Below are 72,089 nucleotides of genomic sequence, written 5' to 3'. Positions count from 1 at the left end.
TTAAATATTTTAAATATATGCCATGGGGTTGTTTTTTGCTCTTATTCGTTTTCTACAGGTAAAACCAGAGGAATTGAATTAGCTAGCATTATGAAGAAAATATGCAGAAAAGAATTCCTGCATATTTTTTAAAAAAACAAACTGAACACTTACATGTCTTACAAAACATTTTTTGGTCCTCAACTAAAATGAAATCACAACTTGGTAACAGTGATTGCTCTCTAATGAAAACCAGATGTGGAAGAGACCTCCAAAGGTTGCCCAGTGCATGCACAGGCAAGAATAACAATGTTCAATGTCTCTAACTCATGTTTGCATCGAGATGTTGCAGTGTCCAATGTCTTCTTAGTACACAGGTCCACCACTTAACAAGAGTAATCAGAGATTTTTTCCTGATGTTCAGCCAGAAAACCCTTTCCTACCATTTAAAAACCACCACCTCCCTTCTTCATATTAACACACATGGAAACAGTTAATCTCTTTTTCCTTTGTAGTCCCCTTGGTATATTTTAAGAGCGTTACCATGTCACTATCTCTTCTAAGTTTTCTCAGCTTTTTCCTCAAGGGCCACATTTTCTGTTCTTATTGCTCTATCCTGGATTTAATGCATTTATCCACATCAAGTCACACCTTTGGTATTTTTCAGGCCATGCATCCAATTTACCAGTTATTCTGAATTCTAAATGCTATCCACCAAAGTTCTTCCAGCTGATTCCAGTTTAACATTTGCAAGTGAAATAAATATACTCTCTAATAATGTCATTGATGGAAGTAGTGACTGACACTAGAAAAACTGTTTAGAATGTAATTTGAAATATTTTCTCACTTTTACCAGGAACTTTCAGATTTATTTTCTGATCACAGTTCCCCTGTCCTTTTTTTCACATCACAGTAATTTCATCAAGACAGGTTTTGCCTAGGGTTTTTTAGGAGAACAAGATATGACAGAGAGTCAACCAGCTTACTAAAGTCATCTGATTTTTTTTCTTTATCTGAAAGGCCTGCTATTCTTCATAGAAAGAGATTTAGTTGATGTGACATTATTTTTTTCCTAAATCTATTCTGTCTGTTATTTGTCATTTAGCTATTTCCCAAGCTTTTTTATTATTTCTTCAGTAACAATTCTAGACATTAAAGTTGAGCTGACTGGTCTATAATTTCCTTTTTCTCTTCTGCTACGTTTAAAGACAGGTAATATGTTTGCCCTTTCTGGAATGTCATCCTTTCTGAATAACTTTATAGAATAACAGTTAATGGCTTTGACAGTGTTTCTGTTTGTTCTTGAAGCACTCTTGAAGAAGTTTAAAGTCCACTCAGTGTGAAGATACTAACTTATTCTTTCAAACATATTCTTTCACCAGTCTGCTCTTCTGGGTTTCTTGCCACTGGTGTCAATTGTATTAACCATCTGGTCAACGCACACTCAACGTGGTGGTCAAAGAAGGCTATATATCGAACTCTTTCCACCTTTCTTAGTCTTTCCCTCACTACTAGTATACTCATAACATGTTTTCCTGTTACATTTTACACCCCTGACACCTGTGTCTCAGTTCTTGCACTCCCGGTGCTGTGCATTCAAGGTCTTCTCATCCTCAGTACCAGGCTGTCAGCTCAATGTTTCGTTTAGGTCCAGCAAGCAGTCATGATTTAGTGAAGTTGTTTCCTTATCCTTCATTTGCACAGATATTGTACAAATTTATTCTTTTTCTGAGGCTGCTGACTCTCCTGAAATCTTTTTCCTTGGCATTGCTTCTGCAGAAAGGTCATGATTTGGCTTTGTAAAGTCTGTCCATTGTCTTTATTTCTTTTGTCCTTTTTCCTTCTTTTCCAAAGAACTGTGCCTTTTATCTTTAAATTCCCATTTACTTTTTCCCTGTTATTCATAATCAAGGCTTACTAATTTTAATTACTTTCTTTAAAGTTCCAGTGTCAAGAAATTTCTTTCAACACATTGCAAGAGTTTTCTCCATGGTTTGGTTGCATCTACAGCTCAGCTGACATTTTGTGGCACTCCTGCAGCCTTGGGGACAGCCAAAAATGCCTATTTAGCTGTTGTTTGGAGGTGCCTGTTAGGCCCAGGATAACCTTTCTGATGATATCCATCATCTGATCCCATTGCAAGAACATGTGCAATGTGAGAAGTTCCTATGTCTCAAAAGAAGGATGAAAGATACTCCTAGGAGTATGTGCTGTGCCATCTCACCCAGCCTGGACACATCTCCTGCGTAGTAGAGTAGAAGCAACCTGCATATCCAGTGGGGTCCTTTCGTGTGCAGCTTTTACTTTTTGAAGAAATGCTAGTCTTAGAAAAAAAGGACCAGCTGCTTTACCTCTTCAAAATTATTATCACAGTTGACCCTTGTAAGGACTGTTGTCTCATTCTCTCCTTTTATTGTTAGCAGAGAATTTTACCGGTGTTTGTTTATGTCTCTGCCTCCTCTTACTCTATATATTCTGAACTGTAAAACCGTTTGTTTTCCTCCTTTTATCAGCCAAAACTTCTTAAGCCAGCTACACTCCAGTATATCAATATTGCAGGCATGCCAGTTTTTCCCTAAAGCTTCTGCTAAGCCAATTAAGTAATAATTTTAATTATGTGCTGAGATTTCTATGCCTGCTGTTCGCAGAGACACAATATTGAGCATGTGCATCAATAAAGCTTTCTGTTCAGTTTTTCAATATTTTACTTTTCTATTTTTATTACGTTTCTGAATTGCCCTTGCCTGGATACCACCTTGTACACTATGCACCCATTGGTCTCTTCTAGCCCTCTAAATACCCCTGAATGAGAAAATTGCACTATAAATTCATAAAAACTACATTTTAAATTGAAGGTGGCATTTATGATACATTTTAAAGATATGCTAGCCCAATAAGCTTTTTAATATATGCTGTAAACAACAGAACACATACTCATATAGAAATATCAGAGAGTTTTGCTTATGCGAAATGAGTGGTTGCATGCTTTAATACAGCAGTCTCTTGAAGTGTTAAATCCAGTTTTCTGAACAGAAAGCCACACTGTTGAGAGGCTGGGGGGTGGAAGGGAATGGCACTCAGTTTGTTATATTTCTTACTGGCATCCACAGTGCTAAATCAATTTTCACCAGTTCACATTCTCTTCCTAGGTCACTATTGCCTTCTTTGTATCCCATTTCCAGGCAATCAGATATTAACATTTTAAGACCTAATGTGCTCTTTAGCCAGTAATCTCTTCAGTGTCCACTAGTGGCTGAATAAAATATGGTGTTGCAGGATAGGACATTGTTGTAATTCCATTTAACTTCTTTTTGTTTAATTTTTGAAAAAAATAAATGGTTCCTGATAAAGTTGTTCTCTCCAAGGATTTTCCCTTTAGATTTTAACTGTATGATTTTCACTTGAAATAAACCAGCATTATTCAAAGGAAATTTCTAGAAGTAGTAGTTAGAAATGAAACACTGAAAATGAAAGTAAATGTACAGAATACCTAGGGCCAAATTCTCCTATAATTTATCTTCAGTAAGGCTGGATCAGTACATCAAAAAATGTTTACAACAGCAGGACACATAACAAAAAAAGGGTTATGTCAAATTGAAAAAGTTAAACAAAAAGATGAAGGCTTTGATCTTTCTGAACTGGTATCTATCTAAAGTGTTACTGAAGCCATTGGGTCTGTAGGGGTAGAACTAAGAGAAGTGTAAGTCAGTAGTAATGTATTACAGGGGCTGTACTGCCAAAATCTATTTTATGAAAATATACATTCGAGGTACTTTCACTTGTGTCTCCTCTACACTATTCCAACCCTATCTTATGAGAGGTCTCCTGTGATTCAAACTAACAACTTCATCCTGCTCTTCTAACTCTTTATCTTAATACATTGTGCAAATGATAATAACTCAGATTTTCATACAGCAAAATAATCTTCTTAGTTGATTTTCCACAGGGATTATTTATCCAGCCTTCTTTCCCAAGACTTGAAATACTGTAGGCAATAACCCTTTTTACACTTCTCTTCCACTGAAAAAAATGACATTTTTTTAAACAAGAGACACTGAGGTCATTGCTGAACATCGAAAAATGCTTTTGAAGAATGCTTATTATTTATTCAATTTTCAGATTCAGCATACACATAAGGTATTCAAATTGTGCTATTTAATACTGATCAGTTCTTTTTAGAAGGCTCTGTAATCTGTACAGTTATTAAGTATAATGGGATTTACCTCAATGAAGTGTAACACTAGGGAGAAAAGCACATGTGGTAAATCCTATTATAGCTAAAGAGATGGGTTGTCTTTCCTTTTGCCTTTTTTAATCCTCTTTGGCAGGTACAAAAAAAGTTGCAGGTGTCTGGGGATTTTTTTCCTAGTCATTTTTACCATTTGAAAGGAAGGTGACGGTTGAACATTTCCCTTTGAAGTGGGCAAAGAGGAATCTCATGAAGTTCAATACAGGGAAGCACTAAGTCCTGTCTCTGGCCAGGAACAAGCCCAGGAACCAGCATAGGCTGGGGGCTGCCCAGCTTGAAAGTAGCATTCCAGAAATGAAACTGGGAGTCCTGGTGGGCACAACATCAAACATCAACCAACACTGTATCCTTGCAGAAAAGAAGGCAAGCGGCATCTGGGGCTGCATCAAAAGAAGCAGGACCAGCAGACTGTGGGCCTTCCCCTCTGCCAGCACTGATGAGACACATCTGGGGTGATGGGTCCAACTCTGGGCTCCCCAGCACAGGAGAGACATGGACATAGTGGAGTGAGTCCAGCAAAGGGCCAAGGAGATGATGAAGGGCTTAGAGCAGCTGACATACACAAGAGACTGACAGAGATGGGATTCAGGGAGATCCTGTCCATGTGTATAAATACCTGATGAGGGTAGCAAAGAAGATGGAGCCCAGATTCTTCACAATGGTTCCCAGAGACAGGACAAGAGACAACGGGCACAAAGTAAAATAGAGGAAGTTCCATTTAAGCATAGAAAATCTTTTGCTGTGAGGGTGGTCAAACACTGGAACAGGTTGCCTAGAAAAGTTGTGCATCCTCCGTTGTTGGATCTACTCAAAACCCAACTGAAACTTGTCCCTGAGAAACCTGCCCTAGCTGACCCCAAAATGAGCAGTGTTGGTCTTGGCAATCTCCAGAGGTGTCTTCCAGCCTCAGTGATTCTGTGACCCTGGGAAAACATCAATTTATTGACTGCAAATCTGCCATGAATTAATCAAACAGAATCTCACTCTATACCACTAGTTTCAAGCACAGGAAGGCAAGCACATTCTGCCTCTTTACTGAAAGAATACATTATGCTGATGTTTCAACTATTTACTAAAAGATGGGCTTATTATCCAGTATTGATGCTTTCTGTTCCATTACCACTTACACACACACACACACAAGAAAAAGAAAGAAAAGGTAAATAATTTTTTTTAAAAAGAAAAAGAGAGGGAAGAGGGAAAGGGAGAGGGAGAAGCAGAGGGAGAGGGAGGGAGAGGGAGAAGGGATAAAATATGTGAGACATATGGCTGGAGGCGAATCAGGATGGAATCTGGGGTTTTTTTTAACACACCAGGAGGGGCACTTTGACAGTGAATGCAATTTATGTTTTCTAGTTTGACAGTATTCTTCCGTCAAAGTCTTCTGTCTTGCAATGTAATTCTTTGTTCTAGGCAAATGTACGTGAGAACCCCACTTAACAGCTCCAGACAGGTAAACACCAAACACATGGAAATCTACAGATAAGCAACCACATCCCCTGCAGTCCAATTTTGGAAAAATACAGAAGAGACCAGTTATCTTACAGCAGATGATGTACAATGCAATGTATGTCAGGGAAGCATCCCAAAAATCTGTTTAGGAAGGTGATAAGCTCGAAACAGACTTTATTCTAACCAAGTAAAAATGCTTTTTATCTGAAATCTTTCAGCACTCTGATAACATTATAAAACACAGATTCACATACTGGTTGGGAGTTCAAATACTACACAGCCAATTCAGGGTTAGGCGATCCCAAAACTTCAGAATGACGATTCGGAATGTGCATCTACTCACTCATAATAAATGAAGACTCTCAAGGGTACCCAGAAGATATCACTCACCAATAAAACAAGGTGTCTCAGTCCTTGAGGAAGTTTCCTTAGATGACATCCCAGATCTAAAGAGGCAAGTCTTCAACTGCAGACCCACTGTTCTGAGCAAGACCAACTGGAAAGGGGCCTCCAGCAGGCTCCATTTATACCCCAGTCCAATTTGAGCTGTGGCCGTTTATGGTAGTGGTCTAAAAACTTCTCTCAGCTGAGGTGTTTCACTGGTCAAGGGCCCGGTCTGTCGACCAAGGGGCATGTACACGACCACAGTGGTCCATCGGTCTAGAAGTTCCTGGTGCTTTTGAGGCAGGGTGCAAAATGCACCTGGCACAGTGTACCATTTGTGTGCCAATGCATATTGCACAGACCGACAATTCTAAGATGGAAAATATACTTCATATAAAAATAAAACTCTCCGTAACTACAGAGTAAGGACAATTGTATATTTCCTGACAGCAGCATGCCTATAGCACCAATTCCTTCTAATTACAGACTGTATTTTCTAGATAAAATGCCAGTGAGGTTATGTCCTCCTATTCATCAGATTTTGATCTGTGTAATTTTCATTACAGTATTTGGAGGGGTGGGGCTTGGCTAATGTAAGAATAAATCTGTAGGATTTCAAACATCGTTTCTAAGTGGTTTCTAGACAGTTGTCAAAAGTAGCCTTTATTCATTGTATGTATACTGTCACATACAATAGCTTGCCTGTGGCTTAATTTTAATACAACATATAATATAACCTTTATATGGAAATCTCGAAACCTTAAAAACATTTTCCTGTGTAAATATTAAATTGACAAAACATTGTTCCTAGATTATACGTGATACCTGGTATTGTTTCTCAAACAATTTTTCAAGAAGAAATTAATGGACAATGCAATGGATACAAATTACTTTAGAAGTAACTCATTTTGCAAAGAAACCACTGGACTGTTGGAGAAGAAATTGGTATTTGTATGTAGTACCATAGTATCAGGAGGAAAAAAGTGAGTTTTGGCTCCACTAGCAATACAACCTTAGACAAAATACCACTTATTTGCCTCTTGGTGCCATTTGCTTCTGTCAGCTTCTCTCAAGTCCCTGCAAGCTGAGGAGCCTCAGACAAGTAGGGCTCTTTCTTCTGCTTTTAGCAGAGGCTCCTGTTGAGCACCTGGGAACTTGCTCCCCAGGAGGAATGGGGTACAGTCTCTGCCTCCAAGCACAGCCCACCATAGCTCTCCACTTTCCACCTGAGAGCAGCAGGGCTGTTTTGGCACGCCAAAATTTTTATACGGTGAATATCACACACTGGAGAACTGTGGTGAGGCAAACTCCATGGTGGCTTACAGGTAGGGGTAACAAATACTCTCTTGAGGTCTCACTTGTCCTTTTCAGGACAGAGTGTGCAACTGAGTAAGCTCAGCTGCCTGTTGAGTCAAGCTTACTCTAAAGCAAACACTACTCTGGTGCTGTCATGTGACCTTGCCCCACTCTTAAATTCTTTAAAAGACATAAGTTAATCTTATCATAAACCTCTAATGTCAGATCCATGGTAGTAGGCCTTCTACAGCAGTTTAAAAAGGGAGTTCTTGCTCTGTTCTCAGTACGTAATATATATTAAAAAAAAAAAAAAAGTGAATAGAGGAAAGGAGATAAGACAAAAACAAAATAGACATAATTAGTATAAAGAAAATAATTAAACTGTGCTGAACTGTGACTTCTTCTCCAGACAGCTCTTCCACCTTGCGTTGTCAGGTCCTGCACAGGAATGATGAAACCAAATAATCCTGTCAGCATCTTCACATGGGAAACCATTATGATATGTTCTAAGGTATCAGCTTAACAGCACACGTTTCCCACTGAGGATTATAACCTCCTGTTGCAAAGGGAATGAACTCTCTCTAATTGTTTTTTCCATGCCTAATTATTACATTCTGTGTGTCTGTGACCTATTAAAGTATAATAACACTGGAGAGGAAGCTGCTATAAATGCATGACAGAATATGTATACACATACACTTATATATACACGTGTGTGTGAAATCAGTTCAGACAATCACATGTATAAAGACCACCAATAGGATAACTAGTGTTTTGCAAATTCTATTTATTTGCCTTTTAAATTGGAAACAGAGAGACCATGGGAATTTATTGGTACCACTTATACCCCAATCCTCAACAAAGTTCTTACATTTTCCAAAATTAGCACTAAAGCTTACAGTTTAGAATCTTAATTCTTATTCTATTAAAAAAAAAAAAATCACTGAATTAAAAGCTGAGTTATTGTTATTATTTAGAAATTCTTTTCACAAGATAGTGTATGGAAAAAGCAGCACAGAAGAGAGCAGGGTGAGGTGAGAAGCAGCAGCGTCCCCTACAGCACTATTCTGTTCTGCTTCGGTTGTCAGTACGGCACATCAGGAAGTTTTCCCTGTATTTGTATTCTCTGTATGTAGCTCCCCAATGATTAGCTACATGACTTTGTCTAATCGTAACATTAGGAGAAAGGGGTGTTTTACTTTGTGTATGGCAGTTGAGGATTACTTAAAAATAGTTTTTAAACAATGACTCATTTCTGAGTGGGCTTCACAATGACTGGACTCCGTCAGGAAAGGAGAGGGTGTCACCATCTCTGAAAGGATCATCATATCATCCTGAGACTCTTCGAATACCAACATGCCTGGGCAGTGGCAGAATGACTTGTGAGCTCGATGGTTTAATTCCTCTTCCTGCAGCAGAAATATGAGTCGCTAATACAGCAGGAACTTCTCCTCCTTTGCAATGATACCGCCATAATTTTAAGTGACAAGTGGAAACGATAATACTGCTACAAATCTCTCTGGGTTATTTAATGACACTAATCAGAAAATAGCATTCAATAGCTGTTGCATTCCTAAAGTAGTCTTAGCCGTTTACCCTGGGAGCAGCTGTCATTTCCTCCTGTTAGCAGAAAGCGACATAAAGAGGGTCTTTAAGGCAGCCAAGGTCGTGCTCAGTCTGATCTCTCTTCTGGCAGTCCCAGAGTTGTGTGTGTGTGCTGAACACTCTCTGCTCTTCTCACCTGTTACCCTTCTATACTGCTAAACACCAAGCTTCACTGAACAGAAATGCTTCTTAATAGATAAGTGTTATCAAAGAGGTAGATGCTTTGCAGCCACTTAGTGGATGTGTCTGTTCCCACACCTTGGACCTGCACACAGGCTGCTGCTTTCCTTGCAGTGCTCACACAACAGCAAGAGGCAATGGCAGTCAGTGAAATCTCACAACAAGCAAGCAAATAGGGCAACAGGAGAAATCCTGCATTGCACAAAGCAACGTGCCTACATTTGTACTTCGCATAGTTTCAAAGCAGAGGAAAGCCCCTATGTGATTAGCATTTTATGTATGAGTAGAAGCATATTTAACAGATGAAATCATTTAATAGGTTCGTTAAAAAGCATGGGAATATGCTGTGAGCCAGACTGAAACACTTTACAATAATCTTTATGGTTCTTTTAATATATGCTGTTCTCTAGGTACAGTTCAAGATTTATCTGTGTTTTAATTTTAAATCCTTTATTTTAAGGCAGGCAAGTTACCCTCCTAGAGGAAAAAAATAAAATCCCACCTGCTGCTTTGGGTTATACGCCTTAAACACTGCCACTTACTTCCTTACCAAAAAATTTCCACAGTGTAGCTGTGTTCATAATTTGATATCAGCTTTTTTTTAGGATGAACTTTTCACACAAAATTCCAATAAAATGAATGATATTTTCTTATGAAGGTTCCAAGTCAGAAAAAAAGTGAGTTTAGGAAAAATACTTTGGTAGTTTGAGACTCTCCAGTATCTGGGGCCAATTCAAGGGACAATGACTCACTTTGGAGGTTTCTGGTCAACCCAAAATTTGTTACTTGAGCTTTGGAATGGCTCTAAAACCCAGTCAGGAAAGTAAGTTTGGCAAGTGCAAAACCATATTCCTGATTCAAATAGAAATAAAACCACATATTCACCCCTTGTATAGTAAAACTGGATGCCCAGGGATATTCACATAGGTACCTTACTCTTTGGGCATCCAGCATCATGGATGTTCCCAAGAACCTTGTCCTGCTCTTTTCACATCACACAGACCACTAGGCAAAGCAAGGCCAATATTTTCATCATACATCATAAAGAAAACTCTTGAAGTGATAACATTGCTTAATAAAATACCCAAAGATCCTGTGCAAGGCAAAGTAAGAGAGCCTTTAAATAAGATAAAAGCCCTGATGTCTTCAGCAGGACCTACCTTACTGTTTGTGAATGCTTTAAGCAGTGAATTATTAGTTGTTACTGAGTCACCCTCTCTCTCTCTTTCCAATACTGAGAGAAAAAAACAGGGCTTAAGTAGGTAGATCATACAGAAGATAGGAACAGAAAAGGCATTTGGAAGTAATTGGTAGGACTGTTCTGGCAGATGTTTGTGTGCTACAGTATTGTCTGCAAACTCATGATATTTTAGCTGTCCATACATATGAATGAATGCTAAGCTCTAAGAAAACTCTTAGTTAGCTTTCTGTGTGACAACTGGTCATGGTAGGGATTCTGTTTATTTTGATTTTTTGTTGTTGTTCTTTGTAGGGTTTTGGTGGTGGTGGTGGTTTGGAGGGTTTTTTTGGTGTTGTTGTGGGTTTTGGGTTTTGGGTTTTGTTTGTTTGTTTTTCCTAGCACTAAAATCAGAGATTTTCCTGTTTGCCATAGCAATATTCTTAATCAGTCTGGCATGCTGCCTGGTTGAGACAGGAAGGTATGGAACAACCATGGATCTGGCAGATCTCTTTATGGCTGTGATCTGAGTGATTAATCATGTGGAGTGGTCATTTGATGCGACTGGGAAGCTTTTCATGACTGATGGATCTGGGCCAGGCAGGAGGAAACGGAAGCTGAGGAAGAACCAGATATGACTGATTTGCAATCCCTCGTAATGGATTAGAGGATTATGATGCTAGTGACAAATCTTCCTTCTCCTCAAGCATTTTCTAGCATTTCTGCATCAGGAGAAAGAGCAGTGAATGGCAAGTTACTACCGTCTTATAGACCTGGCTTCTGATCTTCTTTATGAGGAAGGAAACTTTCGAAAGCCTGTTTGGAGCACTTGGATACAAGTTTGTAGCACTGTAGCTACAGCACAGGGATAGATCAGCAAAGAAACCATACCTGTATATAAGTACACGCTCTCCTCTACACAGATTGGTTAGCCCAAAGTATTACTCGGCTCTGGCTAGCCACTTACAAAGCCAGTTGTCAGAGTGGAGGTTTATGGTGCTTGCCTGGCATGAATGGACATCCAGGAGCAGAGAACTGAGAGAACATTCAGCTCTGCCTTTGGGAGCCATGGTGCAGTGCACCCTCAGAGATGTGGGACATTGTCCCGCTGTCACCTGGAAACCTGCACAGCAAAAACAGTGGTTTTGACCACTCTGTAGCACTCTAAATGGTTCCCGTAGAGCTGCAAGTTGCTGCATGAAGGAGAGTGAAAGAGGGCACTGATAGATTTGTGAAGTCACACATACCCATTAAAAACAAAAAACAAAACAAACAAAAAACCACAAACAAAACAAAAAATTAAAAAAAAAAAAACAAAAACAAAAAAAAAAAAAAACAAAAACAACACCCACAGAGGCAATATGGGAGCAGGAAAGAGAGATTAGGAAAATAAGACATGACAAACATTCAAATTCATTATAATTGTCATCGTTAATCACCTGCAAGCTCCTATCCTATTTTGCAGATCATGTCTCGCCATCACCAAGGGCTGAGCCTGTGGTGCTGTCCACTGGCCTTGTTATTACGTCTACCAATCCTGCACATAAATTTTCTAATGTATCTACTGCACATCTATGCTCATCGCCACTATAAGCACGTACTCTTGATGTTCCTGAGCTCACTCTCCTTCCATTTCTTATGTCTAAATCTAGCCTCTTAATTCCATCCCGTAAATCTTTCTGCTCCCATGTGAAGCACCTTGAGCAGCTTTTGGCTTTTGATATATTTCTTTCCTCAGAGGGCTTCTCCTCTGAAAAAAAGGACTGTTACCCCTGACCAAAGCCACAGCCCATAATTTCACACTGACTGGCCACATAACAGCATAGCCCCTCCCTGACCAGCTCCCACATCAAGGCTTTCCTCAAAAACAACAAAAAGTATGGTGCTCAGGAAAACTGAGTCTGGTTCCCTTTAATCTCAGCCTTCTGCAAGTCAGAGTGCTCCCACAACATTGTAAGGCAAAGCTAGTTTTCAAGATTTTCTGTATTTACCTCTTTCTGCAAACAACAGCATACCAGATGAATAACAGATGAGGCAGGTACAGATCCAATAGCTGGGCAGTCAAATAAGTGAACAGCAAGGCACATGCTTGCAAATGTCTGTCTGTCACTGCAAATAAATCCTGCCTGCAGAAGGTCAGCTCCCCTTCATGCCTAAACACTGCCTGTGCCCTTCTCTGTAGCAGTGTAGGACTCTGCTCATCCAACTCATCAAGTTTCTTATCTCAGAACCAGATTTCTCCTTGAGGATCCTGGATGGTTAAGTTAGGCAGGAGTGGGACACCTACATACCTTTAAGGATCTAGCCTTGGAGATTGGTATCAAACTTGGCTGCAGCCAAAGGAATTACATCTGAAACCTCAATGTCAGAGAAAATTAAGGCATTTTCACGTAAATCAGCATGTAATTGATCCAATAGATATTGTATTTTGGGGAACAAAAGTGACAGGCAGACATCAGCAGCTGTCACACACTCTTACATTCAACCTTTCCCCCAAGAGCTTCACTCCACTAACCACTGTACAATGTCAGAGCTGTCTGAACATACATCTCCTGAATATAGCAAGCAGATACATGAAAAATCATTGGATATTCTTTTCTTCATTGCTGCTTTTATTTGTGAAAAATCTGAGCTTTTAAACTCTATGAAGACTCTGTGACCTGGAGGCAGAGGAGAGATGGTGAAGTAGTAGGTCAATTTTTTTGTTTGTTGCTTTTTGAAAAAAGTTCTAGTGCTTATTGAACTGATGAGGTCTGGCTGCCTATGTTTTTTTCAATCTTATTGTTGATTGGAAACTCTGATTAAAGCTTCTCCCAGGGAAGGGACACTTGTAAGAGCTCTCTCCAGAGTGAGTTTTCTAATATATGAGCTCACGCTTCAGCCTTTCCTTTAGTCAGGACTCTCCAATCTATCTGGCTGCCTATTTGCACAAAATTTATAAGAACGTAATTATTTTTGAATTCATTTAATTCATCTTTAATTCATCCAATAAATTCAAAAGTTATTTCTGGAAACAGAAAAGCATAGTGTGATTATGTGAGACACTGGGCTAAAAACCACCACAGACTTTCCCTCCTTCCCTCTGTCTCCTACACACACACACACGCAAAGATGGAAGAAAATGTGCAAAACCACCTTAACATATGTGAGGAGAGAAATTAACCCCGATAGGGCAGGATGTCCCCAATCTGTACTCTCATCCCTGAGAATGCAGTGATCTCTGAAGATCTTCCTACCAGCCTGCAGGTTGGGTGGAAATTGTTTCTGCTGCTGCTTCCCACCCAGTGACTTCCTCCTTATGGTCCTTGAGCAAGGGAAGCATCTCCTCTGCAAACCAGACATCCACTGCAACCATTGCTGGAGGAACCTCAGCTGGTACCAGCAGTATCAAGCCCTCTGTCAGGAAAAATATACTGTGACCTGGAAAAAGATAAAGAGGATCCTAGAAAGTTTCTATCTTCCCTTGTCTCTTGCCTGTCTGTGTCATTGCAGCTTTGTGTGTATGCAGAGAGAACTGGAATTAATTTTTTTTTAAACTAAATTTCTCATTTTCTCACCATAAAAATAGGTCAAACACAAATCTAAAGGATGTTCTTTCAATACATTTTCTGCCGTAAATCTAGCTGTTGTTCCACTGTTTGTTGCTGCAGTGTTTACTAATACATCCAACCTCTTTATCGCATGGGATTTCATTACAGTCCCATTAGCAATTACTTACATGTTTTAGAGCGCTGTCTCCATCCAGCGGTGAAGTGTTAAAAATGCTGCTTTCCTGGAGTTTCAGCTTCTCAGACTTTTTGCAAAACACGAAATACATTATGTCCTGATTTTAAATTGTACAACTAGTAGCTGGATAATCACACTGAAAGAGAATATATGAGATCTAAAAATGCCCATTTCATCTGTAACAAAATGTGGTAGTTTTAATCATTAAAATCTCAACAGCAAATGCTGTGTGTTTTATATCTTATCCTCCTCTAGTTTTCAGATTTCACTTTGAAAGCTGTTATTCTTCTGCCAATGTAACTGTGTCTGGAGACATGAAAGCAGAGTCTCACCGACCTCCCTCTCTTGTTCCTCCTCGAGTTTAATACAGCCACATCAATAACCTCCACTTTGCTAATGTAAGAGAAAAGTGGTCCTGGCAGTTTGCATTTCTCAGATGTGGCAGCAGGAGAACACTACAGAGCGTGCAGGGTTACGTGAACTAACATGGCTTTGCCAGCAGAGACTCAGTAATTAGTTAAGCTCCTGCTTCATTGCCTTTCTTATGCCACGTTGATTTTAGCTGCCACGGACAGAAAAGAACAAAAAGCAGACAGAGTCGGCTATTGGTACCCAAAGACATGCCAGGTTTATTCCTCAGTGCAGCAGCTTGTGCTTTAAGTCTTTTAGACACAGGATGCCCCAGCTTGACTCTTACCTTGCCCTCCAGGAAAACATTCTTGTTTTCTCTTCTCTTTGTTTTTGGCTTGGCCTCAGCAAACATTTGGTACCAGATGCTCCTCACAGAGAAGAGAAAAAATTATGCTGTCTTAGTAGGGCAACAGCAACTTTATCAAAAAATGGTGTGAAAGGTTAATTCAGACAATAAATGGCCGGTGCCAGGCTCTCAGCAATGTTACATTGACCTGCTTTTTGTTTTGCTTTGTTTTCCCTAATTGCTTTCAAGTATGCCAAGGTCTGACTGATTTCCAGAAACCAGGAGCAGAAAAGCAGTGCAACTCCATTTCTAACCCATCTCCTTGGACTACCCTCAAGGCAGCGCTGGCACAGTTCAGACTGGGGGTCTTTATATTCTGAGGATGCTACTGAAGCCTGTGCAGATGCCCCCCATGTTCTGCCTGTCCGTGAAGCTGCAGTAGGGGGTTGGGAAGAAATAATTTTTTTCAATGTTACCTTTCAGCATTTTAAATCCATGTATGTTCCCTTGCTTTTTGAAAGTATCATAGCTCTGAAATTAATAAAAAGAGTTGGCAGTAAAGCTGTACCTGAGGTGTTTGAAGAGCTTGCTGCTGAATGCTCACTTGCTATTCCCATCAGCTGCCAGGTCATACCCTTGATTCCAGAAAGTTTTGAAATTAGTCTTGCCAGAAAGTTCAGGAGTGTTTGGACCACCTCCTTGTTTTGGATCAGTTCCCAGGTTGCAGCCTTAGCAAACAACTTGATTCATTCAAATGGTCCTTCTAAACTGAATAGAATTGGCAAGCATCTGGGAGCATATGAAGTTACATGAAAAATAGTAAAATATGCTTGGAATCTAATTTTATTCTCTTCTAAGACTGCAGTGCAAATCTAGAAGTAATTAAGATATTTCTCCTTTCATTGTTGAAGTGCTACAGAAAGCTATTAATTTTTATAGAAGAAAATCTACTTTCCTCAGAAAAGCATTAGTTTATAATAAAACTAAAAATTAAACAAACTTTTTTTTTTCCCACATAGATTTCTTTAAAATAGATGATCAAGTTCTCTGAAAAGACATGACCTTTTGATAAAAATTTCTCCAAGTCTTCAGAGCTTCTCAATATCTTTTCTTAGCCAGCTGCACACGCACATGCAGCCCTTTCCACCATGAGGCTCCATTGCCAAAGAAAGCATTCAGGCTGGAACTGGCTGGTTTTGCTGGCTCTTTGAAGAAGAGAGAAGATGCTAAAGAACTTCTGCACAGCTTACAAAGCCAGATGAGGGCACCAGAGTGTGCTCTCCTCTGCTCAGGAGAAGTTCTGGAAGTCCAGTAACAGAGATACTGGAGCAAACCTGCCCCTAGACAAGGACCCATATGCCCCTACTGCTAATTAGGCAGATCCCATGTGAACTCTCTGCCTAAAAAGTATGCTTCTTTTTCTACTAAAAGACAGACAGAAAGGAGAAAAAAAATCACTATCTTTGGCATTCAAGGAGAATAGTATGGTGCTGAAGAGGTGGTTTAACTATTAATCTGAGAACTACCAACAAGGACAGGTAGCACAAAGGCTCCTTCCTGAATAGTTTGTATCCAGTGGGGATGAGATATCAGGCTCTAGCCAGTTCTCATCACATTTGTCGCCACCCTCGCCTCCATGTTTCATCTTCTTTAACAGGTGCATTCTCCTAAAACCTGACTATTAAGGAGATGCTTGTAGTCACCTACCTACCTTTCCAGACAATTGTAGTATTCATAAAGGTACACAGTCCTGTTGATGAGGCAGAGGCTGACTATGATATTCAGCTGATATATCAGTTCCCAACCTTGCTCCCTGTGACTCACAAACCTTCTGGTCCCACCAGCCTGCAATGACCTGAGAGGGCTCCACCATACTTTACACCAAAGTAATGCTGGTCGATTTACAATACCCTTGAGAAAAGGCCCTGAACTGCCCAAACTCTCATATAAGCTATTTGTTGTCTTTAAATCCCCCAGTACATTGAATTATTCATGTACCCTTTGCCTAAGGAAAGAAAAAATAGATCACAGAAGTCCTTTCATTGAAAGTTTCCTCTGTCTAGTAAACTAAAACAAGTCGAGGCTGCCATGACCCATTTCTGTGCTGCACAATATATACCTCTGACTGAAAAGTTTCCAGACTCCCACAGTTACATATAGTGCCACAACCAACTTTACAATGCTTTTCTGAAATCATACCGGTCCTGTTCTGAGTAACCAGAACTGGCAGTGACCAGGAACCACTGGATCCTTGCCTAGTTTTGTTCTTCACTCATCTCTCTTGTTCATCCCTGAAAATAGCTCTGGGGTTAAGGATAAGTCGAGCTGCAGATTTAACATAACTGCCCCCAGCACGCAGAGACTGTTGATTGTCACTCTTTCCAGCCAGCTTCCTAATCCCTGCTAGGGAACCCTACTAGAAGCCACTGTTGATTCAGTTCCTTATACTGTATCTTTGAATACATCTGCCTTTTTAAAAATCCTGATCTGCTTCCTTAATTCTGTCATTACCTCTGATCTGTAGAATTCAGACTGTGTAACTTCCAGTTATCCATTTATTTTATAATCTAGCTCTCAGAAGAGCAGGCACAGTAGTCTAGTTCGTAAGAAATGACAAATATAAGTGAAAAAGAGAACAAGACTATAGTTCTTTCTTCTAATAAAGATCATAAATAAATAACACTAAGCATGCAGTCAGAATTTCTCCTGAAAAAAAGAAAAACACTACTGAAAGAGAATTAGAAGTAACAGAAGACAGGTAGAACTGTATCTGCACAGAGATCGTCACATCAAGCTGAGCAGGAATGAACCTGCAAGACTATGCTTGCAAGACATACTGGCAAACTAGAAGGTTATCACGAATAAAAACAACAGAATTATTAACAAACTTAAATATAGTATGGGAATTTAAGAGGCTTAAAACATCAGAATGGCTGCACTACCACAAATCAAAGGTTCTTTGAGGCTAGCACTGTCTCCAATCATTCAAATTAGCGAACACCTAAGAAGGTGTAGCACAGGGTAAGCACATCTGGTGTTTTTCCCTTTTGCTCCCCCCTGTTCTAAATAGTTTCTGCTCGCGGAATTCCTGAGCTTGAAGAGGTTTATCAATTTATCAAACCCCAACAGAAAGTTATTCCAAGATTTGCCCAGTCTCACCTTGTTGTCTGCCTAAGACTGACTTTGGGGTGCCCCCGTGATATCTCATCACCATCCTCTTTTTCTTGCAAGTTCTATATATCTGCTATCACTTACATGAAGGACTGCGTATTTTTTTTATTTTCCTCTAACAGACTGGTCCTTGTGGCCCCAAAGACAGTGAGCACTCAACCTCTATCCATTATCTCACTACCACTGATGATTCTGTAGGCCTCTGCATATCCCCCCGTAGCCACCTCTTCCCAAGCCTGAAGAACATTAGTCTGCTTGGTCAATCCTCATATGGAAGCCCTTCCACCTTCTTCTAATAGAAAGAACTGACCAGAGCAGTCATGGGGTAAGGAAAATACGTATTTATATGGCTGCATAACTATGTGCTCTTTGTTGTTTACTCCTTTCTAAAACATTTTGCTCCGCTTATTGCTCCTATGCACAGAGCTGATGTTCCCTATAACTATGGTAACTACAAGATCTTGTTAATGGTAGTGCTCACAGCTAGGCCCATTACTTTTCATTACACCCCATGAACATCACTTTACATTCATCTACTTTGAATTGCATTTGCCACTTAATTGTTCAGACATCCAGGCTTCTCAAAAGTTTCTCAAAAACAGCCATAAAAAGTGAAGCATCAAAATTACATGCCGTGTAATAAATACAAGATAAATCTGGCACAGCATCACTGATGGTATTAGTTTCAGTGTATTATAAAAGACACACTTGAGAACTCTGTACAGGGAAAACGTCTACCTTCCACAATTACATGTGCCTCAAATGGCAAACCTTTTTCTTTTTCAAGATTTTAATACTGGTTTATGTCCACTTCTGCTTCACAGAGCCCTACATATCAGCTGAGCAAATATGACAGGTTTTGTTCTCTAGGACACTGCTATATCCACAGAAAGTTACAGTATGCACTGATATTGCAAATACCCAAGAAATAACTGAAAAGGTCACTCTTACAGCTATTCTTTCACATTTTTAATGCAACAAAATTCCTGAGTCTTTTTTTCCTTCTAGCACCGTTCTCTGTAACGGTTTCAGCAAGAAGAAACATTATCTCTATGTAAAGACCAACATGCCAATAAATTTATGAAGAAAAAAAAAAAGAAAAATTAAAAAAAAAAAAAAAAAGGAAGAAAAACAAAACCAAAAAAACACACACAAAAAGCCACAAAACACCACACCTTTCAAAGACAGAATAATCTCCTAGTCACCGTTCTGGGTATATGTTTGCTTGCTGGTTTTTGAGATTTAACACAGAATAAAACCTTAAAGCATGTTGAGACTAAACAAGTTGGTATTTCTAGAATGTGTTAGGTGACTGATCCATTTTCTGAATGTAATTTGTCCACTCATTTGCCTGGAAAAGAACTGTACAGCTTACAAAAATGCACTAAGGGATGGCTTGTTGCTTATTTCATAGGGAAGTACTGCTGTGCAATGTAGTGTTTCCATGGTCCTTAGGCTTTGTGGACAGTAAGTAAACAGATTTATGATATTGCTAGAATAGACTGTGGTTCTCACAAGGTGTGACAGCTGTTATTATACAATGCTTAAGTCAGTGTGAAGTGACAGCCACCTACTGGAAAGGGTACACACAGGCACAAACAATGTGTACCCTCATGATTCTGCAGCATGTAAATGCAATGATATAGTCATATTCCCTCTTTCAAATGCACTCTCCTTGGCACATCGAGACCGCTTACTGGGTGTAGCTGTGATGCTCCGTGACAAAGTGCCCATTCTCCATGCTTACCCATTCTTTATGGCAGGATCCACCCTTTTTCAAATCTACAACCTTGTAGCATTTGCAGTTTTTCCCAGCCGCATCATTTTTAGTACACAGAGTGTATGAATTACTGGTAAGTCCACATGTGAAAATAACCACTTATGTCTTCTACACTGAAGATCTGCATATGAAAAAAATACATTACTATCAACATAAAACAGTGGTAGCTCCTGATCCATCTTCATCGCAACAAAAAAAAAATGTTTTGCTATTATAGAAGCATGACATACACAAGACATGTTTTCTAACATGGCCAAAGGCATTACCTGATGCAGCATGTTAATTTGACTCAGATTCAGGTAGGACCTGATTAAGTAGAGCCAGAATAACCTCATTAAAAGGATACACCATCAGGAGTCAAGAAACCTGGCCTCTCCTCGTGGCCTTATTTCAGATTATTTATGGAACCATGGGTAACTCAGGTCAGGGCTCAAATGCATGACTGAATTATGGGCATCTAATAAATTACTGTGTGTCTAAGCAGTGATAACTCATGGTAACTACTTGTATTCTCATAGCCAGTGAAGGGCATGTGAGTTGATGCAAATACCTTGGAACTGGGCAGACATAAGACAGTACTTAAAATATGTTAATAAAACTCAGATGACAAGGGGATAAATTTATAAAGTGCCACGCATTGCTTTTGTTAGGTGACCATAAAAAAAAATAAATAATTGTTTTAAGTAAGGGTAAAGATAACTCTGGAACTCTAAGTGTTCCAGCCACTTCCTTTCAGTATCTCTTACAGATCCTTGTTTATTTATCATGTGTTAAAAGTTGCTTCCCTCAACACAAAAGGAATTTTATAAGGGAAAACAGCTACCCTTCTCTAGTTAGCCCACACACTCACCAAGGTGGGTTTTTTGTTTGTTTGGTTTGGTTTCGGAGGCTCAATTTTTGTTTTTATTTTTAACCTTCAAGGTTATCACACAAAGTACTGATCAGATATAAACTCATTCTGCCAGGTCAATTTCCTTTCAAAACCATATGTAGGCTACATTTATAGCAGCATATTTTATGTAAGTTGTCATCTGTCAGCACCTGTCTCGCTTTATGCAACATCTGTATAAAAGCACAAAACGGGTACAAAACCCTGTGCTGTGTAGTTGGCTAATTCAACAGGATATGGGGAAAGACATACAGGAGGAAATCAGGTTGCACTGAAATGGTTTGTACCATTTCACAAAATATCATTGAGTTGCAAAATATTTTTCATATACACAGACTAAAATGAATTGATAGGGACTTGCAAAGCAAGTAGAAGCATAATAACTACAGCCATTGTCCAAGTAGAAGGGCTGGAGTAGAGCAGAGTCAGACAAGACACCAAAAGGAGAGAAAAAAAAAAAGGGTGTATAAGAAGAGAAAGAGACAATCTGTGTTTCTTGATTTTAATAAACTTTCTACCAACAAGCCAGGAGCTCTGCATTCAGCTGTTGGCAGAAACAAGTTGTGTATATGCTCCATCTGCACAGGTAATTATTTCATTTGTTTGTACAGAAGTGATGACATCTGCACACTGATCGCAGCAACACACTGAGCACTCCCTCTGTCCTGCCTGCCCACCTGTCTCCAAGTTAGAGCTACCAGGAGGCAGCAGAACCATCAACATGAGCATGGGCTTGCTACCTGAAAGGCCAAAGTCCTACATGATTTTAACATGAGTTCCATGTCACCAATTTACATATTAAAGTAGAATGACTGAATCAAAACCATTGTTTGGATTCATTAAGGAATTTGGATGAAGGAGAGAGTGTCATCTTTCTCAGCTGGAGCTCTGCATGCTCAGCATTATGATTACAGCATTTCAAGGGGTTCCCCTACTTCAGCCAGGTGGAGTCTGGCAAACACTGCCCCAGGACAGGCATTTCAGCTCAGTTTTATAATTAGAGTTCTCTAAAGTGCCTATTGTTGCACAGCAGAAGAGAAACGTATGTTACTTCTGCCCTATGGGTATAATATACAACTTTTTGTTAGATCACTACCCAAAATCCTGCATATTCAAGGCTAAAAATATTGCAAGAGCCAGGTGCTTAAGTGAAAAGGATTAAAGTCAAGTGAGACCCCTCAGACAAGATTCACTTTATCTTTCTTATTTCCCATTTAGCACATTCACTTCTGTGCCAGTGGGAAATGAAGAACAGATGATGGCAATACCATTAACAAGTAACCACCTAAAATGTATTCTCTCTCTTTCTCATGTCTAGTAAAATTCTAGGAACAAGTAGTGCCTAACAGTAGGGTTCAGTCTGAAACTGGAAACTACACTTTCAGAATGACAGCAACACGGGTATAGCCACAGGGTCAAATGATGTAGACTGCTCAATATTCTGCACTGCTGGAACAGGTTGACTGCATTCACCCTTAATAGCAGATGTTCTGGACTCTGAAACAATACCCTATGCTCCACAGTCCAGATCAGGCTGAGGACACCATTCTGCCACCCACTTGTATCCTGCAGCACATCTGTAACATCCCTGAAGTCACTCCAGAACTCATGTCTCCACACACTCTGTGGCCCACAGTTCATATTAAAATCATGCTCCATTTTGCATTACAGGAGATCTATGTTTGGAAGACAAGCTACACCACCAGTGCTTATGTCACCTAGATCTTCCACAATTCCTGGTCTTTCTCTGGAACCTGGCCAATTCCTCACCACCACGCACTCCCCAGTCAGGCAGCCATACCTGGAGAAAAGAGGATGACATGAATACTTCCAGTAGGTCCTGGCCAGCAATTGAAAAGGAAACACTTGTTTTCATCCTGACTACTTCCTGAAGAAGTCCCAGGGTGGAGGTTGCCATCCTCATGCAGTGAGTAGTGCTGCAAGGCATAAGGAGTTGGGTGAACTGTAAGACCACTGCAAACATTATTTCCTCCAGTTCCTCTGCATCCAGCCTGTGACTATCTCTGCATGTGCTTCTGGCTTCCAGATGTATGCTAGCCACAAGCGTAGGACATTACACCCCACAACAACGTGCTCATGGAATGACCTATTGACAAAGGTCCTCTCCACCTTAATTCAGACAGCACTAGTTTACTGGTTTGCTCATTTCCTTCTCTCCACTCTGGTTTCCTTGTCAAAGTACTCCATGTAGTTTAAAAAACAAACAAACCTCAACCACCCAAAAAAAACAAACACAAAAACCCCACAAAGCACAAGATGATACATTTCCCTGAATATTCATCAGCTTAGTCTCACTTGCATCTGAAAGTCAGGAGATCCTGGGGCAGTATTTTCAAAGGCCAAGCATCAGACCCATACAATGGGAGGGCCCCAGGGGTCTCTACTAGCACAGAGAGCTCTGAGGTCAGGCTTGCACCCCCAAAGCAGCCAACCACAATCAGGATTTCTGACGGCACCCCCCCGCTACCTGCCTATGGCTGGAGAAAGGGGGTGTCAGGCAGAGCAAAGGTGGGCCAGGCACCTCCCTCATTCTCCTCATGGATACCTTTGAGAAGTGCATTGGTTTTTGCCAGCCTAGAGAAACACACAACTCAGACCCCAAACAGACCTGCAACACAAGTCAAAATAAAAACCCCAGCCCTTCCCTCCACCAGAAGAACTAGGACTATATCTACATTGATACCAGACATACATTCATTCCTCGGTGGACTGCCCCAGAAAAACTACTTGGAAAAGATGGTCCACCATCTCCAGCTGGTGTCTCAAAGTCTTGGTAGAATACCGCAGCCATCCCTGGTGTCCTGAGCTCCTCCACAGCACCTTTTGGTGTGACTGCAACCACAGCATGAATGACACAAGCAGTAACCCTCATTTCAGTGTTACCACAGTTCTCAATATAGATGCTGTTGAATGAAACGCCACTGCTCAATAGGTAATGTTCCCCATGTAAAACATTGTTTTCCACTGTGCTTAACCTTTAGAGTACATCACTTCAAAGCAGGGGGGTTTGTGTGTTCTTTTTTCACCAAACTGGAATCAAGGATGAGTCACAGCCTTAACCTGGATCTGATTCAGATTTATGCTAGGACTGACAGTCAGTTGATACCACAACTGCTAAGTGCTCTCTACAAAGCTGGTCTCTGTCCAGCCCCTTGAAGGAACAGGTGCCCACACTACAAAGTCAACAGCACGGCTGTACAAATCACCGTTCTGACCACATCAGCCACCAGAGCAAATGGCATTCTGAACAGCATTTTGTTGTGAAAAGAGCCCCATACGTGGCACAGTCAAGGTACTCTACACACAGTTTTTGTTTCAAGTCCAACAGAAACTCCCAATGGGATTTTTAAATTTATAAATAATTAAAAAAAACCCACACCCCTCAGCACAAAATGATTACACAGATGTCCCATTGCGTCCAACACATTTAACACTCAAAATCTGGTTTTGCCTTGTTAAGATGGCAGATCTGTTTAGGTTCCTGGGAAGCTGGTTCTAATGAGAAATTGCCTGATGAGACATCCCAAATCCCAAAACTTTCCTACCTTCCACCTGCTAAGGAGTAGACCCAGAAAACAAGAACATGCAGGCACAGCCTTGCAGTCAACTTTCAAACCAGCATGACAGCATCCTAACCCTGTCTTCAGAATCATCACTTTCCAGTCACAATCCAGGCCAATTAGTGCTAGTCCTACTGCCCTTGTGCAACCCAGCAGGGTGGTGGGAGCACAGGCTGTGGGCAAAGACCAAACAGTTCTCAAGGCAGAGGCCCTCTGCCTCTCAGGAAAAGACCCTTTTGCACAGGCCTTGTCATCTGCTTGGTTTACAGGCATAGTGCCTGAAATCCTCACAACTCCCAACATCTCTAAGAAAAACAGACTAGGTAAAACTAAGACAATTTCTTCCAGCCCCACATCCTTCTCTCTGCCAAACCAGTCATGCCATTCAGAGAAAACGGAGTGGTCAAAATGTTCTATAAAACACAAGTGCCACACAACCCACCTGAATCTGGCTTCCATCTACATCTTGAAGAACAGAGCGAGGGGGGAGAAAAAAAAAAAGACATCACACACAAACAATTTTCACATGTTTAATGTAATGGCACCCTAATTAAGTTTACAGTAGTTTCATCTCCACTAGATACTGTGTTTCAAAAGTATAATGGGAAAAAATAAACATGAAAAAACACTATTTTGTAAAGTTTTAGAAACCCAACCATTTGGAGTTGCATATGCATAAATGTCTTTCAAAAAATCGTAAAGAATTGTACTTTTCACTCTCACACAACAACAACAACAAAAAAATCTGTGTGTTTTCACAAGATATGGAGATCAAAGATGGCAAACTTCTGAAGTCAGGGGTGTCAGAAGGTTATACCGAGACTTCCGCTGGAGAGCCTGCCATGAAGCAAACACTATAAATAGGCAAAGAATGTGCAAGAGCTCTGAAGAAGTGAGAAGCACAACATGTTTTGCAAGCTTGTGTTCTGGCAGCCATGGAACTGAAGACTGACTGAAGACTGCTGGCTGAGGAAAGCCTGCCTGACTCTCTTCAGCTAAAGTCTATTCAAGGCATACCGGGACTCTTAGATATCAACGAGCTCTCCTTTGGATTTTACCTTGGATCAACAACCAAAACAAGCAGAAAGGCCACTTAGAAAAAACATAGGAATAGCAAGTATCTGTTGGTTTTCTGAAGACAAGTGATTAAGAGAACTAATATGGAAGCAGATAAAAATAGTACCTTAAAAAGACCTCTGCCTAGTCTATCATCTAGAAAACTAGCAACCCTATCATTTTATTATCCTTTTCATACTTTGACTTTAAAGAGTTAAGGAAAACAAGTACACTTAGTACAAATAAAGTCTGGAGCATCCTCAAAGAGGGAAAGCTAACTTAGAAGTAGCCAATGACCCTTGATTTTTACCTAAAAGCTTATCCTGACAGACAGTGAACTCATACAGTCACATTTGAAAAATACTTCAGTCTTGGGGGTGGCTCCACCTCCTACAATTTACAGTGCTCCTTTTAGCTTTTATTCCTCTACTTAAGATTAGGGAATGGAGCCAAGTTCACAACTAGAGAAGACTATGTTTGGAGAAGTCAGTGGTTTGGTTCTAGTAGAAACTTTAAATATTCTTTCTCCCACACTTAAGATTTTTTTTTTAATGAAGAAAATATTCACAAGATTAAGGCATTAACATTTTCTCTTTGTATCCTTCTTCTAGAGTTGCCTCTCACCTTTAAGTTCCAGAAGTCATCATCCCTAAAGGACGTTCACTAATACTTCCTTATATTTAATAATAAAGGCTGCATACTTCCAAAGCCTTATCAGCATTAATAATTCTCAAATGCAAACAGAAATACCCCCTAAAATAACTTTAAATTTGTGCAAGTAATTCAGAACTTTAAGTTAAAAATCTGTTCACTTGGATAACAATATGATATGAATCAGGCAGATAATTCGATTCATGCACAGGACTGATGGAGTACATTAAAGAAAAAAAGGCAGAAATCTGCATGACTTACAACTTTTGGTTGAATCATATCTTAATTACAAAGAAGAAACTAAAAATCTCTACTTACACAGAAAAAGGATGGAAATAACACAAACACACTCACTCCAGCACTTGTCCTACCATAAGACTATTGCACATTCCGATAATGTTGCACAAATTACTGGCTTTTTATAAAAAGACCATAATATGAGGTATTAGTCTATTAATAAATAAAGAACATGGAAAAGGAAAAGCACTTAATATAATGCAACAATCTACTCCAAGTATTTAGTGAATGAAAACTGAACAAGCATTAATACATACCCTCAAGAGGAAGATTAAAGTTACTTAGCAAACAGGCAGCTTTCAATATCAATCTGAGAAGTGAAGGGTTAAATCTGTTTTTCAAAAGACTTTAAGAACTCAAAGCCTATTAAAACACTGCTGTCCAAAATGGTCATTTCACTCATGCAATTAATCTGAAAGGTAAATTCTTATCTCACAGTTCTAGAGGGATGGCAGTATGTGGGTGCGAGCAATCTCATTAAGGGGAACCAATTTAATATGCTAAACCTGTAGGACTAGTTAAAAAATAAAACAGAACTCTTGGATTGACATTGGTTAAAATATTCAGGGATTTTGCTGCGAGTTGTTTTTTGTTTGGTTGGGTTTTATTTAGTTTTAAGTAGTTTAGAACAGTTATGGATTTCCATGGTGCCAAAATTGATACCCCTCAGTACCGCCCTTATTATCAGACTCCAGCACCACAAGGCATTACATTAATACAACAATTGTAATTTTCAGTTTTACTATGTTTATGCTAAGAATTTACCTTTCAAATCGCAACACTGAAAAATTCCTGGTGACAGGTAATAAATCTGTCAACCTAAAGAAAATGTATTTTTCATTTAGACCATTCCAGAAACACTAGAATCTGCAGGCAAGTTTATCTTGTTTAAGTTAACAAGAGCACAGAGGAGTATTTAAGTTCAATAAACTGAGCTATGGAAACTACATTGCACACATGGTAACATAATAAGCATAAAATAAGAGTGTTTTCAGTATGCTCTTCCAAACATTGTTAGAGAGATATATGTATTTTGGAAGAAAAAAATCAGACCTTGTGTGCACACAAGCTTACGTGAATATCCCTTAAGTAAGTCAAGGGTAACTCAAATCCTAAAACCTTTTCAGACCACTGAAAGACCATCCGGAAATAAAAGTAATTCCTACATCGCTCTCAGGTCAAGTACAATCTTCTTGTTATTTTTTAAATTTGAAAGTTTGCAATGCTGGACAGAGTGACGAAGACCCAGGTTAAGCCATATTTCTGCTGCTATTTTGTGTGGATTATCTGATTTGCCCAATAAGTCTGTATCCAGTAAAAATAGCAAGTGAAAACTTTGAAAGATGTGATAAAAGCAGCACTTCACAAGTATCTCCTCTGTTGCAAACCATACACCAGTAACTCAAACAGTCCTAAATTGGCATATATGAAAAAAATTATATTACATTTCTGAAATTAAAAATATATATCTTGTGTTGAAGTTCAAATTTATAAAGTGTTTACTAAACTAAAATACATATAATTTCTTTTGTCACATGACATTATTTCTCTCCCATTCTAAGTAGTTACTGAGACATCAACTTCCCAAATGCATGTTGTTCCTATTCTGAAGATTAGTTTCATCTACAATTTCTTTACAGCAGTTAAGTGTTTTTAGAACAAACAGTTCAAAGATTTATTTTTCTTTCCATGTTAGCACAAAACCAAGAAAGATTACGAAGATGTTGAAAGAAAAAGAGAGATGAAAAGAAAGGAAACATTATTGTCCAGAACAGTCTGTATACGTGGTAACCATGTTTCCTCGTCTCTGAGTGACAGTCCTACAGTGCTTGCTGGATCCGTGAAACCTGGCATCAGTTCGCACCGCGTGTCGGTGTGCATTTTCAAAGTCACTAAACGAAAACATTTTTTCCATATTTTCAAACACATCATCAAACAGTCCACCTCCAAAGGAGAACTCTTGGAAAGAACGTCTTTGCCGATTGTGAGCTTCCCGATGGCTTCGGAAGTGATTTTCAAAGTGCTTTTTGGACCGTGAGTTCTGACTAAAGAGGTCAAAGTCTTTGAAGAGATCATCAAAGTCAAAATTAAATGACTGATGGAACGGGCTTCCATTATTTCCTTGTCCTCCATGACGGCCAAACTGATCATACTCTCTTCGTTTATTCTCATCTGACAATGTTTCATATGCTATTTCAATTAAAAAAAAAAAGTTAAAAAGTTTATTTACATTCTCATTAAAAAAAAAAAAAAAAAAAGAAAAAAGAAAAAAAAAAACACAAAGAACAGCAACTTTCTCCTTGTCTCTCAACAGGACAAATTTCAAGCAAGACTTCCATTCAACATGCAAGACCCATCAAGCTCAACATCTGTTTAACTTTTTCCAATCCAATTCAAGCCATTGCATAATAAATAGTTATTTATTTATAATAATAAATATAGCTATACTATGAGGACAGGTTATATTCTCAAAATTGTAAATTCACAAAATACAACATAGTTTAACTAGCAATAAAGGTTAGTGTTTATATTTGAAAGAAAATAGCAATGACATATGGCAATCAGAAAGACTGTAAAAGAGAGAGGATGAATTAGGAGCTCTATCTAACAAAATGAACTGTCTGCTGCACTCCTATGACAGAAAAATAGTGCAATGTCTGCAAAACTATTTGCCAGCCAGCAAGTTCTAGCTACACCACAGTTACAACTAAACGACAAGTCAAACATCAAAGAGATAAAACAAAAGGAATTAATTTCCTCTATGTCAAAAGCTCAACAATAAATCTAGATTTTATGTTTGGATACACCTGAAATGGAAATTAGGTTTCAATTTGCTCTTTGGTACAGAACTACAGCTACAGGTGTTCCAAAGCAGAAACTCAGACAGATAATATACCCATTCTGATAAAATCAGGTATTTTAAATGCTTCCATTTTCTTATCTTTCAAAGGCTTGCAACTATTCTATATACTTCAACACTTAAGAGTTCCCAGTTCCACCTGTAATAGAAGCTAACAACCGCAGTACATATCTAACAAGACTGTCCCTGCCTTTCACTTTCTCAGAAGTGGGAAAACATTTTTTACAGCAAGCCTTTTGCTATTCTCAATTATTTGCTTCCACCACTGTATTTTATCACAAAACTCTTACAAATGGTTTATTATCACAGGATAATTCAGGTTGGAAGTGACCGCAGAAGGTCTCTACTCTAAACTCCTACTTAAAGTAGTGTCAGTTACAAAATCAGACTAGGTTACTCAGGGCTTTATCTACTAATTACTGAAAAATCTCCAAGGTTGGAGACTGTACAACCTCTCTAAGCAACCTGTTCCAACGCCGGCCTGTCCTCCAGGTGAAAAAGTTTTTTTCCTTATAACCTCTTTCACCTCTTGTTTCTTGCACTTCCACCAGGAACAACTGAAGCACCTTACTATGTGTGTGGGGGTTGTAATCTCCTCAGTTACTGGGAGGCTGCTGTTAGGCCACCCTGAAGCTCTAGTAATCCTGAGTTGGATCTTGCTAGACAGATCAAAAAATAAGAATTAATCTCCTAGGGCTCAAGTTGCCCTGCTGCCAAGTAAGAGCAAGAGGCATAGGCCAAAAAGCCCAATAAGCAGGAACACATAAACAGTGTAAGCAGCCTGCCGATGTATAAGGACACAGAAACAAGTCAGATATTGATACTGGACATTTGACATCACAAGCAGAATTAAGAAAAAAAAAAAGGTTTTACCTCTTATTCAGTAAAAACACAGTATACTTAAGTCACCACATTTGCTCACAGATATATAAGCCATGTGTCAAATTATTAAGACTTAGGTTAGCGTATATTACCTTCAGCAATTTCTCTGAATTTTGCTTCTGCACCAGGACTCTTATTTTTGTCTGGGTGGTATTTCATAGCCAGCTTGTGAAACGCCTTCTTGATCTGGCGGTCAGATGCATTTTTTGGAACTCCTAAGATATCATAATAGCTCTCTGTGGCCAGTATTAATTCTATTATCATTAAAATGCAGAGAGCAAATGTGAAGACAGATTGTGTAGTTGCCATTTCTCTAGCTCCTAGAAAGAAAAAGAAATGTACTTGAAGAACAACTTATTTCAGGTTCCACAACTTAAGGTACAACTATGAGCTAGAAGAGGAAGACCTGTATGTTTCAAGAGTCACTCAGTGACAGACATGTAAGTATGTTTTTTCACAACTGTCAAACTCTCTTCCCCTAGTTTCATAATCACAGAATATGTAAATGAAAATACTACAAATTCACATTTCATATACATCACAAACATGCTTTGGTGTTCATCTTTTCCACCTATCCTTAAATGCACATTTCCCACACAGCTGTTGAAGCAAATATACAATATATTTCACTGTTCATGCTGGCATAGCTGAACTAGCTTTAAACTAATCCTTGAGTTCTAGGACCATAAACATAGCAGCTCTAAATTAAGCACAGGTTGAAAAACCCACTCAGTACTGGAAGACCAATTCACTGATTAGCTCTTGCAATAGTAAGAGCCTGAAAACACAACTGGCCTAAAGACTGACTGTGGCACAGGAAGACAAGACTTAGACACTCATGCTCAGCTTCAGAAGGTCATTTAACTGACCTAAGGTGAACATGATAAGGTGTAAAACACTCCTTTAAAGTACAGAGTTCAGTCTAGTAGGACACATTTTCCTTTACAATGGGCTGGGCTTAGCTTACTTTCATATTAGATTGTACTCTAAATAAAAAAAAAAAAAAAAAAAAAACTACCACATCTTTGATATCAAAACATTCATCTGGTAAGTATCACTTCATAAGGGTTTGCATCTGAAACTCTCAGTGTGTGAACTGAACTCAAAGAATAAATCTTTATATAAGACAAGCAGTTTCAACAATAATTAAAAGCTGTAACTTTTTTTCAGCAACATATGTGTCAAAAACTTACATTTTAAAACAAACTGATGCTAGAACTTATGGAAAAAGCTGTGGCATAAATAAGTCATAAGAAAAAAAATCATTTCCTTGTAGCCACATGTTCTTTCACAATTTTTATGAAGGAGAAAGTGAGTTCTTCCTATTAGAAGGAGAGATCAAATTATTTTCCTAGGCCTGTGGATATTATATTAAAAACACAGAAGACAGAAACACGAGTGTTCAAAGACAGAATGCTGACTGTCACCTAACCAGCAGGATATAGAACAGAGCCTTGAACATGCCCGAAGTAACATGTTCCCCTCACCCGATTACACTGATTTGAGTGTACCGTAAATACAACTCAAGTAGATGAATGGCAGTACTTTCCTGAAAGTTGAATAATCTAGCCTTGCAGTGTGAGTACCATTAAAGTTAGAATACTTTTAGACAGTAAGTAGCCCAAACATTTGTCATGCATAGTCTAAAAGACAATTAAGATAATTAAGCCTTTAATAGAAAATCCATACACACTAAAGAAAATTAACACCCAAGCACCAAAAACTGGAGAAAAACAACAACAAGAAAAAAATATAATAGGCTATAACAGGCAAGTTGGGGGACTAAAATGAACATTATGAGGCAAGAGCAAAAGCATCATAAGATTAATGTGCCAATGCCCTCTTAAGAATTTATTTGGCTAGCAGCCTGCATGATATCAAGTGTTAAAGCACAGCAGTTGAAACAAATAGTATTTTGATCAGTGTACTTAGATACCAAATGGACAGTTCTTTTCAGTATTCTTCGTGCATGATACCAGACATTAGTACAAGCCCTTCCAAAGCTTTTCTACACATCTTTCTCTCACCAGTTCGCTAATGTGAAACTTTGACACTTGGGGACTAAGAACTACACACATATACATTGTTTCACACTTTGGTACAGATTCATGTCCTCATCTCACATATGAAATTACTTTTTACTTAATTTCCTTGTACCTTTTGCTTATATAATCACCTGCTGCATTCTCTTGAGGCTAACCTCCCCACTTCTACTATTAACACTGAAAAGTGCTAAAAAGAGCAGTTGATGTCCTTCATTAAGAGTCAAACTGTCTTTTATAATTCCCAAGTTCATTAGAGCCTGAAAACATCAAGTTACTCCCTAAAAGGCTTCTGCTCTGCCTAACCTTTTCAACTTCACTTATTCTTGATAATGAATTACGCTTAAGTTTTCCTTTTTCTACATTTTTATATTAGGATTTATTTAATGTGATTCTATGCTATACTTCCCCTAGGTTTATCTGGATTTCTAAAGCATTTTAAAAAAAAACAGCACTTAAGTTTCAGAGGTTTTTTTAAATAACGTAAACACATTTAACGCTGCCCTTGAACAACTCAACAAAACCCAAATATAAGAATAAAATGAAATTAAAATGAAAATCCAATATAAGCAGCATTTTAAACTTATAAGGTTATCACAAAGACATAGTAAGTCCTATGTTTAGACACTATAATCAATTACTGAATTCACTTTTTAGAAAAGGCCTATTTATATGCTGCCAGCATCTTAGTGCTGCTACTGTTAACTAAGATGTTACCCTCCAACCTTGACCTCCTGTCATCCCTAACTATTTTTCACAATCACTTTCAAAATGAAGTCTCTTTAAAATACTTATTCTGCTTATGTCTCTTCTCCCTCAGTTTCCAAATCAAAAAGGGGCAGATAAGTTTCACTTTCCCAGCTAAATGCGGTAGTTACTTAAAACACATTCCAGAACTCACTAAGGTCTGTATATTCCCTGACATTAAGCTCATGTCACAAAACAGTCCCTCCTAACAATTATGGAAAACTACATTTTATTTAGGTACATGTAGCAATAAAGTTAGAGATTTTATTAACACAGTTTATTTAAGTCTCTTGGATAAGTAGCTACAGATCTGAACTACTATTAATCTTGGTATAAGAAGTATAATGTCTCATATTTATCAAAAGTACTATAGAGATGATAACAATCAGCTTTTTATCAATTTATCAACATTTATCAATAGCTGCAAGATTAAATGATGTTTAAGGATGATGTATTTGCAATAAAATGTCACATATAGAACATAAGGAGCTACTTCTGTCTTACAATGCAAATACACTATTCCATCTGTCTTTTAAAGTAACTAACAAAGATCTTAGGTAAATGCTTACAGTCACAAAGTCTCACATACTCAGCAAATCCACAGCATCACTACTGCTTCGATTACCTGAATTGCAATGGACCATCCAGTGGAATTCTGTTGTCACATAATTAGCTTTGCAAACTATTTCTTAGTAGTAAGAAAGTTACCGAAGTTTTCCATTGGTTCTCATATCACGACTAACCCAATGAGTAAGCAAGTCTCCTAATCCACAACCAGCCACAGAAAAGTCCGTCAAACTCCACAACTTGTATTTCACTTGGCCTCTGCTATACTGACCAGAAAGCAAATATAGAAGGCTCCTGAATCTCGCTCTGGAGAACTGGGAAAAGAGACAGAGCTTCCCCTGGCACCATCGTCCCTACCAGACCCCAATGACCCTCGCTGCAGCCGCACCACAGCGCAAGGCCGATCCAGAGCTCGGATGATACCAGCGACACTAAGGGACGCTGTCCCACCTACAAGTCGGCCAGGCTTGGGAACACCACAGCAGATGGGCCTAGCGAGAAGCGAGAGCCCAAAGGGCAAATAAATCCACCAGACTGACTCCCAGCGCCCACCTTTTCCCAGTCCTCCCCTTCTGCAACCACCCGAGCCCCCCCTAACCTCTCCGGCCCCTCCGCGTCCGTCTTCCCTCCAGTTACCTCAACACCCCTCCGTCTTCCCCAAGCCCTTCTCCCCTTCTCCAGCGGCTCAAGCGCTTCGCTGCCACCCCCTCGCCGCCGAGGGCAGAGGGCAGGCCCGGTCCCGCCGTTCCCCTCACCTGAGCCCTCACTCTCGGCCGCCAGCACCGCTGCCGCTGCCCCTCAGCGCGCCGCTCCCGCCCAACCGCCGCCAGCGCTCGCGCGGACCCTCCCCACGCAGCGCCGCAACCGCGGTTCCTACACGAAGCGCTGCGCCATTGGCCGCCCGGACACACGTGACGCCGCGCACGCGGACGGCCCTGCTGCAGCTGCCGGCGCTGGGCGGGGCGGAGGGAGTGGCCGTTGTCCCCGTGACTCCCGCCCCCCCGCGCCCCCGCCAGTGCGTGGATGGTTCCGGGCCGGCCCGGACCGCGCCGCCATGCCGCGGTACTGTGCCGCGTCCTGCTGCAAGAACCGGGGCGGCCAGACCGCCAGGGACCAGCGCAAACTGAGCTTCTACCCGTGAGTGGCTGGGGAAGGGATAGGGCCTCCGCGAGGGCTGGCCCCAGGGATGGCGAACGCTAGAGCGGCCCACCCCGAGTGAGGCGAGGCCCACACCTCAGGAGCCGGGTGGGAGGATAAATGGCCGAGAAGCTCGCTGCAGGGGCTGGGAGCCGCCTCTGAGCCTTGCCTGGTCCCGAGCGAAGGGAGGGAGAGACGGCTTTCTTTTCAGGCGGGGGCGGGGGGAGGGAGAGGGAAAAAGGGTCGGCGGGCTGAGTGTTTATTGATCCCCCCGCGAAGGCGGGACAGCAGCTCCTGAATGGGTGCAGAGGATTCATGAAGTGAAAGCCAAAAAGATTCGTCTAAAAAATACAATTTGTGCTTGTAACCACGAGGCTATTTAGCTGTCAGTGGCACCGGTTACCCCATTTTTCTGAGGCGTGGCCGCCTTTGTGGAAGGGCCGTCCCAGCAGGGCAGGCTGAGTGGAGGCTTTGGCTCCACGGTGAAGGAGCTGAATGTCCTGGATCTGTCAGCCTGCGAGCTAAGTGGAGGGCCTAACAGAGTAGAAAGGTAAACATATATTGGTTCTTTAAAATTAAATATTACCACTGGAATTATTGTCTTGCTTACGCTGCAAACAGAGGCATTGCTGGTTTTGGAGGCAGCTGAGCTAGCAGGAAGCTAACTGGCTTGTGTGCCAAAAAAAACAGTTTATGGTGGATGCATAGTACTATCCAGCCACCTGACTGATTAGTCACCATCCCAGGCCCGCAGCAACCTCTGTACTGTTGTGGTTATGTGGCTGTACATTTTAAATTTGAAACAGCATTTCTCAACACTGAGAGGAATGCAGCGCAAGTGACTAAATATTAATGTATTTTTGTTGAATAAAACTGATAAGCATTTGTCAACAGAAGTAATTTTATAGCCTTTAGGAAAAACTTGAAGAATAAATGTCACAGCTAGCCTCAAAATGTGTTTTGGTAAAATGTATACCTCAACCTAAGTTGTCACTGTGTTTCAGTTGTTGAGTAGTCCTTGTTATTCCAAGATCCGGAAAGTTTGTTTCAGTTGCTGAGTAGTCCTTGTTATTCCAAGATCTGGAAGTCTGGTTAGGAAGACTCACAGAAAGACTGCTTAGAAAGGGATTTTAGTTTAGATTGAAGGAAAGCTCCTTTTCCTGGCATGCCTCTTAATATGTGATTCATCATAAAACAATCATGAAAATGAGGGGAAATAGATTTTTTTATATTGCTTTAGAGAATTTAAGTGCCACATGGATGATCAAAACAAGCTTGAGTGCTGATACATATTTATATTCAAATGTATGGCATCAGTATAAAGATGATTGCAAAAACACAGCTGTTTTATCTAGTCATTTTATTGTGCTGCATATTGAGTATCATGGTCCTGTAGAAGGGGTGCTGAGATTTGATTCATAGAGATCTTTTGCCATACATTAGCAACTAATACTGATGTGAACTGCTAGTTTTATTCCCTTGCCTCTAAGCACCCCAAAGAAGTCCTCTGCTGCTCTGTGGGTTTGGGTCTGAGCCCCTTGTGAACTTTGTAACTATGACCTAATCTCAGCTGGCTGAACTGCCTGCCTTTGTTTTATTTCTTCCCCTCTCTGACTTGTGCAGCAGTGGCAGTTCCTGAATAAATTCTGTCCAATTCCTCTTTCCATTTTCCTCTTTTCTTGTGTTTTGTTTACACCAGAGAGCAGAATCTGTTGATGAATAAGGGGGTACTGAAGCAGGAGTAGGTTCTAGCAAAGTTGCCTTTACATGAAAACAATAAATTTTTATATCAAACATTGTCTCTCAGTAGAGATTTCATTTCCCATCTGAGGCAGTGTCATGGTTTAACCCCAGCTGCTTGCCCACCCTTCCCTGATGGTGGGATAGGGGAGAGAATTGGAAGAATAAAAGTGAGAAAACTCGTAGGCTGAGATAAATACATGATAGGTAAAGCAAAAGCTGCACACGCAAGCAAAGCAAAACAAGAAATTCATTCACTACTTCCCATGGGCAGGCAGGTGTTCAGCCATCTCCTGGACAGCAGGACTCCATCATGTGTAATGGTTACTTGGGAAGACAAACACCATCACTTCAAACATCCCCCCATCCCTCTTCTTCCCCCAAAATATATACTGAGCGTGATGTCACATGGTGTGGAGTATCCCTTTGGTCAGTTGGGGTCAGCTGTCCTGGCTGTGTCCTCTCCCAAATGCTTGTGCACCCCCAGCTTCCTCGCTGCTGGGGTGGTGAGAGAAGCAGAAAAGGCCTTGACTCTGTGAGCACTGCTCAGCAAACACAAAAACATCCCTGTGTTATCAACACTGTTTTCAGCACAAATCCAAAACATAGCCCCATAGTAGGAGGAAAATAAATGCTATCCCAGCCAACACCAGCACAAGCAGGCTGACTGTGGGGAAGATGGTGAGTGCTGTGTCGCAAAAGTAGTGGCAGTGGAAGCAAATGTTCTCACACCCTTCTCAGAGAGTGTGATTGGTGACATGACCTTCAGTTGAAAGATGCCATCCTGTTATTGAGAGTCTTCTTTGGACCTATGTAGTATACCTCCCAGGATGAGCTTTGCTGCTTATAGGGCATGCTGTATAACATATGTAATGATGCTATTGGGTGTACACAATCTGAGTAGGGAGGATTTGAAAAGGCTGAACCTCTACCCTGTCCGTGAGAGGTTATTGTGTTTGTGCTAGCATTATTCCTTGCACTCCAGCAGACACTCAGAGCCAGGTGGACCAAAACCTTGCTCTGTTTCCTTGGTAACATCAAAACTTAAATGGCAGCAAAATCAAAATATTCGGGAAGGGGTGGAGACATTTACCCTGTCAATCTCAGGTACCTTGCTCTAAAAATTAGCTAAGTTTGCGGTTTTGGAATGCTGTGGGCCTGCGTAAGCAAGTCATTGCTTTGTGAAACTTTTGGAGGAAACCTGCAGCTTCAGGGGTTTGAAGGTAGGATCTAGGGTTTGCCAAGAAGTAGCCCAACTGACTGGTGCCTTTTGTAGCTTTTGGGTGACACCAGGCACTCCAGGTTTTCTCCCCAACTTCTGTTGTGTGTGAATACCTTACTGCAGAACCCAAATTTTTGTGCATTTGAGTTCCGTTAACAGATGGTATTATAAGAAACATTATCAAAAGAACTGATTATTAATTAAAAGGAAAAAAAGAGCTGAGAGAAGAGAAATGGAGTTAGGAATGCTCCATTTCTATTTAGGGAGCAAAACAAAATGGCTCTTTTAAATTGTGGGTACTTGCTCATGTCTGGATGTTTCTGTTGCCCACCATACTACCAACAGCTGATAGTTTTTATGTTCTACGGTTATGACCAGGTCAGATTTAATGACCCCATGAATCTCTTTCTTACAGTTCCATGTACCCAAAAGCAGATTTTTTTAATAATTATTATTGCTCATGTTTCTAAGGAATATTGTTTTCTTAACTGTAGTAATTTAACAGTGCTCAGAATTCAAGTTACAGTTTATGTATCGTATGTGGTTATATGTTAGAGTCAAAGGAAACTTGATATGCATTAGAGAAATCTGCAAGCACAGTTCAAATATCAATAGTTATTGGATTAATGTGTAAGTAACATCCTGATTAGCATTTCATACGTAATTTTTCAAAATTAATATTTTAATCTTTTTGTAAGGCAAGACTACCTTGTAAGGAGCAATGAAACATTATTTATTTGAAAAGAAGAAAGAGAAGTTACTATGCTTTGTTTTTTTTGTTGTTGTTTGTTTTTTCAACTGCTTTGAAAAAGATTTCCACTTCATGATAAAGAGAGACTTGAGAAATGGCTGCGAAATATGAAACGAGATGCATGGACTCCAAGTAAGCACCAGCTTCTGTGCAGTGATCATTTTACCCCCGATTCCCTTGATGTGCGATGGGGTATACGATACTTGAAACATACTGCTGTACCAACAATTTTCTCTTCCCCAGGTGATGAGGTAATGTATTTCTATCTTTTGTTTTGTACAAAGCTAACGAACTATTTATGTAATACATATGTTCTAATTATCTGCAATATATTTGTATTTTATTTTTAAAATAGAATTCCTGTCCATCAAAATGTTTTGTCAGAAGGACTAACACAAAACGAGTCTGTGATTAAGTAGTATAAAGGAACAACAGCTTCCCATACCTTGACTGGCAGTTTAATATCTTTTTTTAACTGGAAATTACAGAAGCATAGGTAATTTCCCATACGAAAATGAATTTCCTATGAGAATATTGTAATTCTAAATATTTTTCCTGTGCAATTACTGTTAATTAATGTTTTAATGTTCTTTTAAGGTCTTTTATTAGCTGCACATGAATACTGGCTTTGAAATGTATTAGTTTCTAACTACACGTTTTTATTTCCTGTCCCTAACCTCTCTAACATCTAAAAACTCAGGAGGGTAGGCTACTAAAGATATCCCACAAGGACTATTCCATCTTGTCTTTTACAGAGTTGTACTATTGGTTACAGAAAAATACTGTGCTACCCAAGCACCTAATCTTGATCAAAGCTATGCTAATTGTTTTCTGGCACATAACTGTCTTCCTCTGGATCATCATGTTGGAGGTGGGAGAAGTGTAAGGACTGGCGTTAAGGCTAAATTGCTGAAACCGACGTGCAAGTCAATTAGTTTTACAAAACAATTTATTTTTAGTTGTTCAGTTCTGTGTCTTCTTTGATAGCTGCAAGTGTTGTATGCACTGCTTTTGACTATGTACAGTGAAAAGCAATCTTGATAAATGTCTCAAATATAAAAATACAAAATTTTGCTATTTATGGCAGTAGTGATTTAGCAATAAATATCTTTCCTTCCAACCCTCCCACCTGGCTTCAATGTATCCTTCACTTCCCTGTGCTGTTACTGTAACAGCGAGCCTGTCTTTAGAGCTGGACTTTACTGCCCTGTGCTTCTGTGCAATTACAGATAAACTATGTTATTTCCCAATGAAGAAAAGTCGACTCTTCCCCTTCTCTTCGTTCTCTTTTGTTTCGCATGTAACCATAGACCAGTCATAGTATACCTAAAAAGATGGACAGGTGACAAAGGTAACAAAATTTTGTGCAGTGGTGTTGCTGAGAACATACCAGTGGCTTCTCTAAGTTATCACAGTATCACAGTATGTTTGGGATTGGAAGGGACCTCAAAAGATCATCTAGTCCAATCCCCCTGCTGGAGCAGGAACGCCTAGGTGAGGTCGCACAGGAACATGTCCAGGCGGGTTTTGAATGTCTCCAGAGAAGGAGACTCCACAACCTCCCTGGGCAGCCTGTTCCAGTGCTCTGTCACCCTCACTGAGAAGAAGTTTTTTCTCAAATTTAAGCGGAACCTCTTGTGTTCCAGCTTGATCCCATTACCCCTTGTCCTATCATTGTTGGCCACCGAGAAGAGCCTGGCTCCATCCTCATGGCACTCACCCTTTATATATTTATAAACATTAATGAGGTCCCCCCTTAGTCTCCTCTTCTCCAAACTAAAGAGCCCCAGCTCCCTCAGCCTTTCTTCATAAGGGAGGTGCTCCACTCCCTTAATCATCTTGGTTGCCCTACGCTGGACCCTCTCCAGCAGTTCCCTGTCCTTCTGGAACTGAGGGGCCCAGAACTGGACACAATATTCCAGATGTGGTCTCACCAGGGCAGAGTAGAGGGGAAGGAGGACCTTTCTCAATCTACTAGCCACTCCCCTTCTAATACACCCCAGGATGCCATTGGCCTTCCTGGCCACAAGGGCACAGTGCTGGCTCATGGTCATCCTGTTGTCCACATGTTGCCTCAGCAACATGTGTATCTGGGAACAGATAAATAGATTTATCCAGTTTGGAAAAAGAATGTTCTGTGCTTCCTTTCAATGTATCCGTCACTTCCCTGCTGCCCAAAGAAGAGAGATGCCAGTTCTTCACATCTGTGATACCATGAACTTGCTTTCCTGGTGTCTCACTTCTCTCTCTGGCATTATTTTTTTTAGTCTCATGCTTCTGACTGCACTTTTCTAAACATAAAGACATACCCTGTCCATGACCACCTCAGCAAGTCAACAATATCTGTTGACTTGGCCATTGATTCTATAGTTGCCCCAAACCTGAATTTTCTACATAGACTGAATATTCGCAAAGACATGGGAAAGGGCTCTCCTTATTCTGGGGGAGAATCCTTTGTTAGTGTGTTCCTAAGTTAATGCAGAGGAACAAGAAGACACGGTCCCCAGCTGCCATTCAACTGTTGTCTATAAGCCCTTGTTTTGGAAAATGGAGAGTGTGAGGGCAGGGACTGATGAACAAGATGAACATGATGAAGATGATGAACATCTTATCAATGAAAGTAAAGATCTTTCTTCAAGCAGCTCTATCCTGAGAGTTGTTTTGGTGCCTTTGCTTCAGCTTTAATAGCAGTTCTGATGGGCAAGGATTTGGGGGACATTTCCCTGATGTATTTCATAAGAGATCTGTCTAGTTAAAAGACTGAGATGGCTTTTTTCAGCTGCTGGCAGAAGAGAGAAAGGGAAGTACTTCATTCTCTGAAAATTCATAAGATTGATGGGATGTTAAGTATCACTTTTGAAAAGACAAAGGTAACCAAATGAATATTATTTTTGTATACATTTTTCAGTCATTTTAAGACTGAAATTTCATATAAAATTGAATTACAAGGCTTAGTGAATTTAGGATACTTTAGACTATATAGGCACTTTAATGAACATACACTTTGAAATTATCTTTTATCAAAACCATCATAAACTGATTTTTCAACCTGGCCTTTCCCCTGTTCCTTCCCCCACCACCCCTGTTGTTTGTTTGTTTTGCCTGGCATAGATTTAGTTAGCAAAGTTAAAATTACATCTTGTTCCATTTGTTTGTTCTGTGTGGTTTCAGTTTTGTTTTTTAGTTCACAGGCCTAGCATGAGTACAGGTTCTACAGATTGGTCTCATAATGAAGCCTACTAGAAAAAAATAAGGCACTATTCATGTATTTTTGTTTTACTGACTGACATACTAAAAAGCTTGTTTGGATAATGATCTTAAATCTGATCATGTAGTGATGTAGTTTATGTGGAGGGGGGGAAAAGAAGGTGGCTAAATAAAAATAAGCTTCAAATTGTCCCTTTTTCAGTAACATCTTCTGTTTAAGCTCCTATTAAAATTGTATCCATCTGCTAAGATTTCTACCCATACAAAAAGTTCTCAGGTTTTATGAATTGCAAAGTTCAGTTATCAGAATTGAATTGTTTGTCTATAAATCGTCCTGTGTGATTGTGCATGAATATGTTTCATTATTCTGTAAGCCTGTGTTCATAATCTTCTGTTGTTAAATTTTGTTTAGGGTAGACTGCATGACTAAAACTTTGCTTTATCTTTCTAAAACAACTTTGTTCCATCTTTAATGCAAAAATCTTTTACTGTGTATCTTTAATATACATATATTTAATATATTTCAGGTGGTAGCAGGAAGTGCTAGCCACGCTTTGTCAGACAGATTTGTGAAGCCACTTCTCTTTTAAGTGGTTTTAAAATTATGACTCATGGAAATCTGTAATGTTCCTTGGAGTTTGAAAATGAAAGGTACTATTACCTTTAGAGCTTTAAAATAGTATTTTAACATTTAGGACCTGAAGCAAAGTTATGGAAGACACGTAGATGAATTTTCGGGTCTCTGGTGTGATTTTTAAAGAGTGCTCATCTAAGTTATTCCTTATGTAGTATCACACTATAGAATGAGATTTGCCCAATTTTTATGTGTGCTCCTAGTTACAAGCTGGTTGTTTTTGTTTTCTTTTGTTGTTTTTGTTTTTTCCTCCAGGAAAAAGGTTCTTCTCAGAACAACCCACAAGAGACAAAGAGGAAAGACCCAGAAGAAACAAATACAAATGTACTGTCAGAGAAAGCATCTGTGTCACTTGAACCTTGTACACCAAAGAAAAATCCTGCAATTACAGAAAATGTAGAAGAAAAAGCAGAAGTAGTTTGCTCACCTACATTGAGTGAAACTTTAAAAACTCAAGAACTACTACTTCAAAATGGAGAAGGCTTTCAGGCAGATATTGTCAACCTTGATAATTCCTCTAAGCAACATATACATCCACCCAATCCTGTTTTAATGGCAGCAGCAGTCCAGAGCATGGAAGCTACCAGTGTTCATACTTCTATAGAAGATCCAGTAGGCTGTACAGCTGCAGTCTTGCATTTTACAGACCCTGACTACTTGAATTCATCTCTGAAACTGAAAAATGCTTTAGGTTCAGTTACTGACTATGCAACTGAAGATCCCAACTCTCATGTTGTAGGTTGCTCTGTTGAAGTACAGCCAACAAGTGAAAATGCAGTTTTACTGAGTACAGTCACACAAGCTATTGAACAGTTCAGTGGAAGTGAAGAATCTGTCATTGCTATCATTGTGCCAGCTGAGAGTCCAGAAGAGCCTGAAATAGTAAATAGTTCTTTCCTGCCTGTTACGCAAGAGTTTCTTGACACAGAGGAGACAGAAACAGATAAATCTATGTATATGAATGCATATGGTGGAAGCGATGTATTACAAACTGAGCATTCATACTGCAAACAAGACATAGACAGAGATCATCTTTGGCAGAAAATTTCAAAGCTCCACTCTAAGATAACTCTACTTGAAATGCAGGAGAGAAAAACTTTGGGGAGACTTAGGTCCTTGGAAGCTCTTATTGGACAACTGAAGCAAGAAAACCTGCTCTCTGAAGAAAAGCTCAAGATTGTAGAGAACTGCTTTACCACACTTGAAGTGACTATGATACCGTAAAGGCCTTCGATGGTTGTTCTAAAATACCTTTTTAGCTTCTTTTTTCTTTTGGACAGATTAACTTTTGTCTCAGTCATGCCATTTTAAATGTCTAATGCAAATTTTGGGAAGAGCAAATATTCTTAAAAATGTTACATCAACCACTAGCAGTGGTAGAATATTGCCTGTAAAATGTGGCTTGCAAATAAGCTTTTAGAGAAAATGAAACCTGTAAGTGTTTTGTTAGAAAGTACATGAATTGAATCAATAAAGATAAGTTAAAACTTTTTAAGCTGCTGGCGCCTCTGAAACATGCAACAGCTGTATCTGGGGTAGAAGTAGAATGGTCAGAATAACCATGTAGGATGGACAATTATAAAACTGGGTTTTTTTTGTTTTTTTAAAAAGGCATCCCAGTTCTCTTTCAGAAGAGTAATGAGGTGTGTAATAAACATTGTCCAGTAAGGCCACAATTACTCTGTAATTTTTTCATGTGACATTTGTTCTCATAGTTCTTTTGTACACTTTGACCTTATTAAAATTGTTTCTGCAATAAAAGGCATTTCATTTAGTTCTAGAAACAAAAATTCTTTAAGATAGTGTTACGGTGAACAATCACTTTTTTCTTGTCATTCAGCTCAAACAGAAAGAACCATCTTAAAAGTGATATTTTTGCTAGTTAGTGAAAGGGAAAGCTCTGACTGTTCAGTGAGTGGTATCTGCTCAGCATTTCTCCTCTTACAGTCTGTAGCTGGGTAACGTGCGTACCCTTAATAATACACTGAAGAAGGCAATGCTTTGCAGAGCAAAGTGTTAGTCAAAGTACTCATTATTTTTCTGTATCTTACTCTCCAAGAAACAGAACTGCAAAACTAGAAATCCTCTCCTCTATATTAATTTTATTAAATGTTTCAACTACAGTAGAAAGATACTGACAATTAATTTTGAGGAAAGTTAATTTGCTTTAATATTTTCTGCTTATTCTGTCCACTTGCCATCCCTTAGATCTACAGTTCACTGTACAATCTCATACAGTGAACCAGTACTAGATCATCGCACTTGGATTTAGATGATCATAACAGATCCCTTCCAACTGAACTAGTCTATTCTACAGTGATTGGATATATTTTCCCTTATTGAAAACTGTCGTCTCACCACTACCACTAGCTCAGCCTAAGACTGGTGGAAAATCCTTTCCAGTCTCATTACCTATATTCTCTGCCATACTGTTTCAGCCGAAGCTGTTCTGGAAATTTTTTTATAAGGAAATAAGGATCAAGCAACACTAATTACAGAGTTGGTCTCCAACTAGATAAGATGCAAGCTAGTCAAATCTCAGAAAATTTTTTGAAGTCACAGCATAGCGGCATAGAAGTTGGTCTGCTAAAGCTCAGTGCTGTAAGAGGTTAGTCTGTCTCAGTAACCACTGTAATGGGCCTGTTTTGTCCTTCACCTTGTTAACTTCTTTCAGGTTCTAAGTACAGGATATGCTTGGGGAAATTCCTAAAGATAAAGGTCAGTTATGATGAATTATTTACCGGGACTCTGACCCACTCATTTTTTTCCCTCTTATTACAGAGTGCTGTCCCTGTAACATGCCTGTTCTGCCTTGTGTGCTCTGAAATCACAAGGTCTGTCCTGTATCCTCTAGAATCATTGCTGCTATACAGGCTCCAATCTTGTGAACTCTGAACTGCATTCTGTAATTGTTATAAAGTAAGAGATCTTTCAAAGAGATTTACAAAATGCTATATGAAATTGCTAAATTATTTGGCAATTCTGGAAATTTCATGGATGTCATTACAAATGCTCTACTAATGGTATATGTTTTAAGACTCGCCACCCATTTCAGAAGTCCACTGTAGTTCTTGAATGGCAAGGAGAGCTCAGACATGGCAAAAGACCTGCAACACTTTAAGCTGTTGTCTCAGCAAAGCTCTGTTCCAAAGGAACATGGTTTGGTTTTGATTTTGAACATTATATTTGCATTTCTGGTATATTTTTGCCATTACTAACAGTTCTCAGTCTAGAAATTGTGAACATTATTTGTGGCACAGAATGTTTTAAACCTAGGAAGAAAAAAACACTCAATTTCCTTTTTTTTTTTTTTTTTTCAAATGGAGTGTAACAGAAAAAAAGTCAGTAGCTCTACAAGCATATCACCAAGTCTACAAATTTCCCAGCTATAGGGAGATTTGAGCCAATGCACCTACAGTGGATATAACAGACCCTCTGCCTTTCATCTTCATGCACAGCTTTTTGTGCCAGTTAAGTCATTATTAAGATCTTCAACTAGCTGTTCTCACCCACACCTGTTATCTAACTGCTGCCTAAAGTAACTCCTACTCTCTTACCAAACAGGATATTACAGCTACTAAGCAAACATGTCCAATGAGAGATGTTAAATAATATCACAGTTTATTAACTTAGTGTTTTTAAGTAGAGCTTTATAGCTCTAGGTTTAAATTTACCATCTTTCCTTAATTCTGAATTTAACGTGATTGCTTTCAGTGTGTCAGATCATAGTGTGCCAATCTTGGTACAACCAGCTTTTATACCAAGTGTGATGTCATATGGTATGGAATATCCCTTTGGTCAGTCAGGATCAGTTGTCCCAGCTGTGTCCCCTCCTGGCTTCTTGTGCACCTGGCACCGGCTGAGGAGTTGAAAAGTCCTTGACTGCTTAGCAACAACTAAAACATGATTGTATCATCAATGTTATTTTCATATTAAATCAAAAACACAGCACTATACCAGCTACTAGGAAGAAGATTAACTCTACCCTGACAAACCAGGACAATACCCACCACTTATTCTATACCATTTATGTCATGCTACGTCTCGCACTACTGAATACATTACCTACTGAATACGTTACCTACCACTTCCCATCCGTTGGTACAATACGCAGATATGATTGCCTTGGTCTGTGGACCACCCCTGTGAAATATCTAATATGTCCCCATAACGTCCATCGAGTTCATCATGACTCTGGGCTCCATCTGTTACGGTGGTCCCTCAGGTTGGAAGAGGTGCTGTGTTGCGTGGAGTTACTGAGCACCAAAGCCAACTCAGGTGAGTCACTGCTGCACTTGCATGGCTTCTTGTAAGACTTCCCCTCCTTTGGTTTTTGCATGGCTTCTTGTAAAACTTCCCCTCCTTTGGTTTGCAGGGTTCCTGCTATAGTAATTCCTAGAACATGAAACTGAAATAATGGGATAAAACAATTTAAAGGTATTTCCATTACAATCTCCATTCCTGGTCCCTTTAGGGCAGGTTATGGGGTTTAACATTGCAATGAACTCCTCCCCTTGTTCCTAGCCTGGCAAGCAACAAGGGATTTCTACTATAGTAATTCCCACAACATGCAACTCAAATCCTGGGTTAAACTTTTCTCCTGATTTCTCCATCTTCTCTCTCCCAGCCCCGAATGATTCAGGGGGCAGGGAATGGCCATTGTGGCCAGTTCATCACCCATTGTTTTTGCTGCTCCATTTTCCTCATGGGGAGGACTCTTCACACTCTTCTCCTGCCCCAGTGTGCGGTCCCTCCCACAGGAGACAGTCCTCCATAAACTCCAACATGAGTCCTTCCCATGGGCTGCAGTTCTTCATGCAGTGTGGGCTTCCCATAGGGTCACAGCCTCCTCCAAACATCCACCATCTCCAGCATGGAATCCTCCAGAAGCTGCAGGTGGGTGTCTTCTGCACTGTGGGCTTTCATGAGCTGCAGGAGGACAGCCAACCTCACCATGGTCTGCACCACAGGCTGCAGCAGAATCTCTGCTTCAACACCTGGAGCACCCCCTGCCCCTTCTTCTTCACTGACTTTGGTACCTGTTGTTTTGAGTTCACACTGGAGTTGCAGCCTGTCCAGTACAACAGCACAGGAACAGCAGCAATGCCCTGGGCATATGCCAGGCCAGGCACCCACTACTGTTACCAAAATGTTTGCAGGCACAGCAGAGTAAGATGATAAGCAGTACAGCAAGCAGCCACTAACAAGCACAAGACAAATTTAAAGTAAGGCAGGCAAGCCCCATGGCAAGCACAGGAGCCTGTAAGTTAATAGCTAGATGGCAATGACAGCTATAAATTCAGTCTAGCATGTTCTAATAAAATCTGTTGTTATCTCAAACACTACAGCCCCATGCTGGGCACCAAAAAAGGACTTTTGTGGTTTAACCCAACCAGCAAGTAGGCCCCACACAGCCACTCGATCATTCCCCTCAGTCTCATTAGATGTATTTGATATCTTTTTACTCTACCATAGTGATGTTGTAATTATTCATCCCTTCCACTTAAATCCTCTTCTACTCTGAGACATGGCTCCTACACTAGAAAAACCAGCAGCAGATGTGGGCTCTCTCAAAATGCCATCTTTGTTTATGATTCATTTTCTCTGTCTTCTTCTGTTTTGCCCAAGCTAGTCTATGAGGAGGGATGTTCTGGGCTGGTGCTGAGGGGTCCAGCTGTGCCTGCCTCAGCCACAGGGCAGTGACCTGCTCTGCCTCCTGTGAAGGGACGCCTTTGGACTGCAGCACTCCTGGGCACTGATGGCACAGTTCATAAAGTTATGCCAGATGCTGTCTTCCCGTCAGTAAACTTGAAGCTACATGTTGCATTTTTAAAAGTTCATCCACCTCCTAACTTCTGTAATAGATTGATTTCCTTAACACTTGACCACACTTAGGTCTGAACTGCTTTGTGGACAACTCGATGCCTCCTCTCACTTGGTAATGCTGCTTAACTGCAGGTTAATTTCATATGTGCAAATCCGCACCCCTTCACTGCAGCCTGTCCCCAGTGCTGCCCTAGCAAAGCACTAGGCTCAGCCTAGCATAGCCCTTCTGTGTCGTGGTGAGATGATGCAACACCCGTGGACCCAACATGTTGCGAGGTGAGGCCTCAGGCTGGTGGGGCTTGCCTGTGCACTGTGTCCAATGGTAGGACAAGGGGTAATGGGTTTAAATTGGAACACAAGAGGTTCCACTTAAATTTGAGAAGAAACTTCTTCTCAGTGAGGGTAACAGAACACTGGAACAGGCTGCCCAGGGGCGTTGTGGAGTCTCCTACTCTGGAGACATTCAAGACCCACCTGGACACGTTCCTGTGTAGTCTCATCTAGGTGTTCCTGCTCCAGCATGGGGATTGGACTAAATGATCTCTTGAGGTCCCTTCCAATCCCTAACATTCTGTGATTCTGTGTGATTCTGTGATTCCTACAGCCGTAATTAGTTGATTCTGCCAATGACAGTGGTAGCTCTCCTTGGCAGGATGTGTTATTTCTAAGCTCATTGAGGTAAGTGCTGAAATTCCTTTAGTCTTAGATGTTTTGAACTTTGAAAGACCAGTGGGGCAGTGAAACTCAGAGCCTGCTTTTGTGTGACCGCAGGATGATGATTTTTTTACCACCCAGGCAGAACTAGGTGAAGTCCACATCCAGCCTTGAGGAAAGGCATAAGATGCAGGTTAGTGTTGAGTGACTTTGACCTTTTCCTCTCCACAAGCAGGAATCCTCATGCCGTGTCGCAGGGCTGGAGGGGAAATGGCATCTGCACACGGGACCCTGTAAGAGATGCTCGGTGTCGTGCGTGGAGGTGGGGAGGACAAGTGGCTTTGGACATTTAGGATTGTTGCCTGGAGAAAGTGCCTTCCTATGGTGAATCTCTTTGTGCTGCTGGTGCATCATCAGCTGCAGTAGGTTCTGTCCCTTCTTTGGGGTCCCATGTGCCAGGAACAGCTCAAAGCTATGGGGAAACCCCGTAATGCACAGGAAAGACATGAAATAGTAGCACGAAGACAAGTGGCAAGAGAAACACAAGAAAGAGAAAGGAACAACTTCTATAAATGGACTTAGATTTGGATAAAAAATGTATTTTTCTTTTCTCATTTACCACAGAGTTTTATGACACAAGCTGATCTACATTTCTGCAGCCTCAAGTGGATCACTGCATTATTTTCTCCTTCACTGAAGTCAGGGTAACAGCTTTCTAATTTACCGGACCATTTACTGCTGAAGAGAAGAGTTTCTGCCAAAATATCTTCCAGAAATAAACCAATAAGAATAAGGCCTCTAAACAGACTTTTTCCAGTAAATGCACCTCTAGGCATTATTAAATATTATGGGGTACATTGATGAAAGTCTATCACTGTTTAAATATCTGCCTTTCCTGCAAAGGGCACTTAGAGTGTCATTTCTGAAGGCATAAAAGAAATTTAAAAGCCTGTGTCACATCCATTCAGAAAGGCTGAACTGTATAGATGCTTTTGGAATATACAGGGCATTTCAAAAAGATGGACCCAATCTAAAATCACTATATCTCTGCAACCACAAACTATCAACTATCTTTTTGATGTTGTCCATATGGCAGGTGCAGGGAATATAAAGCATTATAAAAAGGTTACTAAAATTTGATAAATCATTAAAGGGTTTGTAAATTTTTGTGTAATTGTAACATATTGGGTCCATCTTTTGAAACACCCTGTATATCTTTTCATAAAAAATGTCATATATTGCATATAGATAAAACAGCAGTGCTCCCTATAAACAGCAGGTGGTGCTACTGGATCGCGCTGTAGAAGTCAGACGAAGACCTGCATTTTATTTTTATTCTGTTATTGTTGAAACATACGCAAACAGATTAACTATTCAGAGTGGTTTTTTTCCTCCTTCATATTTTAAATGTATCTTTAATAAAGAAGGGTAGAATCTGAACAAAACAATATGACTAATTGTCTTAAATCTTGCTAAATAAAGCCTCAGACAAGAGGAAACTAATTTATATTCTGAGCATAAAACATGAAATTCAAGAGCCTTCTACTCAAGTGAGTGGCAAAAGAAGATGTATTCACTGTCCTTAGGTGGTGCCTGATTGCACTCCTCATCTTTTGAAGTGGGTCAGTGATTGAAGTTTGAATCCCATAAACAGTTTAGCATTGCTCATTTGCATATTAATCAGGGTAATAGTTTGAGTGTTTAATCACACCCTTCATCAAGGGTGTCTGGTTTGCTACTCAAGTACTGCAGCCATGCTTTTGAAACTGGGAAGATATGTGCACAACAGCTTCATGCACGGCATAATACTTCCCTTAAAGTGTTTTGGGACAAAGTTTGCTCTGAGAATACACAACTTCAAATGATACGAACAACATTGGAACAGGGGAATGCTGGTCCTGCACATTCAAGCAAATTTGTTCTTGCTTATTCCAGCATTACTTTCAAAATACAACAGATAATGGTGTGTTATAGTGCAGGTTGGAAGTATCCACGTGTTTTTCTGAATGAATGGAACAGGGCTGTGGAGCAGTGGCATTGCAAAACCAGATGGTGAAGAGAGCTGTGTCAAGGTAAACCCTGGCTTCAGAGGCATAACTGAGCCTCAGGCTGGTAGGACCAGGTGTTGCAGCTTCTCCGGGTACACAGAAAGTGGTGTTCAGCCACTCCACCACAGCCTCCTAAAAGAAGTCATCTCACCTGACTCTGGATGTCTCCATCATGAAATGCATCTCCATTAAGTGATATTTGACATGAAGAAGAAAAAATAAACCGAGGAAATGCCTATTTATCTATTGACTAACACCAGGAAGATGCTCTAGACTGATATTTCAGATTTAGACAATGTATGTACAATTACCTGAAGTTACCTAAAATGAATCTTGTGTTTCAATAGGTAAATCACTTCTAATTCTCAGAGAGGGACAAGCGAGGAAGAATAAATGCTAATTTGAAGGAGCTTGGCACAGCAGATTTCTAAATTGTACCTTAATTTCCCATACAGCCAGCAACAAGATCTCTCAAAGCTTCTAGAGGAGATTCTGTTCAAATATTTCATTTACATAGTTACAGCCTCTTTTACTATAGATTTTGAAAGACACTTCTATCTCTGTAAAAAATTTACACAAGTAGGAAAAGTGACTCACCATGTACCTGGCTTAGGCCATGTGCCATGTGTACATGTGAGGCACAATTCTCTATGCTGCAGAACATCCTCACAAGGTACACATCAGACATGAGAGCTCTGCATTGCTTCATGAAAAGCATGAATTGGCTGTAGTCAGACACATTTGACTGCTGATAGCCCCTTGGGACTGAAAACAACCTTGTGGCTGCTATAGCTTCACTCTGGAGTGGTAGCAAACACTGTGACAAGGTCCTTTTCAGTCACGTCTGCTTGGGTAAGCACATTATAGATCATAAATACCAGCAGTCTGACCTTTGGTCTGAGTCCGTAGGCTATGAGGCCACATAAGAATAGGCTTCAGGAGCTTTCAATGACCAGAATAGATACTGTGTGGAGATGGGGGATAATAAAGACATGAGGGAGAGAATTTCACAGCATGCAAAATACATCAAGCCCTTTAGATCTCATACTTACCAGCAGATATTATTAAACTTACATCAAAAAATCTTTATTCAGTGTTTTATGTGATGAGAAACCAAGTACCATGTAAAGCTGGCTTTGGCAAAGGGGCAGTCATGGAGCAATGACCCCATTTTCCTCAGTGCCTACAGACAGATTGTGAATACTCTCATAACACTGAATTAGCCTCCCCAGGTCTTGTCTCCAGCAGACTGACCAGGTGCTTTCAGGAAAGAGTGGATGTTCTACTGCCGCTAGGTAAGGGCTCTCTTTTCAAGACAGAACCACAACCAATATCTGTAGAATGGCATCCACACCTTACTAGCAATGCAGCAGCCCTGCTCCACAACTCAGTTACCTGTGTAGACCCTTAAAAAGCAGGGGATTTATCCCCAAAGGGCTCAGCATCCCACCTGGTACAGAAACAATGAATTTTCCCTCTGTGGGTAGAGCAAATATTCAATGTTTGGCTGGCACAGAGGACATCAACTTTGAACTGAATCACAGCTCAAGTCTCCAGCAGGGACTCAATAAAGAAGCGAAATGTGGACTGATGTTGGCTTTTATCCTGGTTTTCCTCCCCCTCAGTGTAGTGAAAGAGGGACTAATAAACCGAGCTCATGAGATTTGCTGAGGTGGGAAATGCTGCAAAAAGAAAAGGATGCAGATAATGAGCACAAAACTACATTTCATTTACGGAGATTAATTAGAAGCAATAACAAATCCCAATTAGATTTTTAATTAAAAATATGTTAGAGACTGACACTATCTGAGAATTGCTACAGAAGTATGAGCTCAGACACAGTTGTATTTGAGATGAATAATTTCAGAATTTCTAAACATATAATTCAGCACGATGAGATCAGTCATAAATCCAAATGAAGTTGTATTTTACACCTTTCACATCAAAACCATCAATTTACTTCTTCAAGTATCCACTTTGTGAGATATCAGTAAAAATATTTATACTTTTTTTATTTGCATAGCTTCAGATATTTTATTCTCTATTTAACATCTGAAATGAATTTACAGCATTATCCACAGTTGTTGGTGTGTCCTGAGAGACTGCAAACGTTCTTTACTTTCCTTTATTTGTTGTTTTTAATAGAATCATGAAATGGTTTGGGTTGGAAGAGAACTTAGAGATCATCTAGTTCCAAGCCCCTTACCATGGGCAGGGACACCTTCTACTAGACTAGGTTCCTCAAAGCCCCATCCAACCTGATCTTGAACACTTTCAGGGATGGGGCATCCACAACTGGCAGGTAATATATGGGAATGGCAGAATAAAAGACAAAGAATGAAAAAGTAAAACCACAAGTATGGATCTTTTCTTATTTTTTTATCCATTTCTTTGACAAATACACATTTTTGAAAACTGACATATTTCCCTTCACCACCAACAGCTGCACATGTAAGAGTGTAAATCATTGATCTAGTCCCCAGCATAAGAGACATAAAAGCTGAAAAGCTTTGGGGAGTCACTATGAGAACTGCCTGTTCTAAACACCTGCAGGTTTGTTTAATTTTCTAGTTAACAGTTACATACTCCAGGAAAAAAATTGTCTGATAAGTAAAGAAATATGGTAAGCTTCCTGAATGATGTCTTAGCCAACCAGGAAAATTCTTATATGGGTTTGAAATAAGTATGTTTAAGAACAATTAAACATATGAATGTACAACATAAGTTTCAGTGCAGATGAAGTGATGCAGTGAGTGCCATGCATTGATATGAACACAAGGCAGAAGTGATGTGAACTGATTGGGAGGCAAAGGACTTTTATTCTCTTTCACACACATACACACCCACAAAACACTCAAAAAACTGTACTTGTCTTAAACACATTTGAAATAATGCTGCTAGAACACATTCCAGATATATTATCACCTTCACCGACCAAGCATTAAAAACAAAATATTCTTGCTTCACAACAGTGGTGGTAAACATTCTTTCTGCAACAATTTTCAGCAATGGAACATGAAGCAGGAATAAAATGTTATATGACAGAATAATGTGTCCTGCTTTTTCTTGCAGGACTGCCTCTAACAGTGTGCAATGTTTAAAATCACTACTTTACATTGCCTCAAAATTTGACAGGATCAATAGCCCCCTGGGAAATTCCTCTTACTGCATTCTAATGAGCAAACTGATGGCTTTTGAAACAGATACACGTTATCTTTCAGACAAGCTATGAGCAAATGACTAATTTGAGGTGAATATTGGCACCTGCACAGCAGTCCATGTTTCTGCTGCTCTCTAGAGAAAAAGCAGAAGTCAATAATATTTAAGAACTGCAGGGACATTAAAAGCATTAAGTGCCTGTTCATTTTTATTTTCTTCCCAGCAGATTCATGATTTCCAAGGGATCTTAGTGAAAACCATAAACAAAAGTAGAGTCATGAATTTTTAAAGTTTAAGTCAACCCTGATATTTCTTCGCCGCACAGACCATTTCCCGTCCTTTACAGCAAAAGTCCATTTCTCTTACAAAATAAATTCCCTGAGCCAGGCCCAGGCAGGCAGCCTTGTGTTAGACCCCACAAACAACGCCAAGATGCACTGGAGACCTAATAGGATGTATGACACTTATCACTGCTGTCCCTCATGCATGGTCCTGTGACATCTCCCTTACACAAAATAAGGACTACGAAATTCCGCTGCCCTTTCCCCAGCCCCCTTGCACAGAGTATGTAATGCCAAACATACAGTTTTTCATACTGTTGCCCTTTCTCAAAATTTCTGTTTCTTAAGAAGAGCTAAAGACTAAAGGTTTTTGTTTTGAAGATATTCAGGTGTTACACATCACGCTACCTTTACAAATCTGGCAGCTAATCTCTGTTATTCTCAGTGGATCCAAACTGCTTGGCCGGAGGCAGGGAGTGCTGTGCCAAGGCTGATGGTCTGTGCCCGGTGGTCGGGAGCCAAAGCAGCCACCCCAGGCACACCTCCCCCTGCAACCTGCCCCCGCAGAGCTGCTGAGAGAAGGTAACACAATTTATACAGCCTCGGGGCTGGGAAGGTGCTGCAAGCACTAGAAGAGAGAGACAGTACCTTTGTCATCTGACATAATGTAATATCAAAGCCCTCAAACACTATACTCATGAAAGCCCTACGTAGATCTGAAATAACAAGAGAACTGGCCTCAATATATTCTGTGATTTCTCTGAAATACACTCGTTCCTCTTCTCCCCACAAACACATCAGAGCCTGCATTCCCCTATGCAACAAAATTCCTGGAGAAGTCACCATACAGCAAAAGCTGCCTCCCAGCTGGCTGTGATCTGTGCTTGCCTGCAAAGGGTTTCATAGCGACCCCAGCAAAGGGCAAATATTTGCACTCTGCAGTTTGGTGTCACATCTGCTGCTGGAAAGAAGACACAGTAAAGTAGCTGCTAAAGGAAGAAATGCAAACCTTCACTTTCAGAGGAAAAACATCTTATTCATTTGAAAAGTGGGAACAGTAACCTACCATCAATAGCATATGCAAAATGCATCTCTTTAAGAACAGGAATCCTGGCAAAGATAACCTGCAAGTTTTGCACCATTTACAAGCTACGTTATTCCATTATAGCCAACTGCTTACCTTCAGAGCTGCTCCACAAAAACCTGTGTACAACATGTGTGTTGGCATTAAACTTTTCCTTTGTCTTTTTAAAAACTAAACAGATAATGTTTTCCTTCTACATGTGATCATTAATAATAAATATTCAAATGATTTCATTTCATGCATATTGCATTCCCGTGATATTGTTTTATGCAAAAGGAAACAATACTCTTAAAACTGAGGAAAAGCATTGTATTACAACTGAAAACATTTATTTAAGACTTGAGCCAAAATATGAATCTAATATGAAAAATGTAAGAGAAGAGGAACTAACTTGTGATCCTGAGGGGACTATAAAACTTGCTATAAAAATACTTTGAAAGTGGTATAAGAGAGAGTGAGGGCCAAAGTAACCCAAAACATCAAGCTCCAAATTCCATCTCCCATGACCCAGCACAACTGCCCGCTGGCTTCATTTTCATGACTATTATGAAGGGAACATGTGTCTCAGGGGTGATGGGCCATGCAAACACACCCAGTAATGAAACTAACAGAATAATCAAATAGCAAGTAGAAGAAGTATTATTTTAGCACCCTTATTCTATAGATCTAGAGCCAAGCAAGGAGGTAGACCCCCCTGGGAAAGTTCAGAATAGACTCCAGAGCTTCCAAATGCCAGTGTTGTGCCTCAGTCACAAATCATGAAACCACAAAAACCCCAGAAATGTTGGTTTTACCAGGCCTCTGGAAGTCACTTGATGGGAGCTCCCTCTCAAAGCAGACCTACACCTCCTCCCCTGCGGCCCTGACACAATGGGGCTCTCGGAGCTGGGCTGGTCCCTGCCAGGAGCAGAGAGAGGACAGGGGCCCCAGGTGCTGGCATGGCACCCACTACCACACCAAAACTCTCTCTATTTGACAGACAAACACTGCATGAAGCAAAAGGCAGGTGTTCCTGGTCATAATTTCTGAATATAATATTGGCAGAAAGACATGCTTTTTTTCACACGAGAGTGTATAGACCAGACAATCATTATTATTTTGGTGGAAGCCTTTTAAATTACTTTTTTTTTTTTTTTTCTTTAAATGCCCTTTGATTTTGCTGCTGGCGAGAATTTGTCATCAGAGAAAAAGAAAATAACATGGAGAAAGAATGACAATGGTTTCCATCCACATACCAGCTCTACTACTTAAAATAGATTTTAAGATGGTATGTCCAGCTCTGCCTCTGCTGGGCGAGAAGAGCATCACAATGATGCAAAACACATCAGAATCAATGGAAAATCTCCCGTGAACTGTCCTGTACCTGCTCCAGTTAGGGGGAAATGCAAAGAGAAAATTTGCTCTATTCTTCAACACAGCTTTTCAAGTTTAGTACAAATACTTCAGCACTAGCAGTTTATTTTTGCTAACACACAGATACTTATAGCTTTACAATTTTATTTTTTTTACAATTCCTTTGTAAATCATATTTAGCAAGAAAAAAGAATGAAAAATAGGTGAAAAGCTAGAGAACAAGGGGGCAGCAGAGTCTCTTGAAGGCTTTGAAGTTACAATGGCATTAGTGACATCCCAGTATGATAAAGGGAAAACTAGGAAGATCCATTTGAATCAGTGGCAGCGGAACAGCATAATCCTCCCACACTAAGCCCTGCTTTGTTTTCAGCTTGTGCTGCTGATCCTGTGTGGGAAATATCAATGGGAGAGTAAAAAGGGGCCTGAATATTAGTTTATGTTCTTTAGAGTGAACAGTGTCATTCCTAATTCTGATAGAACCCCCCAGGGCTGCCAGTTGCCTCTGAACCCTGCTCTTTTTTCTGCCAGTTTCCTCTTTTAATCTCAGAAGTCAATCACCAAAACCTCCACCAATGATTTGTAAGTATATCTGGATACATATTTATGAAGAAGTGGAAGTTTGTTTCCTCAAAGGTAAAAATGCCAAGAAATATGAAACAAAAAAAGCCAACCTGCCACTATCACTTTCCAGGATTTATTATGTATTTTGACATACTCCTGTGATTTGAGGCAGTCGCAGCATATTCTGATTAAAAGTGTGAAAACACGTTCTTGGGGGGAAAGGAAAGGGGGGAAAGATGAGATCTTTTCCCCAGGGAAATTGAAACCAATTAGCACAAGATTTGCCCAGAAATGACTGAAACATAGCAGAGAACTTAAATGATGGAAAGTCAGGGGAAGATCTTGCAACTGATAAATCCTCTAATTTCCCATGTGCGATTCCAATTATTTCATTGGGTCACACACCCACAACTGTTAATAACTTTGAACATTTTTTTTTAAAGGAAACCTCTGGTTTTAGCAGCATGGGTATTATAATGTGCAAGCTGTCTTGTTTGACAGCCTGAGCTACCCTTACAAACTCTGGTAGGCTGCAAATAGACTTTTTTTTTTCACACAAAGAGGCTTTGTGCTTGAGCAGCTCTCCTCCAGCATCACCACCAGCAGCACAACATGGTTTCCATGTGAGCAGCTGCCAAGCTCATCAACAAGACACAGTAATACTCAAGCATAATCAGCAGAGAGGAGCTTACCACCTCCAGCAGACTAAGGGATCTGTACCGGGTTGATGTGGCTAGGGTTTAGCTTTTGACAATTTGCAAACCCCTGGGAAATGGTGTTTCAGTGGTCACTAATAATATGATCTCTTTTGGTTTGAATTTTCCCTGAGAAAAAATTTCCTTGCAGATGTTTTGTCCCCTTATGTAAACTTTCACTTCTTTTCTAGTGTTTTCCTCTATTCTTTGCCATTGATATTTAAGTGTAAATCAAGTTTATACGGCGATGGAGGGTACCCAGGGAATACCCTTGGGATGCTATTTTCTCCACCATCTCAAAAATGCTTTCCAGGATCAAATAGGAGTTGCCGACTTGCTAAATCTTATGACTACTACATTTTCAACTAATCTTCTTATTTGGTTTCCCCAGCTGTTGTCGTACTCAATGAGATTTAATTTTTTTAGCAACTTGCTTATCTTTGAAGTCAGTGTTATCCCTTCATAAAATCCTTTGTGTGCCAAAGCTTAGGGGAGCCACTCTTTAGCATGCTCAGCCTTTGCGGCTCCTATAAGCAACCTAGATACTTGTAGCTAACTGCTGTAGCTGGAATCGTGTTAATTCTGGTCTGGGGATCAAACATGCTGTTCAGCAGCCCAGCTTAGGCAAAAATGAAAACAGTTTTGGATACTGCTGACAGCCATCAATATTCTTCAGAACCGAAGGGAAATGGGGATCCCTTTTGACTAACTGGGCTGAGGTCATTCTGATGTCATTCAACAGTCTGAACTAATTTACTTATTTGTCTCTGAGTTCCTAAAAAATCCACTACATTCAGATACCACTTTTAAGCATTATGGAGCCTTCCTCTTAATTTTAGAGTAAGACATATGCTGTAGGACTAGAAAACAGTTTATTTAATATATTTTCATTCTAGTATCTAAAGGCAGATTTGGTGCTGAAAGAGTTAGTTTATTTATCAGTCTGGCTTACAACCAAACAGTTTCATGGCTGCTAATCAGAATACAGCAGCTGCCACCTTCAGAAGAGCATGTGTGTGCCAGGATGTCTGCTGCTTGCTTTGTAATTTCCCAGTACAGCTCCACGGGCTGCCGAGTCCTTCCTCTCATGTCTGAATCTCATAGCTGAAGAATAACAACATTCTGAAATGAGAGTTTGTAGATCTACAGTGCTATCCAGCTAGAAAGAGGGTGTTCTGTAGCATTTCATAAGTTTTTCTGTTAATTCAAGCACCAAAGTTTTCTCCACCCCTGAACAACCACAGCACTTGCTGGCAGCAGCACCTGCAAGGCAGAAGCCAGAGGAGGATCCAGCTCTTGTCATCTGCACAAGGAAGGCAGAAGAGTGGGGGTGATTTGAGGGATTTTCTTGAAGTTAATGGACATTGTATGGAACTGAACTGAAATGAACAGGCCTCTGAAGCCTACGTGTTCAGCAAGAGATCAAGACAGCAAGAGTCGAGCAGCCTACGTGTCTCCTCAAGCAGTCTACGTGATTCATGTGACTTTGTAGAACCTTGAGTAAAGCGAAAGAAAGACTGACTAGTGAAGAAAAGAATCAGCAAGTCAGCTATAATATAGATACATTTTACTTAATATTAGAACTAGTGCAGAAATGTACAATGCAATCATCTACTAGTTTGCGGCGTGTGAACAGTAGCTATTATCCAATTATATGCAGCTTTCTGGCGCGTGGACTGCTCGTGAACAGTACATGTAACCAATCAGATACTTGCTAGCCCATGATGAGGAAACAAATAGCATATATAAGTCGGATGATTTTGCTAATAAAATTGGCCATCGTCTGATCATATTGATCGTGTGACTAGTCCGTGACTTCCACGTCGACAGAAGAGCACCAATGGAGACCTGCTCCAGGAGGTGTAAGAAGCCATATGGTTTATTTACACAAGGACCAAGCCTTGTTCTTGAGTTTAACCTGGATCATTTGTTTCTCCTTCTAAAAAGCAGGAACTGTTCAGATATTGTGTTGGCCATGGAGAAATACACGGGATTGGCTGACAGATCTGCAGTGTATGGCAGGTTTCAATCTTACAGGTGTCGTGGTATCAAAACAGATTACAACAACAAAGTATATAGACACATACTACAGAGGAAAACAGGAGATTACTGACATTTTTAATTAAATCTTCCATTGAGCAAGCATTCCTTTTCGTATCTCACAAATGCTTGAACTAATCAGAAGGAAGTAGCGTTTCATGCCATGAGCAGAACCTTTTTAGAACAGGGAGTTTTACAAAACTAGGTCAGAGGATCCTGCAGATGCATCTAGTCTACTTGGTTCAAGAGAAGTGTAATGATGAACTGGAAAGACACCTGCTGGGCACCTTTCTACTACTTGAACTCATCAAGTAAGCAAAATACATCCAGTAGAATAGGAGGGAAGTGTCATGTACATTTCCCATGTTCTTGCACTTATGACCACTGTTGGAGACAGCATGCCAGGCTAAGTGGACCTTTGGTCTGGGCTGCTACAATCATCTGATGTTTTGACATTAATTTATGATAATTATTACTGTAACTTTTTTATTATTATTCAAATACAAGGTATCCAAAAGGACTTTGCATATATTGATACTAATAATTATTAATAATGCATTGTAAATTACATTTAAGGATGACTTCAATAGGACCACCTATGACAATGCCTACAAACACTGAAAGAATATTTGAAGGACAAAACTTTTGGACATTTGCCATGTCTTCCATGCTTTTTAATGAGGAAAAAAAAATAAACTTGCTTTATCAGTGTGCATGGTAGCCATGATTTTGAAGCTGCTTTGTTAAGGAGCCACAGCTTTTTTTTTGCAGAAATAAAAATTAAGTCTTGACCTAGCATGTTTTCGAATATGAGAAAAGAGGTTTGTGTGCACAGAACTGAACTCATTGTACTGTCTTAAAGTCTCTTCAAACTCTCAAAACAAATATCTCTTGAAACTTGAATCAAACTACAGGCAGAAAAAAAAATGATGCCATGAAACTGAACATTAATAAGCTCATATCTATGTAGTCTGCTTCAGCACTTCCCATGTAATTGTAAACAATGTGCATCCACTAGGATTAAGATTTTCTGCCTCCCAAAGGGCACACACTTGTCAATTTTCCACTTATATTTTGCTTTCAGGAAACAAACTCAGTGAACTGAAGTATCATTTTAGGTTTCCTGTAGTGCCTTGTAAATTCCAAGTTGTGTTTTTTTTCTCCCTTTTCCTGATACAGTCCATCATGAAGCTGGAAGATATTAATGACTATTAGCTAGTCAAAACTATTTTTATTGTGAAATTCAATCTCCCCTCTCTTCCCAAATGTGAAACAGTGCTAATACAGACCATGAATTAGTCATTCTCAGAGAATAAGGTAGCCCCTAAAATCTGCTTTAGCTGGTTCCTTTCCTTGATGTTCATTTTATACTGACAATAACCTTGAAGCTATCAGTTACAGACATCAAGAAACTGAAAAGATTCTCATAAGAATGGGACCATCACCTTCTTTTACCTTCAACTGCAACCCACAAAAAACAGAGTAGTTTGCACGATTACCACTAAGCATCACTTGACCACCATCACGTTCTGTGATTCTGTGATCTCCCACCATAGCCAGCCATGCTGGGCATGAAGGTGACTGGCAGTGCGTTGATTCCCTCCTGACCCTTCTCTGTTCCTGAGTGGCTTCATCACCTTGGTACAACCTTCACCATTTCTCATCAAAAAATGACCCTGCTCCCTCCATCTCTCATCGGCAAAAGGTCCTGCTCCCTCATGCCCCTGGGTCTCTTCACATGTCCATCAGCTGGAGGACATGGCACAGGGAAGCAGAACAGCTTTGGACAGCACAGTCTAAAGGCAGCAGAACCTCCAGCAGAGCCTCCAAGATGCCTGCATTTTAACTCTCAGGGTTTCTCAGCTGCAGTTTGTGTCTCTCCCATACAGGGTTAAAATGTTTTCTTCATTCTTCACTTTGAATATCACTTTTTAAAGGGTCTTACCAAATTGGAGTGGGTCTTACCAAATTGGAGCAAAGAAAAATTAAAACAAAACCAAAACCAAACAAACAAATAAAAAAACAAAGCAGTAATGTTTTTTTCTCGATTTATTGTTTTCTTCATTCTCCTCTCTGATTGCTCACTAGCAGTTTTTGCCATTTGCAGGGGAAGGTTGGGCTTTTGCTTTGCATCACAGAATCACAGAATCGACTGGGTTGGAAAAGACCTCAGAGATCATTGAGTCCAACCCTCATATCTCATCTTTACACAACATTAAATGATCTTGGAGATACTTTTTGAATAATTTACTTTGGCCAAAACATGTATTATTTTAATAAAATGTCCTGTGTTCTCATGTTTTGAAGTCTGGGTTAGTATTTTTCAGCTTTGAGATGAGTCTTCATTTCAAGATGTGGAAATCATATTGTACCTTAATGACATACGGCCAGAAGTTGTATTAATAGTTTCAATGAACACTTTCTTTGATGCTCTGAAGTGATGACAAGGGCTAAGAAGGTGTTGCCTTTGATCTACCATTCTTGAAGGGTGGCACAGCAGCCACATCTTATTCAAGTTGAAATAAGAAAGTTACTCTTCGTTCAGTAAGTAAACAGTAGCAGCTACCACCCGAGTGATTGACTAACTAGCTTTATTTGGTGAAACAGAAGATGAGGCAAGCAGGTAAAGATGTTTCTATGTGATCAATTAAAAAACGAACGAACAAACAAACACAACACAACAAAAAACTGCCTCCTGCTGCTCCTCCTGGCTGAGTTGTGGGAAATGCAATGCTGGCTGCATTTCTGTTGATAAAGAGGGTTGGGCTGAATAAATACTTGAATCTTTCAATAATTTCTTTTCCAAGAAAAACCTTGCTAGTAAGGCCCTGGATATTTTGTGGCAAATGGCAGTGCTTTCATCAGTCGTGCAGAGCTGACTGCATTTTGCAAGAAGGGAGACCACTGGGACTATTGTTCTAGACACCATCAAAAGAGTTTATTTTGTCTGTCAGGAAGCAGGAAGGCAGTTTTTACAAGGCTGTATTGATTTTTACTGCATAGTAATTTTCCTCCCCAGAACACTCCAACAGAATAAGAGTCTTTAAAACAATACAGATGTGCCATATTAACTTGAAGTGCTAATGATAATATTCTACATAATACACCTGCAAACACCAACAGGAAAATGAAGTATAAAAATTCAAATGGGAATTCAAAGAATAGGGAGCCCAACATATGCCTGACCTACATTTGAATTTCTGTTTTTACAGAGCTATGGAGAAAGTGATTCTGTAGTGATTCTTTTAAAAATGTGACCATTCAGATCTTTTAGACCTAGAGGAAAAGTACACCGAGCGGACAAAGATGACAGAGGGAAGCAATCTAATACAGTGGGCAAAAATAACTTATGTTATGTAAGGTTTTTAGTAAGGAAAGTCTTGATTGATAGAAACTTCTAAAATAAAATCTTGATAAACTGCCATAAACTATCTTTAACTACAGTAGTATGCAGAAGATTTGAGCATGAGAACCAGCTTGTTCTACCTTGTCTGCCCATGCTCTGCATGAGAAGCTGACGATGAAAGGGCATCCGAGGAACATTATAAATTACCAAAAGTAAGTTCCTTGTCCAGAGGTCCTAGACTCCTAAAGAACATGCTGGTGTCCTTTCTTTGATGAAGCTCAAAAATATAGGGGATAAATCAAGAGTGGAAAATGCAACAGAAGCTTCACAGCTGTCCTCATGTCTGAATTACTTTCTTCTTTCACTTTCCACTTTGTTTTCTTTTACTGCCAAAAAAGAATTGATCTTCTAGCTCATAACCTGATATGTTACAGTTATATCAAGCTACTCTTTCTACCAAAAGTAGAGTGTGGGTCTAATCAGAGTGAGCAGCAAATCTCCACAAAGGAGACGCTCTTGTTTCCCACCAGAATCTTGTGTTTCTGGGACACAGTTCAGTGGCTGGACACGTGGATGCAGCTTAGCCTTGGGAATTCCAGTGTTTGATTTGCACATATCTGGGCTCAGGCTAATTTTGGAAACATAAATACACATATCAGAAGGAGAAAAACAGCTGGTTCAAGACACCTCTGCAGGTGGCATAATAATCTGGTTTGTAATTTTTTGTTCCCACTCACAGATTTTCAAAATCCTTGCAATCAGTTCTAACAGTTCAACTTTTAAGAGATATAGTGAACGCCTTTAATTAACTCAGTGTATTTTGATGCTTGTTCTTTTTTTTTTTTCAATAAGAGTTTTCTCCAGTGTTTTACCTTGGAAAACAATAGCAGCTGCCAATAAATGGAGTCAGCTGTTTAAATCAAATGCTTCTTTTTAAACTCTCAGATCTCAAATCCTCTAGGGGCAAATCAAGAACCATATTTAGAAGCCACATGGATTCTCTTACCAAATGGTGCCCAATAAGACACTGTTCCTTATTATACCTCTTCAGTGGTGGCACAGGGACAGTTCTTTGAGTCACACAGGAGGTTAACGTAGAAATGTCATGTACCTTGGCTTTCTGTTAGACAGTTTGTCATCAAAATAAATTGCAGCAAATACCCTAAAAGCATTTTATATATAAAAAGCATTTGAACAGATTTGTATCCAGGCAACAGTTGTAAGCTTCTAAATAAATTGCCTCATTTCTTGTAAATTAGTTGCAGTTAATTTCTCTTAGCAAATGATGTCTGCATAGGCCTGATAAAGGGAAGCGATTAAAGTGTGCTTTAGGAAAGCCAACAGAACAGGTACGGTTTTACCAGTCTCTTGTCCTGCTTTTCCTGTGGATTACAAATCTGAGGAAAATCTGGGTGTGATTTTAGCAGTGTTGCACACACATGCAAATTCTGGCCACTGCAGAGTGGCTGATGAGGCTGCATGTTTCTTTTCTGTACATGGAAGTGTTGCCTATTATCTGCACTCCCAAAGAAGTCAATGATAATATAAACAAAGCATTAGCCAGCTGAAAAAGCACCTCAATAGAAAACAAATACCAAGGCGAATGCAGGCTTGTGGGGCCCCGGTGACCTCAAAACCTGCCACTGGCTGGAAGTGCATGATGGCAGAAATCATGTCTTTGTCATGAACTGACCACAGTTATCTCTAGATTCAGGATCTGGTTTGAGGTAGATGCCTTCAGAAGTTAATATAACCCACAGTAGTTTAGAAACCACTGCTCTGCTTCCAGACCAGTTGCTGGACTTTGTGGTCACATCTGTCTTAGTAAAATGGAGAAGAAGCTGCTCTTTGGTTCTGGGACAAACAGTGCAGCATAGAGCAGGTATACAGATAAACTCTCTGATTCCCCTAAACAAAGCAGCTATATTAGCTTTACATAGAGAGTAATATTAATATATTAAATCTAAAATTAATATTAATATATTAATAGATCATTGTACTTCAATTTATAACATAATTACAACATATCTGTATAGAAATTATACTATTTTGTAATTATTAATAATAGTAATCTATTATAATATCTGTTAAGCTAATACCTTAATATTTATATGTTATATGAATATATTTTATTTATTAAATATATTTAATATGGTAAATTAATGTGCTAACATTTTGCATAAAAATTAATATATTGCTGTGGCTGTTTGGGAATGGTCTCTGGGTTTGTAAACACCTCAAGCCCAGAGACTGTCTGGGAAGCACCAACTTACTGGGCCAGAGCTCAGCTAAAGACTGTGCAAACATTTTAGCAGACGGTGAGCACATACCAGAGCTCAGCCTCAGTCCTGTTAATGTCCTAATGTGCACAAAGCCTATAATGCCTTCAGCCTTAGACAAATGCCCTATGAAAGACAGATCCTCGGTTTAATCCCGTTGTATTGGTACAGCCTTCAGGACACCAGCCAGCACCAGAGGAGGAGGCATTGCCTGGACATGTGGGTCTGGAAAGGGAGGCAGAGATGAGGTTTACCCATGCAGAGGCTCTGGAGCAGAGACAGTTTGAATGGCCCCAGGATGAAGCATGGTCCACCTCCTGCACCTCCTGCCTAGAGAAAGTGAGGGTGAGGATGCTCACCCCACAGCTAAGTCCGAAATACAATCACTGCCTTATTTGTGGAGAGCAGATCAGCCCACTCCAATTAACAGCCTGTCTCAAAGACATTCCATTACCACATTTTTAAAGGAAGGTTCAGGGAGCCATGTAGCTGGCAGCCAACAGCTTGAGGTCAGAATCCTCTTGTCTGGGGCTGGTGAATGTATATTTGACCCTATTAGAATTTCAAAATACCTGTGAAGGAGCAATATAGTGCTTCTGCACATTTTCAGCCTTTTTTTCCTCGTGCTTACGTGCTTTCAACTCTAAGCTCCATAGGAAATTATTTTTATATTGAAAAATGTTAATTTGTAGAAACTTTTGATAAAAACAAACTTCAATGACAACAAATCCACTTCAATTACACATGAAAATGAACTCATGAAGGGTGGAAAGAATGTGTCTTTAAAGCACTGAGAATCTATTTATCTTTTTGCTTCCCTCTTGAATTAATATGCATTAATATTCACAATGTAATCTACAGTGCATACTTTTGCTATTTGCAAGCATTTGTCCATTGCAATTATTCAGGTATAATTCATTTAGGTATAATCTATACTTATAATCCCAGATAAAAATTGTAAAACAGAAACTCTAAGGTTTATAGTAAGCTGTTAAAATACAGACAAATTATTCACTCATACACGTGTCTTATTGTCTCACAATAGCTCTGATTGCAATTAAGGCCTTTTAGCATTTAATTATAGCAATCTGATTTTTAACAACTTTATTTTCTTTCAGCCCGTCAAGTTGTAAGACTTTTCTTTGTCATTGCCTACTAGTTTTGTACAGAACTGTAATAGAAAAATATCTTGATTTTTACAAAGACACTTTTCAAATATACCCCAGATCTTGTTTCTGAATGTGAGTTGGTTTCTGTACTGTCTTCCAAGCCAGCCTTCCCAGATACTTCTATTTAAGTTCTCCAGTCAGAAGTATTTCCACTGGCTTTAGTAGGATTTGGATCAACCTTTAAGAAGACAGAAATAAATTCTCTATATAAACTGTCTCTTTATCCTTCTTTTGTCACCTAATGAAAACACATGGAACACAAACAATTCAGCTATCTCCTTCCTTAATACCACTGATGGTTATTATGCACAAGAATGTCATTGAGCCATTGCTCATGGGTAACGGTATTCTATTAATAGATCTGGGGAATATTAACAAAATCTAGCAGAGAAGCCTCAATTTAAACAAAAAAATAAAAATAGTGCACAACTCACTTTCTTAATGGGTGACACAGCAGTGTCATTTTTCTTGAAGCTCCCAAGAGCAAAATCCAATCTCCCTTTCTGATATCTTCCATCAGCTTTAATGGGATGAGAATGCATTCTCAGCTGCAGGCTACTATTTTAAAGCTACTTTGGATATTTTTCCTACTTGGAACTAATAGATTAGAAATACTGCTTCAAATTTTTACTTGCTACCTCTCCCAGCCAGTGAAACTTGCTTTCCTGTTATATATATGTATAGATAGCTAATGCATATGTAGGGACATCTTTACCAGAAACGTTGACTCAGTTGATTAACTTACCAGCTGTTAGTGCTTACCATGAATGTTCAACTCCCTCATTTGGCTATCTGTCCTGATGGCTGAATTTACCAAACAAGGGAGAGAAAGCAAAAGCAATCGTTTAGTTAAATAAGGTACAGTAGTTATTAAACTAATAAGGTCCATTGTGCTTCAGAAAAAACTATACTTCCTACTATTACATTCTTCTGTTTCAGTTCTTTCCACTCTGTTTAGGTGTGTATCTATCAATCAGCTGTGTTTTCTTTCTTTGTTATAGATTATTTCTGTCAATATCATTAGCTTGCCCTTCTTATTTGGCAGTGTATCTGTAGGGCTTCTATAGCAGTTACTAAGCTGCTTTATAAAACACCTGCCCTTAAGCCTCCTCACAAAAAATAAGAGAAGTGACATGTGTATGCTGTTTTTTCCCTGCAAATTTTCTTTTGGAGACAAGAAAATATTTTCTTTTTTATTCTGAAAGCCAAGGCAAGAAAACAAAAGATGGATAATTATAGGTGTGAGCTCCAGGCATCAAACTACTCACCAGGGAATAGTCAGGGCCTGTCGATTTCACTTGGGGAAAAACAAAAAACAAAAACAAAACAAAAAACACCAAACAAACAAAAAAAGGTTTTATCCCTAAATGTGTCAATGTACTTCCAAGGAGTATATTGTTTGCTTTTGAAACAGATTAAAGATGACAGGATTTGAGGTGGAGGTGAGGAAGCTGTGGAGGAGTGTTAGAATAGTTGACCCTGAAATTCCCATTTCTGGATTTTCAGAGACCTACTCCACGCTTCCACATATGAAGTGTGACATTCTGACCTTCCTTTGGCATTCTTCTTTTTTTACCCTCATTTCAGCATACATATAGAAAATACTTCTACAAAAATGTTATTTCCAATCTCTGCAACTTTCTTGAAAGTCTAGCAGAAAATAAACTACTAAAGCCCAGGCTGCTCTCTTTAAAACATCACATGAGAGCCCCGGGTATGTTTCTAGTTCTCATATTTTCAGCAAAAAGCACGATGAAATGGTTCAAGCATGCAGTAAATATTTAAATAAAAGCCAAACAACTCTACCTTTCAATATATATTATTTGACAATATTTTAATTTAAAATTATGCTTCGTTACTATAGAAGAACCTGTGATTCTGTTCACATTTTAAGCTGGCAGCATTATGTCTGCTACACCTCTACAAACAGTGAAGAAACTTGGTAGCAAAACATGATTAAAGGAGCCCCCTCCAGTAGTATGCTGCAAATGTGGTTTTTTTGTAGTGAGCCATTAAGTCCTGAGTAGAGCTAGCACCCTCCTCAGGCTTCCAAAGTAGGGGAGAAGGAAACATCAAAACCAATGTTTGGCTTCTCATTATTTATGAACAATATTATGGAAGATTTTCAGTCTCGTCATACCTTTGGGACACGGTTATGTGGTGTGCAAGCAGACTTTTGTTGACCTCCTAGTTACATTGCTGAACACTGCAGGAGAATTTTGAGTAAATTCACTAAAACTTCCGACAGGAATAGATGGACTCCACTGTGCACACAGTCAATTTTCAAAGCTCTGTGATTTGTGAGTTTGAAGCCTCACAATCTGAGCAGAAAATTGAACCTGAGTGCCCCCTTTCCTGGGCAAGTATTCTCACCATTAGACTACAATTTCAGAACCAGACACCACTAATTGCCCACCAGATAAACCAGTCTCTTTGGAGACAAAATCAAAGAACAGGAGAATTTTATGTTTGTTTGTTTCTTGAGTGTTTGCTTGTTGGCTCATGTGGACATTGACACCTGTCCTTTGCAGTCTACCTGCCTACTTGTGTAGGCAACTCATGCCAGTGGTCTAGGGCCGAGGTTTCTTCCAGCTACCTAACTCGTGGCAAGGTCTGCAAGGTCCCTTGATGGATCTTGTGCTTACCTCCTAACTCATTAAAATGAGTGCTCTTTTTTTGTGTATTCGGCTCACTAACTCTAGCGCATTTATATAGCCATAAAAAAGCAACTAGATGAGGAAATTGCAGTAATCCCTACTGACATAAAGTACAGAAATGACATACTGATCTTCCTGGAACCATTTAGTTATATATGTTTTCTTTCAGCCATCCTTGTGTATGTTTGTCATGTCTTTATACTGTCCATATTTGAAAGCATTCATAACAGAAATGAATTATACCATCTGGTCTAGATGATGAAAACCTTTTTAGATAAGAGCAATCGCCATCTAATGGATACTAAAAGACCTAACTATGAGACAGTTGTTGTCAGAATGGCACCAAAGTTTACAAAGAGTTGAAGCAAACATGAAAACAAAATTATGTACATTGAGCAGTTCAAATCCTTTGGTACCTGTGACCTGAAGTCATATCTTTTTATCCATCCTGAGAAACAAGAAGAATAGACAAATTCAAACGAATTACTGTTCCTGGGGTGCACTTCAGTACAGGGCAGGATCTCCACTGCATTTCTAGACCTGTCTTGAGCTTGTTCCCAAATCCAAACTTATCTCTCACCACATCTTTTGCCTACCAAAGAGTGACCAGAAGTATACTTATGCTTACCTGAGGGGTGATGGGGCAGGTGTCACCCTCTTCTGAAATACAGGAATACACTTGTTAGCTCCCGGGGAGTACTGCTGAGTGAACACATTAGCTTCATCGGCAAGACCCTAATATATCTAACCAAATCATTCAAATGGGAAAGACTACGTTTACATCCCTGTAACATTTTATAAAATATCATCATGCCACTGCATCTCTTCTAGAAGGACTCCATATTTCTTCAAGGATTGCACATGGGATTTCTCAGCAAAGGAAATATATGTAGGTTAAATTTTCTGTAAACAAAGCTATAAACTAATAAAATAATATGCTAGTGATGACAAGCAGGATTCCTCATCTAATGAAATATATGGCACAGTCAGAGATGACGTTTTAGTTCTACATAATGGAAGGAAGATATAACTCAGAAATAAAATGTGTCACATTTGAAATTGCTCCAGGAGTTAAAAGGGAGACCATATTTGTTCATTTTCACTAGTCTCTGCACATGTATTACGAAGTCGATGTGTATCATTGGAAAGTCTATGCTGCTTATACTTGCCAAACTACTGCCCACCCTCTGCTCAGCTGGTCTGTGTGGAAAGCCACAAGAAGATTCTGAGATCTTGCCTCCAAGGCGTGCAAGACTTGTTCCCCTATTGAACCCATGGGCAATTTCTATAAATTACCCTCACCCAGACTGAATATAAAGTAAAAAATAGTTTTATTGTTGTCAGACAGCTCTTCCAGTATGCCATTTGCACACATATATGGCAGAAGCTGGGAAGGAAAGTAGCTGGAAACAAAAACCAAGCTGTGCTACAGTTTACTTATTTTCAAAGAAGAAGTTTTTTTCTGGTATACCTTTAGCTACCCTAAAGGGCATATGTCCATGGCTGTATTGTTTCATATATAATTGTGAATATACCTGTTCCTTGTGCTGGTTTGACTGAAAATGATTTAATTTTCTTAATGCAGTTAGAAACCTTTCTTTTTCATAGCTAGCACAGTCATTATTTGGACTTAGTTTGAGAACAAGAGATAACACCCTGGGACAAAGTTAATGTTTTTAATTGCTCTGTTCTGAGAGCCAAGGACATTCTGAGTGATCTGTCCATGGGTGCAAGGCAGCTGGAAACAGAGGCATAGATGGAGCAGAGCTTGACTGACATCCAGACTGATCAATAAGAGTATTTCATCCCATTAACGTCATGTATCATATTTAAGGAGAGTTGGGATCTTCCAGTCTCTCTCTCTCTGGCTCTTCTCTTTGCTCTCAGAGACCTGTTTGGGGGAGTTCTGATTGGGACATTTAGTTTGGCCTTTTGCCATTTTGCAGAGGCCTCTGGGCCTTTCAGCCTTTTTCCTCTTTTTTATCTCCAGGATCAGCTGTTCGGGACCAGGTGCTGCTTCCTGGGACTGGCTGCTCGGTGTGGACGGAGGTTGTGAGGAATCACCTTGAGTATCGTTTATTTTATATTCTATTTCTATTTTATATATATATTTACTAGTAGTGTATTAGTATTTTGTTATTTTATTAAACTGTGTTTATCTCAGTCCAAGATTCCCCCTTCCCTTTTGATTCTCTCACCTGCTTCGCCAGTGGTGAGGGGGGTGGTTGAGTGGCTATTGTGGTTGTACTGCTAGCTTGGGTTAAACCACAACATTTCTAAACCAGTACTACCGTACACACCAAGGTGCGTACCTCAGCCATATGAAAACACTTTCCAGCTTCATTGATCCCACATAGATGCATGGTTAGCAACTCCTTCATAAACTCACTTGTACTAAAGCAGCAAAAATAACCCTAGTGACTTGTAGTAACTACCCCTTCACTGTGAGGATTAGCCTGGTGGTATAATATATGAAGGACAAATTTCCTATTTTCTTTGTTCTTTTAAATCACCTCCTATGCCTGGGACAGGCTACTGGCTTTTTAAGATCAGCTTCTGTGATGCCAGTCCATATAAGAAGGCAATCAAATTGGCTCTGGCAGCTATCCCAAGCAAGGCAGAGCTAAACACAGAATATAGATATTCTGCCCTGTATTGAAAGGGTTCCACCACTAATCTGAGTGCAGTTTCAAAACTAAATCTGCAAGGAGAGTTTTGACACTTTGGGCTTACCAACTATCATTACACAATAAAACGTTGCTAACAAAGCTTCCACCTAACACTGTAGTCAGGCTATGTGTTGAGCTGTTGTCAGATGAGATGGATGTAACACCTAAAGCAGCATTTTCCTCAGGGCCTAAAGGTATGACCCCATTTCAAGCACATCACAATATCTCACATCAGTCCTGCCCCCTGGCAGCCTTCTTTAAGCCTGCTTTGTAAATGCAGCAGGTCATGTCTTGACTATGGATGCACAC

At 39.8% G+C, this 72,089-nt stretch overlaps 2 protein-coding genes and 1 long non-coding RNA gene across 6 annotated transcripts; 1 reads left to right on the top strand and 2 right to left on the bottom strand.

The window, feature by feature from the left end:
• Positions 1 to 13,271: 13,271 nt before the first annotated feature.
• On the bottom strand, positions 13,272 to 16,025 carry LOC135578211 (uncharacterized). The gene is made up of 2 exons (XR_010469557.1): positions 14,746 to 16,025; positions 13,272 to 14,184 (listed from the first exon to the last, which is right to left on the bottom strand). It is a non-coding gene; the product is annotated as an uncharacterized LOC135578211 (long non-coding RNA).
• Positions 16,026 to 24,682: 8,657 nt separating this feature from the next.
• DNAJB9 (DnaJ heat shock protein family (Hsp40) member B9) lies at positions 24,683 to 34,173 on the bottom strand. Of its 3 annotated transcripts, none has more exons than XM_005508773.3 (3): positions 34,024 to 34,173; positions 30,005 to 30,232; positions 24,683 to 28,360 (listed from the first exon to the last, which is right to left on the bottom strand). In XM_005508773.3, the coding sequence occupies exons 2-3, from the start codon at positions 30,219 to 30,221 to the stop codon at positions 27,930 to 27,932; spliced, it is 648 nt and encodes a 215-aa protein (XP_005508830.1). In that variant the 5' UTR covers positions 30,222 to 30,232; positions 34,024 to 34,173; the 3' UTR covers positions 24,683 to 27,929. The 3 variants fall into 3 exon arrangements, with proteins under 3 accessions (XP_005508830.1, XP_005508831.1, XP_021151923.1); XM_005508774.4 differs by having other exon boundaries at positions 33,905 to 34,119; XM_021296248.2 differs by lacking the exon at positions 34,024 to 34,173 and adding an exon at positions 33,327 to 33,529.
• A 29-nt stretch (positions 34,174 to 34,202) lies between these two features.
• Positions 34,203 to 43,720, top strand: THAP5 (THAP domain containing 5). 2 transcript variants are annotated; one of them, XM_065048704.1, is made up of 4 exons: positions 34,267 to 34,405; positions 34,780 to 34,955; positions 38,180 to 38,369; positions 42,215 to 43,720. In XM_065048704.1, exons 3-4 carry the CDS (start codon positions 38,226 to 38,228, stop codon positions 43,181 to 43,183), a joined length of 1,113 nt encoding a protein of 370 aa, XP_064904776.1. In that variant the 5' UTR covers positions 34,267 to 34,405; positions 34,780 to 34,955; positions 38,180 to 38,225; the 3' UTR covers positions 43,184 to 43,720. The 2 variants fall into 2 exon arrangements, with proteins under 2 accessions (XP_064904775.1, XP_064904776.1); XM_065048703.1 differs by lacking the exon at positions 34,780 to 34,955 and having other exon boundaries at positions 34,203 to 34,405.
• The last annotated feature ends 28,369 nt before the right edge of the window (positions 43,721 to 72,089 follow it).

This window comes from Columba livia, chromosome 1, assembly GCF_036013475.1.
Source record: "Columba livia isolate bColLiv1 breed racing homer chromosome 1, bColLiv1.pat.W.v2, whole genome shotgun sequence".
Lineage (NCBI taxonomy): Eukaryota > Metazoa > Chordata > Aves > Columbiformes > Columbidae > Columba > Columba livia.
This window is presented reverse-complemented; position numbering and strand designations above follow the sequence as displayed.

Bases quoted from the DNA above. Each gene is read 5' to 3' on its own strand.
- DNAJB9 (XM_021296248.2), bottom strand. The intron at 28,361-30,004 runs GTAATATACGCT...TAATTGAAATAG, and splicing joins ATTCAGAGAAATTGCTGAAG to CATATGAAACATTGTCAGAT.
- THAP5 (XM_065048703.1), top strand. From the start codon at position 34,323: ATGCCGCGGTACTGTGCCGCGTCCTGCTGCAAGAACCGGGGCGGCCAG. The intron at 34,406-38,179 runs GTGAGTGGCTGG...GCTTTGAAAAAG, and splicing joins CGCAAACTGAGCTTCTACCC to ATTTCCACTTCATGATAAAG. The intron at 38,370-42,214 runs GTAATGTATTTC...TTTTTCCTCCAG, and splicing joins TCTCTTCCCCAGGTGATGAG to GAAAAAGGTTCTTCTCAGAA.